This window comes from Vicugna pacos, unplaced genomic scaffold, assembly GCF_048564905.1.
Source record: "Vicugna pacos unplaced genomic scaffold, VicPac4 scaffold_16, whole genome shotgun sequence".
Taxonomy (NCBI): Eukaryota; Metazoa; Chordata; class Mammalia; order Artiodactyla; family Camelidae; genus Vicugna; species Vicugna pacos.
In genome coordinates, this window is record NW_027328737.1 from 5,084,475 (window position 1) to 5,156,563 (window position 72,089).

A 72,089-nucleotide genomic window follows, 5' to 3' on the forward strand; every position below is an offset into this window, starting at 1 on the left:
AATGAGTATACAATTTTGGACACAGAATTTAGAATATAGTATAAAGACTACTGAATATAGAAATTAGATTATAGAATGTACAACACAGAATACAGAATATAGACTACAGAATGCAGAATATAGAATATAGAATATAGAATATAGAATGATGAACACAAAATCTGGAATATAGAATAGAGAATACAGAACCCAGAATTAAGAACATGGAATGTAGAACACATTATTTAGAATATAGAATACAGAATACTGAATTTCGAATTTAGAATATAGAATGTAGAACACAAAATATGGAATGTAGAATATGGAATGCAGAATATTGAATTCACAATATAGAATGTAGAACACAGAATTTAGAATATAGAGTATAGAATACTGAATATAGAATTTAGAATATAGAAAGTAGAACAGAGAATATAGAATACAGAATATAGAACCCAAAATTTAGAACATGGAATGCAGAACAGAGAATTTAGAATATAGAATATAGAATACTGAATTTCGAATTTAGAATATAGAATGAAGAACACAGAATATGGAATGTAGAATATGTAATGCAGAATATTGAATACAGAATATAGAATGTAGAACACAGAATTTAGAATATGGAAAACAGAATATAGAAACTAGAATTTAGAACATGGAATGCAGAACACAGAATTTAGAATATAGAATACAGAATACTGAATATAGAATTTAGATGATAGAATGTAGAACACAGAATATAGAATATAGAATAGAGAATATAGAACCCAGAACTTAGAACACGGAAAGCAGACACAGAATTTAGAATATAGAATACAGAATACTTAAAAAAAATTTACAGTATACAATTTGAACAGAGTATAGAATATAGAATACGGAGTACTGAATATAGAATTTAGAATATAGAATGCAGAACACAGAATATAGAACATAGAATAGAGTATATGGAACACAAAATTTAGAACATGGAATGCAGAATACAGAATTTAGAATATAGAATGCAGAATACTGAATATAGAATTAAGAATATAGAATTTAGAACACAGAATATAGAATATAGAATACAGAATATAGAACACAAAGTTTACTACTTGGAATGCAGTCCACAGAATTTAAAATATAGAACAGCAATACTGAATATAGAATATGAATATACAATGTAGAAAACAGAATTTAGAATATAGAATACAGAATACTGAATATCGAATTTAGAATATTGAATGTAGGACAAAGAATGTAGAATATATTATGCAGAATACTGAATATAGAATTTAGAACAATGAATGCAGAATACAGAATTAAGAATATAGAATGCAGAATACTGTATATAGAATTTAGAATATAGAATGTAGAACCGAGAATACAGAATATAGACTACGGAATGCAGAATATAGAATAAAGAATATAGAATGATGGACACAAATTATAGAATATAGAATAGAGAATATAGAACCCAGAATTAAGAACATGTAATATTGAACACAGAATTTAGAATATAAAATACAAAATACTGAATTTCAAATTTAGAATATAGAATGTAGAACACAGAATATAGAATATAGTATACAGAATATAGAACACAAAATTTAGAACATGGAATGCAGTACACAGAATTTAGAATATAGAATACAGATTACTGAATATAGAATTTAGAATATAGAATGGAGAACACAGAATTTAGAATATACATTTTAGAATAATGAATATAGAATTAAGAATATAGAATTTAGAACACAGAATATAGAATATAGAATACATAATATAGAACACAAAATTTAGAACATGGAATGCACAACACAGAATTTAGAATGTAGAATACAGATACTGAATATAGAATTTAGTATATACAATGTAGAACACAGAATATAGAATATAGAATACGGAATTCAGAATATAGAATACAGAATATAGAACACAAAATTTAGAACATGTAATGCACAACACAGAATATAGAATATAGAGTACCGAATACTGAATATAGAAAATGAGTATACAATTTTGAACACAGAATTTAGAATATAGAATAAAGAATACTGAATATAGAATTTAGAAAATACAATGTAGAACACTGAATATAGATTATAGAATACGGAATGCAGAATATAGAATACAGAAAATAGAATATAGAACACAGAATATAGAATATGGAAAACAGAATACTGAATATAGAATTTCAAATATAGAATGATGAACACAGAATTTAGAATATAGAATAAAGAATACTGAAAATTGAATTAAGAATATAGAATGTAGAACACAGTATTGAGAATATAGATTAGAGAATATAGAACCCAGAATATAGAACATGGAATGCAGAACACAGAATTTAGAATATAGAATACAGAATACTTTATAAAGAATTTAGAATATAGAATGTAGAACACAGAATATAGAATATAGACTTCGGAATGCAGAATATAGGATATAGGATATAGAATTATAAACACAAATTATAGAATATAGAATAGAGAATATAGAATCCAGAATTAAGAACATGGAATTTGGAACACAGAATTTAGAATATAGAATACAAAATATTGAATTTCGAAATTAGAATATAGAATGTAGAACACAGAATATGGAATGTAGAATATGGAATGCAGAATATTAAATACAGAACATAGAATGTAGAACACAGTATATAGAATATAGATTAGAGAATATAGAACGCAGAATTTAGAACATGGAATGCAGAACACAGAATTTGGAATATGGAAAACAGAATACAGAACCCAGAATTTAGAACATTGAATGCAGAACTAGGAATTTAGAATATAGAATACAGAATACTTTATATAGAATTTAAAATATACAAAGTAGAACACAGAATATAGAATATAGACTACGGAATTCAGAATATAGTATATAGGATATAGAATTATGAACACAAATTTTACAATATAGAATAGAGTACATAGAACCCAGAATTAAGAACATGGAATTTAGAACACAGAATTTAGAATATAGAATACAAAATACTTAATTTCGAATATAGAATATAGAATGCAGAACACAGAATATGGAATGTAGAATATGGAATGCAGAATATTGAATAAAGAATATTGAATGTAGAACACAGTATATAGAATATAGATTAGAGAATATAGAACGCAGAATTTAGAACATGGAATGCAGAACACAGAATTTGGAATATGTAATACAGAATACTTTATATAGAATTTAGAATATAGAATGTAGAACACAGAATTTAGTATAGAGAATTCAGAATACTGAATATAGAATTTAGAATATAGAATGTAGAACACAGAATTTAGAATATAGACTACGGAGTGCAGAATATAGAATATAGAATAATGAGCACAAAATTTAGAATAGAGAATATAGAATCCAGAATTTAGAACAAGGAATGCAGAACACTGAATTTAGAATATGCAATACAGAATACTAAATATAGAATATGAATATACAATGTAGAACACAGAATTAAGAATATAGAATACAGAATACTGAATATAGTATTAGGAATATCCAATGTAGAACACAGAATATAGAATATAGAATACGGAATGCAGAAAACAGTATACAGAATATAGAATGTAGACCACAGAATATAGAATATGGAAAACAGAATACAAAACCCAGAATTGAGAATATGGAATGCAGAAGACAGAATTTAGAATATAGAAAACAGAATACTGAATATAGAATTTCAAATATAGAATGATGAACACAGAATTCAGAATATTGAATAAAGAATACTGAATATTGAATTAAGAATATACAATGTACAACACAGTATATAGAATATAGATTAGAGAATATAGAACCCAGAATTTAGAACATGGAATGCAGAACACCGAATTTAGAATATAGAATACAGAATACTTTATATAGAATTTAGAATATAGAATGTAGAACACAGAATATAGAATATACACTACGGAATGCAGAATATAATATATAGTATATAGAATTATGAACACAAATTATACAATATAGAATAGAGAATATAGGACCCAGGATTAAGAACATGGAATTTAGAACACAGAATTTAGAATATAGAATACATAATACTGAATTTCGAATTTAGAATATAGAACGTAGAACACAGAATATGGAATGTAGAATATGGAATGCAGAATATTGAATAAAGAATATAAAATGTAGAACACAGTATATAGAATATAGATTAGAAAATATAGAACGCAGAATTTAGAACATGGAATGCCGAATACAGAATTTGGAATATAGAATACAGAAAACTTTATATAGAATTTAGAATATAGATTGTAGAACACAGAATTTAGAATAGAGAATACAGAATACTGAATAAAGCATTTAGAATATTGAATTTAGAACACAGAATGTAGAATATATTATGCAGAATACTGAATATAGAATTTAGAACATTGAATGCAGAACACAGAATTTAGAATATAGAATGCAGAATACTGTATATAGAATTTAGAATATAGAATGTAGAACACAGAATATAAAATATAGACTACGGAATGCAGAATATAAAATAAAGAATATAGAATGATGAACACAAATTATAGAATATAGAATAGAGAATATAGAACCCAGAATTAAGAACATGGAATGTTGAACACAGAATTTAGAATATAGAATACAAAATACTGAATTTCGAATTTAGAATATAGAATGTAGAACACAGAATATAGAATATAGAATACAGAATATAGAACACAAAATTTAGAACATGGAATGCACAACACAGAATTTAGAATATTGAATATCGAATACTGAATATAGAATATGAATATACAATGTAGATCACAGAATTTAGAATATAGAATACAGATACTGAATATAGAAATTAGAATATACAATGTAGAACACAGAATATAGAATATAGAATACGGAATTCACAATACAGAATACAGAATATAGAACAAAAATTTAGAAAATATAATGCACAACACAGAATATAGAATATAGAATACCGAATACTGAATATAGAAAATGAGTATACAATTTTGAACACAGAATTTAGAATATAGTATAAAGACTACTGAATATAGAACTTAGATTATAGAATGTACAACACAGAATACAGAATATAGACTACAGAATGCAGAATATAGAATATAGAATATAGAATATAGAATGATGAACACAAAATCTGGAATATAGAATAGAGAATACTGAACCCAGAATTAAGAACATGGAATGTAGAACACATTATTTAGAATATATAATACAGAATACTGAATTTCGAATTTAGAATATAGAATGTAGAACACAAAATATGGAATGTAGAATATGGAATGCAGAATATTGAATAAAGAATATAAAATGTAGAACACAGTATATAGAATATAGATTAGAAAATATAGAACGCAGAATTTAGAACATGGAATGCCGAATACAGAATTTGGAATATAGAATACAGAAAACTTTATATAGAATTTAGAATATAGATTGTAGAACACAGAATTTAGAATAGAGAATACAGAATACTGAATAAAGCATTTAGAATATTGAATTTAGAACACAGAATGTAGAATATATTATGCAGAATACTGAATATAGAATTTAGAACATTGAATGCAGAACACAGAATTTAGAATATAGAATGCAGAATACTGTATATAGAATTTAGAATATAGAATGTAGAACACAGAATATAAAATATAGACTACGGAATGCAGAATATAAAATAAAGAATATAGAATGATGAACACAAATTATAGAATATAGAATAGAGAATATAGAACCCAGAATTAAGAACATGGAATGTTGAACACAGAATTTAGAATATAGAATACAAAATACTGAATTTCGAATTTAGAATATAGAATGTAGAACACAGAATATAGAATATAGAATACAGAATATAGAACACAAAATTTAGAACATGGAATGCACAACACAGAATTTAGAATATTGAATATCGAATACTGAATATAGAATATGAATATACAATGTAGATCACAGAATTTAGAATATAGAATACAGATACTGAATATAGAAATTAGAATATACAATGTAGAACACAGAATATAGAATATAGAATACGGAATTCACAATACAGAATACAGAATATAGAACAAAAATTTAGAAAATATAATGCACAACACAGAATATAGAATATAGAATACCGAATACTGAATATAGAAAATGAGTATACAATTTTGAACACAGAATTTAGAATATAGTATAAAGACTACTGAGTATAGAACTTAGATTATAGAATGTACAACACAGAATACAGAATATAGACTACAGAATGCAGAATATAGAATATAGAATATAGAATGATGAACACAAAATCTGGAATATAGAATAGAGAATACTGAACCCAGAATTAAGAACATGGAATGTAGAACACATTATTTAGAATATATAACACAGAATACTGAATTTCGAATTTAGAATATAGAATGTAGAACACAAAATATGGAATGTAGAATATGGAATGCAGAATATTGAATTCACAATATAGAATGTAGAACACAGAATTTAGAATATAGAGTATAGAATACTGAATATAGAATTTAGAATATAGAAAGTAGAACAGAGAATATAGAATACAGAATATAGAACCCAAAATTTAGAACATGGAATGCAGAACAGAGAATTTAGAATATAGAATATAGAATACTGAATTTCGAATTTAGAATATAGAATGAAGAACACAGAATATGGAATGTAGAATATGGAATGCAGAATATTGAATACAGAATATCGAATGTAGAACACAGAATTTAGAATATGGAAAACAGAATATAGAAACTAGAATTTAGAACATGGAATGCAGAACACAGAATTTAGAATATAGAATACAGAATACTGAATATAGAATTTAGAAGATAGAATGTAGAACACAGAATATAGAATATAGAATAAAGAATATAGAACCCAGAACTTAGAACACGGAAAGCAGACACAGAATTTAGAATATAGAATACAGAATACTTAAAAAAAATTTACAGTATACAATTTGAACAGAGTATAGAATATAGAATACGGAGTACTGAATATAGAATTTAGAATATAGAATGTAGAACACAGAATATAGAACATAGAATAGAGTATATGGAACACAAAATTTAGAACATGGAATGCAGAACACAGAATTTAGAATATAGAATGCAGAATACTGAATATAGAATTAAGAATATAGAATTTAGAACACAGAATATAGAATATAGAATACAGAATATAGAACACAAAGTTTACTACTTGGAATGCAGTACACAGAATTTAAAATATAGAACAGCAATACTGAATATAGAATATGAATATACAATGTAGAAAACAGAATTTAGAATATAGAATACAGAATACTGAATATCGAATTTAGAATATTGAATGTAGGACAAAGAATGTAGAATATATTATGCAGAATACTGAATATAGAATTTAGAACAATGAATGCAGACTACAGAATTAAGAATATAGAATGCAGAATACTGTATATAGAATTTAGAATATAGAATGTAGAACCCAGAATATAGAATATAGACTTCGGAATGCAGAATATAGGATATAGGATATAGAATTATAAACACAAATTATAGAATATAGAATAGAGAATATAGAATCCAGAATTAAGAACATGGAATTTGGAACACAGAATTTAGAATATAGAATACAAAATATTGAATTTCGAAATTAGAATATAGAATGTAGAACACAGAATATGGAATGTAGAATATGGAATGCAGAATATTAAATACAGAACATAGAATGTAGAACACAGTATATAGAATATAGATTAGAGAATATAGAACGCAGAATTTAGAACATGGAATGCACAACACAGAATTTGGAATATAAAATACAGAATACTGAATATAGAATTTAGAATATAGAATGTAGAACACAGAATATAGATTATAGAATAGAGAATATAGAACCCAGAATTTTGAACATGGAATTCCGAACACCGAATTTAGAATATAGAATACAGAATACTGAATATAGAATTTAGAACATAGAATGCGGAACACAGCAATTAGAATATAGAATACAAATACTGAATACAGATTTTAAAACATGGAATGCAGAACCCAGAATATAGAATATAGAATACGGAATACTGAATATAGAATTAAGAATGTAGAATGAAGAACAGAGAATATAGAATATAGAGTATAGAATATAGAAACCAGAATTAGAACATGGAATGCAGAAAACAGAATTTAGAATATAGAATACAGAATACTTAATATAGAATTTAGAATATAGAATGTAGAACACAGAGTATAGAATATAGAATATGGAATACTGAATATAGGATTTAGATTATAGAATGTAGGACACAGAATATAGAATTTAGAAAACGGAATGCAAAATATAGAATACAGAATACAGAATGTATAACACACAATGTAGAATATGGAATACAGAATACAGATCCGAGAATTTAGAACATGGAATGCAGAACACAGAGTTTAGAATATAGAATACAGAACACTGAATATAAAATTTTGAATATAGAATGTAGAACACAGAATATTGAATGTAGAATACAGAATGCAGAATATTGAATACACAATATAGAATGTAGAACACAGAATTTAAAATATAGAGTATAGAATACTGAAAATAGAATTTAGAATATAGAATGAAGAACACAGAAATTAGAATATAGAATACAGAATATAGAACCCAAAATTTAGAACATGGAATGCAGAACAGAGAATTTAGAATATAGAATACAGAATACTGAATATAGAATTTAGAATATACAATGTAGAACACAGTATATAGATTATAGAATACGGAATGCAGAATAAAATATATAGAAAATAGAATATAGAAGACAGAATATAGAATATGGAAAACAGAATACAAAACCCAGAATTGAGAACATGGAATGAAGAACACAGAATTGAGAATACAGAAAACAGAATACTGAATATAGAATTTCAAATATAGAATGTTGAACACAGAATTTAGAATATAGGATAAAGAATACTGAATATTGTATTTAGAATATAGAATGTAGAACACAGTATATAGGATATATATTAGAGAATATAGAAACCAGAATTAAGAACATGGAATGCAGAACACAGAATTTACAATATAGAATACAGAATACTGAATATAGAATTTGGAATATACAATGTAGAACACAGAATATAGAATATAGACTAAAGAATGCAGAATATAGAATATAGAGTATATAATAATGAACACACATAATAGAATATAGAATAGAGAATATAGAACCCAGAATTAAGAACATGGAATGTAGAACACAGAATTTAGAATATAAATACAGAATACTGAATTTCGAATTTAGAAAAAAAATGTAGAACACATAATATAGAATATAGAATACAGATTATAGAACACAAATTTAGAACATGGAATGCAGTACACAGAATTTAAAATATAGAACAGCAATACTGAATAAAGAATATGAATATACAATGTAGAACACAGAATTTAGAATATAGAATGTAGAACACAGAATATAGAATATAGAATACAGAATATAGAAACCAAAATTTACAACATGGAATGCAGAACAGAGAATTTAGAATATAGAATACCGAATACTGATTATAGAATATGAATATAAAATATAGAACACAGAATTTAGAACATACAATACAGATAACTGAATATAGAATTTACAATATACAATATAAAACACAGAATTTAGAATATAGAATACAGAATACTGAATATACAATTTAGAATATTGAATGTAGAACACAGATATGGAATGTAGAATACGGAATGCAGAATATTGAATACAGAGTATAGAATGTAGAACACAGGATTTAGAATATGGAAAACAGAATATATAACACACAATATAGAACATGGAATGCAGAACACAGAATTTAGAATATAGAATACAGATTACTGAATATAGAATTTAGAATATAGAATGGAGAACACAGAATTTAGAATATAGAATTTAGAATACTGTGTATAGAATGTAGAATATACAATGTAGAACACAGAAATTAGAATATAGAATACAGATACTGAATATAGAATTTAGAATATTCAATGTAGTACACAGAATACAGAATATAGAAAACGGAATTCAGAATATAGAATACAGAATATTGAACACAAAATTTAGAACATGTAATGCACAACACAGAATATAGAATATAGAATACCTAATACTGAATAAAGAAAATGAGTATACAATTTTGAACACAGAATTCAGAATATAGAATAAAAAATACTGAATATAGAACATAGAATATAGAATGTACAACACAGAATACAGAATATAGACTACAGAATGCAGAATATAGAATATAGAATATAGAATATAGAATGATGAACACAAAATCTGGAATATAGAATAGAGAATACAGACCCCAGAATTAAGAAAATGGAATTTAGAACACATTATTTAGAATATGGAATACAGAATACTGAATTTGGAATTTAGAATATAGAATGTAGAACACAAATTATGGAATGTAGAATATGGAATGCAGAATATTGAATTCACAATATAGAATGTAGAACACAGAATTTAGAATATATAGTATAGAATACTGAATATAGTATTTAGAATATAGAATGAGGAACACAGAAAATAGAATATAGAATACAGAATATAGAACCCAAAATTTAGAACATGGAATGCAGAACAGAGAATTTAGAATATAGAATACAGAATACTGAATATAGTATTTGAATATACAATGTAGAACACAGAATATAGAATATAGAATACGGAATGCAGAATATAATATACAGAAGATAGAATATAGAACACAGAATATAGAATATGGAAAACAGAATATACAACCCAGAATTAAGAACATGGAATGCAGAACACAGAATTTAGAATATAGAATACAGAATACTTTATATATAATTTAGAATATAGAATGTAGAACACAGAATATAGAATATAGACTACGGAATGCAGAATATAGGATACAGGATATAGAATTACGAACACAAATTATAGAATATATAATAGAGTATATAGAACCCAGAATTAAGAATATGGAGTTTAGAACACAGAATTTAGAATATAGAATACAAAATACTGAATTTCGAATTTAGATTATAGAATGTAGAACACAGAATATAGAATATAGATTAGAGAATATAGAACGCAGAATTTAGAAAATGGAATGCAGAACACAGAATTTGAAATATAATATACAGAATACTGAATATAGAATTTAGAATATAGAATGTAGAACACAGAATATAGATTATAGAATAGAGAATACAGAACCCAGAATTTTGAACATGGAATTCCTAACACCGAATTTAGAATATAGAATACAGAATACTGAATATAGAATTTCGAACATAAAACGCGGAACACAGAATTTACAATATAGAATACAGAATACTTAATATAGAATTTAGAACATAGAATGCGGAACACAACAATTAGAATATAGAATACAAATACTGAATACAGATTTTAAAACATGGAATGCATAACCCAGAATATAGAATATAGAATACGGAATACTGAATATAGAATTAAGAATGTAGAATGAAGAACAGAGAATATAGAATCTAGAGTATAGAATATAGAAACCAGAATTAGAACATGGAATGCAGAAAACAGAATTTAGAATATAGAATAAGATTACTGAATATAGAATTTAGAATATAGAATGTAGAACACAGAGTATAGAATATTGAATACGGAATACTGAATATAGGATTTAGATTATAGAATGTAGGACACAGAATATAGAATGTAGAAAACGGAATGCAAAATATAGAATACAGAATACAGAATGTAGAACACACAATGTAGAATATGGAAAACAGAATACAGAACCAAGAATTTAGAACATGGAATGCAGAACACAGAGTTTAGAATATAGAATACAGAATACTGAATATCGAATTTAGAATATTGAATGTAGAACACAGAATATAGAATATATTATGCAGAATACTGAATATAGAATTTAGAACATTGAATGCAGAACACAGAATTTAGAATATAGAATGCAGAATACTGTATATAGAACTTAGAATATAGAATGAGAACACAGAATATAGAATATAGTCTACAGAATGCAGAATATAGAATATAGAATATAGAATATAGAATGATGAACACAAAATCTGGAATATAGAATAGAGAATACAGAACACAGAATTAAGAACATGGAATATAGAACACATTATTTAGAATAAAAATACAGAATACTGAATTTCGAATTTAGAATATAGAATGTAGAACACAAAATATGGAATGTAGAATATGGAATGCAGAATATTGAATTCACAATATAGAATGTAGAACACAGAATTTAGAATATAGAGTATAGAATACTGAATATAGAATTTAGAATATAGAATGTAGAACACAGAAAATAGAATATAGAATAAAAATATAGAACACAAAATTTAAAACATGGAATGCAGAACAGAGAATTTAGAATATAGAATACAGAATACTGAATTTCGAATTTAGAATATAGAATGTAGAACACAGAATATGGAATGTAGAATATGGAATGCAGAACATTGAATACAGAATATAGAATGTAGAACACAGAATTTTGAATACGGAAAACAGAATATAGATCCCAGAATTTAGAACATGGAATGCAGAACACAGAATTTAGAATATAGAATACAGAATACTTTATATAGAATTTAGAATATAGAATGTAGAACACAGAATATAGAATATAGACTACGGAATGCAGAATATAGAATATAGAGTATAGAATGATGAACACACATTATAGAATATAGAATAGAGAATATAGAACCCGGAATTAAGAACATGGATTGTAGAACACAGAATTTAGAATATAGAATACAGAATACTGAAGTTCGAATTTAGGATATAGAATAGAACACAGAATATGGAATGTATAATATGGAATGCAGAATATTGAATACACAATATAGAATGTAGAACACAGAATTTAAAATATAGAGTATAGAATACTGAAAATAGAATTTAGAATATAGAATGAAGAACACAGAAATTAGAATATAGAATACAGAATATAGAACCCAAAATTTAGAACATGGAATGCAGAACAGAGAATTTAGAATATAGAATACAGAATACTGAATATAGAATTTAGAATATACAATGTAGAACACAGTATATAGATTATAGAATACGGAATGCAGAATAAAATATATAGAAAATAGAATATAGAAGACAGAATATAGAATATGGAAAACAGAATACAAAACCCAGAATTGAGAACATGGAATGAAGAACACAGAATTGAGAATACAGAAAACAGAATACTGAATATAGAATTTCAAATATAGAATGTTGAACACAGAATTTAGAATATAGGATAAAGAATACTGAATATTGTATTTAGAATATAGAATGTAGAACACAGTATATAGGATATATATTAGAGAATATAGAAACCAGAATTAAGAACATGGAATGCAGAACACAGAATTTACAATATAGAATACAGAATACTGAATATAGAATTTGGAATATACAATGTAGAACACAGAATATAGAATATAGACTAAAGAATGCAGAATATAGAATATAGAGTATATAATAATGAACACACATAATAGAATATAGAATAGAGAATATAGAACCCAGAATTAAGAACATGGAATGTAGAACACAGAATTTAGAATATAAATACAGAATACTGAATTTCGAATTTAGAAAAAAAATGTAGAACACATAATATAGAATATAGAATACAGATTATAGAACACAAATTTAGAACATGGAATGCAGTACACAGAATTTAAAATATAGAACAGCAATACTGAATAAAGAATATGAATATACAATGTAGAACACAGAATTTAGAATATAGAATGTAGAACACAGAATATAGAATATAGAATACAGAATATAGAAACCAAAATTTACAACATGGAATGCAGAACAGAGAATTTAGAATATAGAATACCGAATACTGATTATAGAATATGAATATAAAATATAGAACACAGAATTTAGAACATACAATACAGATAACTGAATATAGAATTTACAATATACAATATAAAACACAGAATTTAGAATATAGAATACAGAATACTGAATATACAATTTAGAATATTGAATGTAGAACACAGATATGGAATGTAGAATACGGAATGCAGAATATTGAATACAGAGTATAGAATGTAGAACACAGGATTTAGAATATGGAAAACAGAATATATAACACACAATATAGAACATGGAATGCAGAACACAGAATTTAGAATATAGAATACAGATTACTGAATATAGAATTTAGAATATAGAATGGAGAACACAGAATTTAGAATATAGAATTTAGAATACTGTGTATAGAATGTAGAATATACAATGTAGAACACAGAAATTAGAATATAGAATACAGATACTGAATATAGAATTTAGAATATTCAATGTAGTACACAGAATACAGAATATAGAAAACGGAATTCAGAATATAGAATACAGAATATTGAACACAAAATTTAGAACATGTAATGCACAACACAGAATATAGAATATAGAATACCTAATACTGAATAAAGAAAATGAGTATACAATTTTGAACACAGAATTCAGAATATAGAATAAAAAATACTGAATATAGAACATAGAATATAGAATGTACAACACAGAATACAGAATATAGACTACAGAATGCAGAATATAGAATATAGAATATAGAATATAGAATGATGAACACAAAATCTGGAATATAGAATAGAGAATACAGACCCCAGAATTAAGAAAATGGAATTTAGAACACATTATTTAGAATATGGAATACAGAATACTGAATTTGGAATTTAGAATATAGAATGTAGAACACAAATTATGGAATGTAGAATATGGAATGCAGAATATTGAATTCACAATATAGAATGTAGAACACAGAATTTAGAATATATAGTATAGAATACTGAATATAGTATTTAGAATATAGAATGAGGAACACAGAAAATAGAATATAGAATACAGAATATAGAACCCAAAATTTAGAACATGGAATGCAGAACAGAGAATTTAGAATATAGAATACAGAATACTGAATATAGTATTTGAATATACAATGTAGAACACAGAATATAGAATATAGAATACGGAATGCAGAATATAATATACAGAAGATAGAATATAGAACACAGAATATAGAATATGGAAAACAGAATATACAACCCAGAATTAAGAACATGGAATGCAGAACACAGAATTTAGAATATAGAATACAGAATACTTTATATAGAATTTAGAATATAGAATGTAGAACACAGAATATAGAATATAGACTACGGAATGCAGAATATAGGATACAGGATATAGAATTACGAACACAAATTATAGAATATATAATAGAGTATATAGAACCCAGAATTAAGAATATGGAGTTTAGAACACAGAATTTAGAATATAGAATACAAAATACTGAATTTCGAATTTAGATTATAGAATGTAGAACACAGAATATAGAATATAGATTAGAGAATATAGAACGCAGAATTTAGAAAATGGAATGCAGAACACAGAATTTGAAATATAATATACAGAATACTGAATATAGAATTTAGAATATAGAATGTAGAACACAGAATATAGATTATAGAATAGAGAATACAGAACCCAGAATTTTGAACATGGAATTCCTAACACCGAATTTAGAATATAGAATACAGAATACTGAATATAGAATTTCGAACATAAAACGCGGAACACAGAATTTACAATATAGAATACAGAATACTTAATATAGAATTTAGAACATAGAATGCGGAACACAACAATTAGAATATAGAATACAAATACTGAATACAGATTTTAAAACATGGAATGCATAACCCAGAATATAGAATATAGAATACGGAATACTGAATATAGAATTAAGAATGTAGAATGAAGAACAGAGAATATAGAATCTAGAGTATAGAATATAGAAACCAGAATTAGAACATGGAATGCAGAAAACAGAATTTAGAATATAGAATAAGATTACTGAATATAGAATTTAGAATATAGAATGTAGAACACAGAGTATAGAATATTGAATACGGAATACTGAATATAGGATTTAGATTATAGAATGTAGGACACAGAATATAGAATGTAGAAAACGGAATGCAAAATATAGAATACAGAATACAGAATGTAGAACACACAATGTAGAATATGGAAAACAGAATACAGAACCAAGAATTTAGAACATGGAATGCAGAACACAGAGTTTAGAATATAGAATACAGAATACTGAATATCGAATTTAGAATATTGAATGTAGAACACAGAATATAGAATATATTATGCAGAATACTGAATATAGAATTTAGAACATTGAATGCAGAACACAGAATTTAGAATATAGAATGCAGAATACTGTATATAGAACTTAGAATATAGAATGAGAACACAGAATATAGAATATAGGCTACAGAATGCAGAATATAGAATATAGAATATAGAATATAGAATGATGAACACAAAATCTGGAATATAGAATAGAGAATACAGAACACAGAATTAAGAACATGGAATATAGAACACATTATTTAGAATAAAAATACAGAATACTGAATTTCGAATTTAGAATATAGAATGTAGAACACAAAATATGGAATGTAGAATATGGAATGCAGAATATTGAATTCACAATATAGAATGTAGAACACAGAATTTAGAATATAGAGTATAGAATACTGAATATAGAATTTAGAATATAGAATGTAGAACACAGAAAATAGAATATAGAATAAAAATATAGAACACAAAATTTAAAACATGGAATGCAGAACAGAGAATTTAGAATATAGAATACAGAATACTGAATTTCGAATTTAGAATATAGAATGTAGAACACAGAATATGGAATGTAGAATATGGAATGCAGAACATTGAATACAGAATATAGAATGTAGAACACAGAATTTTGAATACGGAAAACAGAATATAGATCCCAGAATTTAGAACATGGAATGCAGAACACAGAATTTAGAATATAGAATACAGAATACTTTATATAGAATTTAGAATATAGAATGTAGAACACAGAATATAGAATATAGACTACGGAATGCAGAATATAGAATATAGAGTATAGAATGATGAACACACATTATAGAATATAGAATAGAGAATATAGAACCCGGAATTAAGAACATGGATTGTAGAACACAGAATTTAGAATATAGAATACAGAATACTGAAGTTCGAATTTAGGATATAGAATAGAACACAGAATATGGAATGTATAATATGGAATGCAGAATATTGAATACAGAATATAGAATGTAGAACACAGAATTTAGAATATGGAAAACAGAATACAGAACCCAGAATTTAGAACATTGAATGCAGAACTAGGAAGTTATAATATAGAATACAGAATACTTTATATAGAATTTAAAATATACAAAGTAGAACACAGAATATAGAATATAGACTACGGAATTCAGAATATAGTATATAGGATATAGAATTATGAACACAAATTTTACAATATAGAATAGAGTACATAGAACCCAGCATTAAGAACATGGAATTTAGAACACAGAATTTAGAATATAGAATACAATATACTGAATTTCGAATATAGAATATAGAATGCAGAACACAGAATATGGAATGTAGAATATGGAATGCAGAATATTGAATAAAGAATATTGAATGTAGAACACAGTATATAGAATATAGATTAGAGAATATAGAACGCAGAATTTAGAACATGGAATGCAGAACACAGAATTTGGAATATAGAATACAGAATACTTTATATAGAATTTAGAATATAGAATGTAGAACACAGAATTTAGTATAGAGAATTCAGAATACTGAATATAGAATTTAGAATATAGAATGTAGAACACAGAATTTAGAATATAGTCTACGGAGTGCAGAATATAGAATATAGAATAATGAGCACAAAATTTAGAATAGAGAATATAGAATCCAGAATTTAGAACAAGGAATGCAGAACACTGAATTTAGAATATGCAATACAGAATACTAAATATAGAATATGAATATACAATGTAGGACACAGAATTAAGAATATAGAATACAGAATACTGAATATAGTATTAGGAATATCCAATGTAGAACACAGAATATAGAATATAGAATACGGAATGCAGAAAACAGAATACAGAATATAGAATGTAGACCACAGAATATAGAATATGGAAAACAGAATACAAAACCCAGAATTGAGAATATGGAATGCAGAACACAGAATTTAGAATATACAAAACAGAATACTGAATATAGAATTTCGAATATAGAATGTAGAACACAGAATTTAGAATATAGAATAAAGAATACTGAATATAGATTTTAGAAGATAGAATGTAGAACACAGAATATATAATATAGAATAGAGAATAAAGAACCCAGAACTTAGAACACGGAAAGCAGACACAGAATTTAGAATATAGAATACAGAATACTTAATACAAAATTTACAGTATACTATTTGAACACAGAGTATAGAATATAGAATACGGAGTACTGAATATAGAATTTAGAATATAGAATGTAGAACACAGAATATAGAACATAGAATAGAGTATATGGAAAACAAAATTTCGAACATGGAAATCAGAACACAGAATTTAGAATATAGAATGCAGAATACTGAATATAGAATTAAGAATATTGAATTTAGGACACAGAATATAGAATATAGAATACAGAATAAAGAACACAAAATTTAGAACATGGAATGCAGTACACAGAATTTAAAATATAGAACAGCAATACTGAATATAGAATATCAATATACAATGTAGAACACAAAATTTAGAATATAGAATACAGAATACTGAATTTGGAATTTAAAATATAGAATGTAGAACACAGAATATGGAATGTAGAAAATGGAATGCAGAATATTGAACACAGAATATAGAATGTAGAACACAGAATTTAGAATATGGAAAACAGAATACAGAACCCAGAATTTAGAACATTGAATGCAGAACTCGGAATTTAGAATATAGAATACAGATTACTGAATATAGAATTTAGAATATACAATGTAGAACACCGAACTTAGAATATAGAATACAGAATACTGAATATAGAATTTAGTATATACAATGTAGAACACTGAATATAGAATATAGAATACGGAATGCAGAATACAGAATACAGAAGATAGAATATAGAACACAGAATATAGAATATGGGAAACAGAATACAAATCCCAAAACTGAGAACATGGAATGAAGAACACAGAATTTAGAATATAGAAAACCGAATACTGAATATAGAATTTCAAATATAGAATGATGAACACAGAATTCAGAATATTGAATAAAGAATACTGAATATTGAATTAAGAATATACAATGTACAACACAGTATATAGAATATAGATTAGAGAATATAGAACCCAGAATTTAGAACATGGAATGCAGAACACCGAATTTAGAATATAGAATACAGAATACTTTATATAGAATTTAGAATATAGAATGTAGAACACAGAATATAGAATATACACTACGGAATGCAGAATATAATATATAGTATATAGAATTATGAACACAAATTATACAATATAGAATAGAGAATATAGGACCCAGGATTAAGAACATGGAATTTAGAACACAGAATTTAGAATATAGAATACATAATACTGAATTTCGAATTTAGAATATAGAATGTAGAACACAGAATATGGAATGTAGAATATGGAATGCAGAATATTGAATAAAGAATATAAAATGTAGAACACAGTATATAGAATATAGATTAGAAAATATAGAACGCAGAATTTAGAACATGGAATGCCGAATACAGAATTTGGAATATAGAATACAGAAAACTTTATATAGAATTTAGAATATAGATTGTAGAACACAGAATTTAGAATAGAGAATACAGAATACTGAATAAAGCATTTAGAACATTGAATTTAGAACACAGAATGTAGAATATATTATGCAGAATACTGAATATAGAATTTAGAACATTGAATGCAGAACACAGAATTTAGAATATAGAATGCAGAATACTGTATATAGAATTTAGAATTTAGAATGTAGAACACAGAATATAGAATATAGAATACAGAATATAGAACACAAAATTTAGAACATGGAATGCACAACACAGAATTTAGAATATTGAATATCGAATACTGAATATAGAATATGAATATACAATGTAGATCACAGAATTTAGAATATAGAATACAGATACTGAATATAGAAATTAGAATATACAATGTAGAACACAGAATATAGAATATAGAATACGGAATTCACAATACAGAATACAGAATATAGAACAAAAATTTAGAAAATATAATGCACAACACAGAATATAGAATATAGAATACCGAATACTGAATATAGAAAATGAGTATACAATTTTGAACACAGAATTTAGAATATAGTATAAAGACTACTGAATATAGAACTTAGATTATAGAATGTACAACACAGAATACAGAATATAGACTACAGAATGCAGAATATAGAATATAGAATATAGAATATAGAATGATGAACACAAAATCTGGAATATAGAATAGAGAATACAGAACCCAGAATTAAGAACATGGAATGTAGAACACATTATTTAGAATATAGAATACAGAATACTGAATTTCGAATTTAGAATATAGAATGTAGAACACAAAATATGGAATGTAGAATATGGAATGCAGAATATTGAATTCACAATATAGAATGTAGAACACAGAATTTAGAATATAGAGTATAGAATACTGAATATAGAATTTAGAATATAGAAAGTAGAACAGAGAAAATAGAATATAGAATACAGAATATAGAACCCAAAATTTAGAACATGGAATGCAGAACAGAGAATTTAGAATATAGAATATAGAATACTGAATTTCGAATTTAGAATATAGAATGAAGAACACAGAATATGGAATGTAGAATATGTAATGCAGAATATTGAATACAGAATATAGAATGTAGAACACAGAATTTAGAATATGGAAAACAGAATATAGAAACTAGAATTTAGAACATGGAATGCAGAACACAGAATTTAGAATATAGAATACAGAATACTGAATATAGAATTTAGAAGATAGAATGTAGAACACAGAATATAGAATATAGAATACAGAATATAGAACCCAGAACTTAGAACACGGAAAGCAGACACAGAATTTAGAATATAGAATACAGAATACTTAAAAAAAATTTACAGTATACAATTTGAACAGAGTATAGAATATAGAATACGGAGTACTGAATATAGAATTTAGAATATAGAATGTAGAACACAGAATATAGAACATAGAATAGAGTATATGGAACACAAAATTTAGAACATGGAATGCAGAACACAGAATTTAGAATATAGAATGCAGAATACTGAATATAGAATTAAGAATATAGAATTTAGAACACAGAATATAGAATATAGAATACAGAATATAGAACACAAAGTTTACTACTTGGAATGCAGTACACAGGATTTAAAATATAGAACAGCAATACTGAATAAAGAATATGAATATACAATGTAGAACACAGAATTTAGAATATAGAATGTAGAACACAGAATATAGAATATAGAATACAGAATATAGAAACCAAAATTTACAACATGGAATGCAGAACAGAGAATTTAGAATATAGAATACCGAATACTGATTATAGAATATGAATATAAAATATAGAACACAGAATTTAGAACATACAATACAGATAACTGAATATAGAATTTACAATATACAATATAAAACACAGAATTTAGAATATAGAATACAGAATACTGAATATACAATTTAGAATATTGAATGTAGAACACAGATATGGAATGTAGAATACGGAATGCAGAATATTGAATACAGAGTATAGAATGTAGAACACAGGATTTAGAATATGGAAAACAGAATATATAACACACAATATAGAACATGGAATGCAGAACACAGAATTTAGAATATAGAATACAGATTACTGAATATAGAATTTAGAATATAGAATGGAGAACACAGAATTTAGAATATAGAATTTAGAATACTGTGTATAGAATGTAGAATATACAATGTAGAACACAGAAATTAGAATATAGAATACAGATACTGAATATAGAATTTAGAATATTCAATGTAGTACACAGAATACAGAATATAGAAAACGGAATTCAGAATATAGAATACAGAATATTGAACACAAAATTTAGAACATGTAATGCACAACACAGAATATAGAATATAGAATACCTAATACTGAATAAAGAAAATGAGTATACAATTTTGAACACAGAATTCAGAATATAGAATAAAAAATACTGAATATAGAACATAGAATATAGAATGTACAACACAGAATACAGAATATAGACTACAGAATGCAGAATATAGAATATAGAATATAGAATATAGAATGATGAACACAAAATCTGGAATATAGAATAGAGAATACAGACCCCAGAATTAAGAAAATGGAATTTAGAACACATTATTTAGAATATGGAATACAGAATACTGAATTTGGAATTTAGAATATAGAATGTAGAACACAAATTATGGAATGTAGAATATGGAATGCAGAATATTGAATTCACAATATAGAATGTAGAACACAGAATTTAGAATATATAGTATAGAATACTGAATATAGTATTTAGAATATAGAATGAGGAACACAGAAAATAGAATATAGACTACAGAATATAGAACCCAAAATTTAGAACATGGAATGCAGAACAGAGAATTTAGAATATAGAATACAGAATACTGAATATAGTATTTGAATATACAATGTAGAACACAGAATATAGAATATAGAATACGGAATGCAGAATATAATATACAGAAGATAGAATATAGAACACAGAATATAGAATATGGAAAACAGAATATACAACCCAGAATTAAGAACATGGAATGCAGAACACAGAATTTAGAATATAGAATACAGAATACTTTATATATAATTTAGAATATAGAATGTAGAACACAGAATATAGAATATAGACTACGGAATGCAGAATATAGGATACAGGATATAGAATTACGAACACAAATTATAGAATATATAATAGAGTATATAGAACCCAGAATTAAGAATATGGAGTTTAGAACACAGAATTTAGAATATAGAATACAAAATACTGAATTTCGAATTTAGATTATAGAATGTAGAACACAGAATATAGAATATAGATTAGAGAATATAGAACGCAGAATTTAGAAAATGGAATGCAGAACACAGAATTTGAAATATAATATACAGAATACTGAATATAGAATTTAGAATATAGAATGTAGAACACAGAATATAGATTATAGAATAGAGAATACAGAACCCAGAATTTTGAACATGGAATTCCTAACACCGAATTTAGAATATAGAATACAGAATACTGAATATAGAATTTCGAACATAAAACGCGGAACACAGAATTTACAATATAGAATACAGAATACTTAATATAGAATTTAGAACATAGAATGCGGAACACAACAATTAGAATATAGAATACAAATACTGAATACAGATTTTAAAACATGGAATGCATAACCCAGAATATAGAATATAGAATACGGAATACTGAATATAGAATTAAGAATGTAGAATGAAGAACAGAGAATATAGAATCTAGAGTATAGAATATAGAAACCAGAATTAGAACATGGAATGCAGAAAACAGAATTTAGAATATAGAATAAGATTACTGAATATAGAATTTAGAATATAGAATGTAGAACACAGAGTATAGAATATTGAATACGGAATACTGAATATAGGATTTAGATTATAGAATGTAGGACACAGAATATAGAATGTAGAAAACGGAATGCAAAATATAGAATACAGAATACAGAATGTAGAACACACAATGTAGAATATGGAAAACAGAATACAGAACCAAGAATTTAGAACATGGAATGCAGAACACAGAGTTTAGAATATAGAATACAGAATACTGAATATCGAATTTAGAATATTGAATGTAGAACACAGAATATAGAATATATTATGCAGAATACTGAATATAGAATTTAGAACATTGAATGCAGAACACAGAATTTAGAATATAGAATGCAGAATACTGTATATAGAACTTAGAATATAGAATGAGAACACAGAATATAGAATATAGTCTACAGAATGCAGAATATAGAATATAGAATATAGAATATAGAATGATGAACACAAAATCTGGAATATAGAATAGAGAATACAGAACACAGAATTAAGAACATGGAATATAGAACACATTATTTAGAATAAAAATACAGAATACTGAATTTCGAATTTAGAATATAGAATGTAGAACACAAAATATGGAATGTAGAATATGGAATGCAGAATATTGAATTCACAATATAGAATGTAGAACACAGAATTTAGAATATAGAGTATAGAATACTGAATATAGAATTTAGAATATAGAATGTAGAACACAGAAAATAGAATATAGAATAAAAATATAGAACACAAAATTTAAAACATGGAATGCAGAACAGAGAATTTAGAATATAGAATACAGAATACTGAATTTCGAATTTAGAATATAGAATGTAGAACACAGAATATGGAATGTAGAATATGGAATGCAGAACATTGAATACAGAATATAGAATGTAGAACACAGAATTTTGAATACGGAAAACAGAATATAGATCCCAGAATTTAGAACATGGAATGCAGAACACAGAATTTAGAATATAGAATACAGAATACTTTATATAGAATTTAGAATATAGAATGTAGAACACAGAATATAGAATATAGACTACGGAATGCAGAATATAGAATATAGAGTATAGAATGATGAACACACATTATAGAATATAGAATAGAGAATATAGAACCCGGAATTAAGAACATGGATTGTAGAACACAGAATTTAGAATATAGAATACAGAATACTGAAGTTCGAATTTAGGATATAGAATAGAACACAGAATATGGAATGTATAATATGGAATGCAGAATATTGAATACAGAATATAGAATGTAGAACACAGAATTTAGAATATGGAAAACAGAATACAGAACCCAGAATTTAGAACATTGAATGCAGAACTAGGAAGTTATAATATAGAATACAGAATACTTTATATAGAATTTAAAATATACAAAGTAGAACACAGAATATAGAATATAGACTACGGAATTCAGAATATAGTATATAGGATATAGAATTATGAACACAAATTTTACAATATAGAATAGAGTACATAGAACCCAGCATTAAGAACATGGAATTTAGAACACAGAATTTAGAATATAGAATACAATATACTGAATTTCGAATATAGAATATAGAATGCAGAACACAGAATATGGAATGTAGAATATGGAATGCAGAATATTGAATAAAGAATATTGAATGTAGAACACAGTATATAGAATATAGATTAGAGAATATAGAACGCAGAATTTAGAACATGGAATGCAGAACACAGAATTTGGAATATAGAATACAGAATACTTTATATAGAATTTAGAATATAGAATGTAGAACACAGAATTTAGTATAGAGAATTCAGAATACTGAATATAGAATTTAGAATATAGAATGTAGAACACAGAATTTAGAATATAGTCTACGGAGTGCAGAATATAGAATATAGAATAATGAGCACAAAATTTAGAATAGAGAATATAGAATCCAGAATTTAGAACAAGGAATGCAGAACACTGAATTTAGAATATGCAATACAGAATACTAAATATAGAATATGAATATACAATGTAGGACACAGAATTAAGAATATAGAATACAGAATACTGAATATAGTATTAGGAATATCCAATGTAGAACACAGAATATAGAATATAGAATACGGAATGCAGAAAACAGAATACAGAATATAGAATGTAGACCACAGAATATAGAATATGGAAAACAGAATACAAAACCCAGAATTGAGAATATGGAATGCAGAACACAGAATTTAGAATATACAAAACAGAATACTGAATATAGAATTTCGAATATAGAATGTAGAACACAGAATTTAGAATATAGAATAAAGAATACTGAATATAGATTTTAGAAGATAGAATGTAGAACACAGAATATATAATATAGAATAGAGAATAAAGAACCCAGAACTTAGAACACGGAAAGCAGACACAGAATTTAGAATATAGAATACAGAATACTTAATACAAAATTTACAGTATACTATTTGAACACAGAGTATAGAATATAGAATACGGAGTACTGAATATAGAATTTAGAATATAGAATGTAGAACACAGAATATAGAACATAGAATAGAGTATATGGAAAACAAAATTTCGAACATGGAAATCAGAACACAGAATTTAGAATATAGAATGCAGAATACTGAATATAGAATTAAGAATATTGAATTTAGGACACAGAATATAGAATATAGAATACAGAATAAAGAACACAAAATTTAGAACATGGAATGCAGTACACAGAATTTAAAATATAGAACAGCAATACTGAATATAGAATATCAATATACAATGTAGAACACAAAATTTAGAATATAGAATACAGAATACTGAATTTGGAATTTAAAATATAGAATGTAGAACACAGAATATGGAATGTAGAAAATGGAATGCAGAATATTGAACACAGAATATAGAATGTAGAACACAGAATTTAGAATATGGAAAACAGAATACAGAACCCAGAATTTAGAACATTGAATGCAGAACTCGGAATTTAGAATATAGAATACAGATTACTGAATATAGAATTTAGAATATACAATGTAGAACACCGAACTTAGAATATAGAATACAGAATACTGAATATAGAATTTAGTATATACAATGTAGAACACTGAATATAGAATATAGAATACGGAATGCAGAATACAGAATACAGAAGATAGAATATAGAACACAGAATATAGAATATGGGAAACAGAATACAAATCCCAAAACTGAGAACATGGAATGAAGAACACAGAATTTAGAATATAGAAAACCGAATACTGAATATAGAATTTCAAATATAGAATGATGAACACAGAATTCAGAATATTGAATAAAGAATACTGAATATTGAATTAAGAATATACAATGTACAACACAGTATATAGAATATAGATTAGAGAATATAGAACCCAGAATTTAGAACATGGAATGCAGAACACCGAATTTAGAATATAGAATACAGAATACTTTATATAGAATTTAGAATATAGAATGTAGAACACAGAATATAGAATATACACTACGGAATGCAGAATATAATATATAGTATATAGAATTATGAACACAAATTATACAATATAGAATAGAGAATATAGGACCCAGGATTAAGAACATGGAATTTAGAACACAGAATTTAGAATATAGAATACATAATACTGAATTTCGAATTTAGAATATAGAATGTAGAACACAGAATATGGAATGTAGAATATGGAATGCAGAATATTGAATAAAGAATATAAAATGTAGAACACAGTATATAGAATATAGATTAGAAAATATAGAACGCAGAATTTAGAACATGGAATGCCGAATACAGAATTTGGAATATAGAATACAGAAAACTTTATATAGAATTTAGAATATAGATTGTAGAACACAGAATTTAGAATAGAGAATACAGAATACTGAATAAAGCATTTAGAACATTGAATTTAGAACACAGAATGTAGAATATATTATGCAGAATACTGAATATAGAATTTAGAACATTGAATGCAGAACACAGAATTTAGAATATAGAATGCAGAATACTGTATATAGAATTTAGAATTTAGAATGTAGAACACAGAATATAGAATATAGAATACAGAATATAGAACACAAAATTTAGAACATGGAATGCACAACACAGAATTTAGAATATTGAATATCGAATACTGAATATAGAATATGAATATACAATGTAGATCACAGAATTTAGAATATAGAATACAGATACTGAATATAGAAATTAGAATATACAATGTAGAACACAGAATATAGAATATAGAATACGGAATTCACAATACAGAATACAGAATATAGAACAAAAATTTAGAAAATATAATGCACAACACAGAATATAGAATATAGAATACCGAATACTGAATATAGAAAATGAGTATACAATTTTGAACACAGAATTTAGAATATAGTATAAAGACTACTGAATATAGAACTTAGATTATAGAATGTACAACACAGAATACAGAATATAGACTACAGAATGCAGAATATAGAATATAGAATATAGAATATAGAATGATGAACACAAAATCTGGAATATAGAATAGAGAATACAGAACCCAGAATTAAGAACATGGAATGTAGAACACATTATTTAGAATATAGAATACAGAATACTGAATTTCGAATTTAGAATATAGAATGTAGAACACAAAATATGGAATGTAGAATATGGAATGCAGAATATTGAATTCACAATATAGAATGTAGAACACAGAATTTAGAATATAGAGTATAGAATACTGAATATAGAATTTAGAATATAGAAAGTAGAACAGAGAAAATAGAATATAGAATACAGAATATAGAACCCAAAATTTAGAACATGGAATGCAGAACAGAGAATTTAGAATATAGAATATAGAATACTGAATTTCGAATTTAGAATATAGAATGAAGAACACAGAATATGGAATGTAGAATATGTAATGCAGAATATTGAATACAGAATATAGAATGTAGAACACAGAATTTAGAATATGGAAAACAGAATATAGAAACTAGAATTTAGAACATGGAATGCAGAACACAGAATTTAGAATATAGAATACAGAATACTGAATATAGAATTTAGAAGATAGAATGTAGAACACAGAATATAGAATATAGAATACAGAATATAGAACCCAGAACTTAGAACACGGAAAGCAGACACAGAATTTAGAATATAGAATACAGAATACTTAAAAAAAATTTACAGTATACAATTTGAACAGAGTATAGAATATAGAATACGGAGTACTGAATATAGAATTTAGAATATAGAATGTAGAACACAGAATATAGAACATAGAATAGAGTATATGGAACACAAAATTTAGAACATGGAATGCAGAACACAGAATTTAGAATATAGAATGCAGAATACTGAATATAGAATTAAGAATATAGAATTTAGAACACAGAATATAGAATATAGAATACAGAATATAGAACACAAAGTTTACTACTTGGAATGCAGTACACAGGATTTAAAATATAGAACAGCAATACTGAATAAAGAATATGAATATACAATGTAGAACACAGAATTTAGAATATAGAATGTAGAACACAGAATATAGAATATAGAATACAGAATATAGAAACCAAAATTTACAACATGGAATGCAGAACAGAGAATTTAGAATATAGAATACCGAATACTGATTATAGAATATGAATATAAAATATAGAACACAGAATTTAGAACATACAATACAGATAACTGAATATAGAATTTACAATATACAATATAAAACACAGAATTTAGAATATAGAATACAGAATACTGAATATACAATTTAGAATATTGAATGTAGAACACAGATATGGAATGTAGAATACGGAATGCAGAATATTGAATACAGAGTATAGAATGTAGAACACAGGATTTAGAATATGGAAAACAGAATATATAACACACAATATAGAACATGGAATGCAGAACACAGAATTTAGAATATAGAATACAGATTACTGAATATAGAATTTAGAATATAGAATGGAGAACACAGAATTTAGAATATAGAATTTAGAATACTGTGTATAGAATGTAGAATATACAATGTAGAACACAGAAATTAGAATATAGAATACAGATACTGAATATAGAATTTAGAATATTCAATGTAGTACACAGAATACAGAATATAGAAAACGGAATTCAGAATATAGAATACAGAATATTGAACACAAAATTTAGAACATGTAATGCACAACACAGAATATAGAATATAGAATACCTAATACTGAATAAAGAAAATGAGTATACAATTTTGAACACAGAATTCAGAATATAGAATAAAAAATACTGAATATAGAACATAGAATATAGAATGTACAACACAGAATACAGAATATAGACTACAGAATGCAGAATATAGAATATAGAATATAGAATATAGAATGATGAACACAAAATCTGGAATATAGAATAGAGAATACAGACCCCAGAATTAAGAAAATGGAATTTAGAACACATTATTTAGAATATGGAATACAGAATACTGAATTTGGAATTTAGAATATAGAATGTAGAACACAAATTATGGAATGTAGAATATGGAATGCAGAATATTGAATTCACAATATAGAATGTAGAACACAGAATTTAGAATATATAGTATAGAATACTGAATATAGTATTTAGAATATAGAATGAGGAACACAGAAAATAGAATATAGAATACAGAATATAGAACCCAAAATTTAGAACATGGAATGCAGAACAGAGAATTTAGAATATAGAATACAGAATACTGAATATAGTATTTGAATATACAATGTAGAACACAGAATATAGAATATAGAATACGGAATGCAGAATATAATATACAGAAGATAGAATATAGAACACAGAATATAGAATATGGAAAACAGAATATACAACCCAGAATTAAGAACATGGAATGCAGAACACAGAATTTAGAATATAGAATACAGAATACTTTATATATAATTTAGAATATAGAATGTAGAACACAGAATATAGAATATAGACTACGGAATGCAGAATATAGGATACAGGATATAGAATTACGAACACAAATTATAGAATATATAATAGAGTATATAGAACCCAGAATTAAGAATATGGAGTTTAGAACACAGAATTTAGAATATAGAATACAAAATACTGAATTTCGAATTTAGATTATAGAATGTAGAACACAGAATATAGAATATAGATTAGAGAATATAGAACGCAGAATTTAGAAAATGGAATGCAGAACACAGAATTTGAAATATAATATACAGAATACTGAATATAGAATTTAGAATATAGAATGTAGAACACAGAATATAGATTATAGAATAGAGAATACAGAACCCAGAATTTTGAACATGGAATTCCTAACACCGAATTTAGAATATAGAATACAGAATACTGAATATAGAATTTCGAACATAAAACGCGGAACACAGAATTTACAATATAGAATACAGAATACTTAATATAGAATTTAGAACATAGAATGCGGAACACAACAATTAGAATATAGAATACAAATACTGAATACAGATTTTAAAACATGGAATGCATAACCCAGAATATAGAATATAGAATACGGAATACTGAATATAGAATTAAGAATGTAGAATGAAGAACAGAGAATATAGAATCTAGAGTATAGAATATAGAAACCAGAATTAGAACATGGAATGCAGAAAACAGAATTTAGAATATAGAATAAGATTACTGAATATAGAATTTAGAATATAGAATGTAGAACACAGAGTATAGAATATTGAATACGGAATACTGAATATAGGATTTAGATTATAGAATGTAGGACACAGAATATAGAATGTAGAAAACGGAATGCAAAATATAGAATACAGAATACAGAATGTAGAACACACAATGTAGAATATGGAAAACAGAATACAGAACCAAGAATTTAGAACATGGAATGCAGAACACAGAGTTTAGAATATAGAATACAGAATACTGAATATCGAATTTAGAATATTGAATGTAGAACACAGAATATAGAATATATTATGCAGAATACTGAATATAGAATTTAGAACATTGAATGCAGAACACAGAATTTAGAATATAGAATGCAGAATACTGTATATAGAACTTAGAATATAGAATGAGAACACAGAATATAGAATATAGTCTACAGAATGCAGAATATAGAATATAGAATATAGAATATAGAATGATGAACACAAAATCTGGAATATAGAATAGAGAATACAGAACACAGAATTAAGAACATGGAATATAGAACACATTATTTAGAATAAAAATACAGAATACTGAATTTCGAATTTAGAATATAGAATGTAGAACACAAAATATGGAATGTAGAATATGGAATGCAGAATATTGAATTCACAATATAGAATGTAGAACACAGAATTTAGAATATAGAGTATAGAATACTGAATATAGAATTTAGAATATAGAATGTAGAACACAGAAAATAGAATATAGAATAAAAATATAGAACACAAAATTTAAAACATGGAATGCAGAACAGAGAATTTAGAATATAGAATACAGAATACTGAATTTCGAATTTAGAATATAGAATGTAGAACACAGAATATGGAATGTAGAATATGGAATGCAGAACATTGAATACAGAATATAGAATGTAGAACACAGAATTTTGAATACGGAAAACAGAATATAGATCCCAGAATTTAGAACATGGAATGCAGAACACAGAATTTAGAATATAGAATACAGAATACTTTATATAGAATTTAGAATATAGAATGTAGAACACAGAATATAGAATATAGACTACGGAATGCAGAATATAGAATATAGAGTATAGAATGATTAACACACATTATAGAATATAGAATAGAGAATATAGAACCCGGAATTAAGAACATGGATTGTAGAACACAGAATTTAGAATATAGAATACAGAATACTGAAGTTCGAATTTAGGATATAGAATAGAACACAGAATATGGAATGTATAATATGGAATGCAGAATATTGAATACAGAATATAGAATGTAGAACACAGAATTTAGAATATGGAAAACAGAATACAGAACCCAGAATTTAGAACATTGAATGCAGAACTAGGAAGTTATAATATAGAATACAGAATACTTTATATAGAATTTAAAATATACAAAGTAGAACACAGAATATAGAATATAGACTACGGAATTCAGAATATAGTATATAGGATATAGAATTATGAACACAAATTTTACAATATAGAATAGAGTACATAGAACCCAGCATTAAGAACATGGAATTTAGAACACAGAATTTAGAATATAGAATACAATATACTGAATTTCGAATATAGAATATAGAATGCAGAACACAGAATATGGAATGTAGAATATGGAATGCAGAATATTGAATAAAGAATATTGAATGTAGAACACAGTATATAGAATATAGATTAGAGAATATAGAACGCAGAATTTAGAACATGGAATGCAGAACACAGAATTTGGAATATAGAATACAGAATACTTTATATAGAATTTAGAATATAGAATGTAGAACACAGAATTTAGTATAGAGAATTCAGAATACTGAATATAGAATTTAGAATATAGAATGTAGAACACAGAATTTAGAATATAGTCTACGGAGTGCAGAATATAGAATATAGAATAATGAGCACAAAATTTAGAATAGAGAATATAGAATCCAGAATTTAGAACAAGGAATGCAGAACACTGAATTTAGAATATGCAATACAGAATACTAAATATAGAATATGAATATACAATGTAGGACACAGAATTAAGAATATAGAATACAGAATACTGAATATAGTATTAGGAATATCCAATGTAGAACACAGAATATAGAATATAGAATACGGAATGCAGAAAACAGAATACAGAATATAGAATGTAGACCACAGAATATAGAATATGGAAAACAGAATACAAAACCCAGAATTGAGAATATGGAATGCAGAACACAGAATTTAGAATATACAAAACAGAATACTGAATATAGAATTTCGAATATAGAATGTAGAACACAGAATTTAGAATATAGAATAAAGAATACTGAATATAGATTTTAGAAGATAGAATGTAGAACACAGAATATATAATATAGAATAGAGAATAAAGAACCCAGAACTTAGAACACGGAAAGCAGACACAGAATTTAGAATATAGAATACAGAATACTTAATACAAAATTTACAGTATACTATTTGAACACAGAGTATAGAATATAGAATACGGAGTACTGAATATAGAATTCACAATATAGAATGTAGAACACAGAATTTAGAATATAGAGTATAGAATACTGAATATAGAATTTAGAATATAGAAAGTAGAACAGAGAAAATAGAATATAGAATACAGAATATAGAACCCAAAATTTAGAACATGGAATGCAGAACAGAGAATTTAGAATATAGAATATAGAATACTGAATTTCGAATTTAGAATATAGAATGAAGAACACAGAATATGGAATGTAGAATATGTAATGCAGAATATTGAATACAGAATATAGAATGTAGAACACAGAATTTAGAATATGGAAAACAGAATATAGAAACTAGAATTTAGAACATGGAATGCAGAACACAGAATTTAGAATATAGAATACAGAATACTGAATATAGAATTTAGAAGATAGAATGTAGAACACAGAATATAGAATATAGAATACAGAATATAGAACCCAGAACTTAGAACACGGAAAGCAGACACAGAATTTAGAATATAGAATACAGAATACTTAAAAAAAATTTACAGTATACAATTTGAACAGAGTATAGAATATAGAATACGGAGTACTGAATATAGAATTTAGAATATAGAATGTAGAACACAGAATATAGAACATAGAATAGAGTATATGGAACACAAAATTTAGAACATGGAATGCAGAACACAGAATTTAGAATATAGAATGCAGAATACTGAATATAGAATTAAGAATATAGAATTTAGAACACAGAATATAGAATATAGAATACAGAATATAGAACACAAAGTTTACTACTTGGAATGCAGTACACAGGATTTAAAATATAGAACAGCAATACTGAATAAAGAATATGAATATACAATGTAGAACACAGAATTTAGAATATAGAATGTAGAACACAGAATATAGAATATAGAATACAGAATATAGAAACCAAAATTTACAACATGGAATGCAGAACAGAGAATTTAGAATATAGAATACCGAATACTGATTATAGAATATGAATATAAAATATAGAACACAGAATTTAGAACATACAATACAGATAACTGAATATAGAATTTACAATATACAATATAAAACACAGAATTTAGAATATAGAATACAGAATACTGAATATACAATTTAGAATATTGAATGTAGAACACAGATATGGAATGTAGAATACGGAATGCAGAATATTGAATACAGAGTATAGAATGAAGAACACAGGATTTAGAATATGGAAAACAGAATATATAACACACAATATAGAACATGGAATGCAGAACACAGAATTTAGAATATAGAATACAGATTACTGAATATAGAATTTAGAATATAGAATGGAGAACACAGAATTTAGAATATAGAATTTAGAATACTGTGTATAGAATGTAGAATATACAATGTAGAACACAGAAATTAGAATATAGAATACAGATACTGAATATAGAATTTAGAATATTCAATGTAGTACACAGAATACAGAATATAGAAAACGGAATTCAGAATATAGAATACAGAATATTGAACACAAAATTTAGAACATGTAATGCACAACACAGAATATAGAATATAGAATACCTAATACTGAATAAAGAAAATGAGTATACAATTTTGAACACAGAATTCAGAATATAGAATAAAAAATACTGAATATAGAACATAGAATATAGAATGTACAACACAGAATACAGAATATAGACTACAGAATGCAGAATATAGAATATAGAATATAGAATATAGAATGATGAACACAAAATCTGGAATATAGAATAGAGAATACAGACCCCAGAATTAAGAAAATGGAATTTAGAACACATTATTTAGAATATGGAATACAGAATACTGAATTTGGAATTTAGAATATAGAATGTAGAACACAAATTATGGAATGTAGAATATGGAATGCAGAATATTGAATTCACAATATAGAATGTAGAACACAGAATTTAGAATATATAGTATAGAATACTGAATATAGTATTTAGAATATAGAATGAGGAACACAGAAAATAGAATATAGAATACAGAATATAGAACCCAAAATTTAGAACATGGAATGCAGAACAGAGAATTTAGAATATAGAATACAGAATACTGAATATAGTATTTGAATATACAATGTAGAACACAGAATATAGAATATAGAATACGGAATGCAGAATATAATATACAGAAGATAGAATATAGAACACAGAATATAGAATATGGAAAACAGAATATACAACCCAGAATTAAGAACATGGAATGCAGAACACAGAATTTAGAATATAGAATACAGAATACTTTATATATAATTTAGAATATAGAATGTAGAACACAGAATATAGAATATAGACTACGGAATGCAGAATATAGGATACAGGATATAGAATTACGAACACAAATTATAGAATATATAATAGAGTATATAGAACCCAGAATTAAGAATATGGAGTTTAGAACACAGAATTTAGAATATAGAATACAAAATACTGAATTTCGAATTTAGATTATAGAATGTAGAACACAGAATATAGAATATAGATTAGAGAATATAGAACGCAGAATTTAGAAAATGGAATGCAGAACACAGAATTTGAAATATAATATACAGAATACTGAATATAGAATTTAGAATATAGAATGTAGAACACAGAATATAGATTATAGAATAGAGAATACAGAACCCAGAATTTTGAACATGGAATTCCTAACACCGAATTTAGAATATAGAATACAGAATACTGAATATAGAATTTCGAACATAAAACGCGGAACACAGAATTTACAATATAGAATACAGAATACTTAATATAGAATTTAGAACATAGAATGCGGAACACAACAATTAGAATATAGAATACAAATACTGAATACAGATTTTAAAACATGGAATGCATAACCCAGAATATAGAATATAGAATACGGAATACTGAATATAGAATTAAGAATGTAGAATGAAGAACAGAGAATATAGAATCTAGAGTATAGAATATAGAAACCAGAATTAGAACATGGAATGCAGAAAACAGAATTTAGAATATAGAATAAGATTACTGAATATAGAATTTAGAATATAGAATGTAGAACACAGAGTATAGAATATTGAATACGGAATACTGAATATAGGATTTAGATTATAGAATGTAGGACACAGAATATAGAATGTAGAAAACGGAATGCAAAATATAGAATACAGAATACAGAATGTAGAACACACAATGTAGAATATGGAAAACAGAATACAGAACCAAGAATTTAGAACATGGAATGCAGAACACAGAGTTTAGAATATAGAATACAGAATACTGAATATCGAATTTAGAATATTGAATGTAGAACACAGAATATAGAATATATTATGCAGAATACTGAATATAGAATTTAGAACATTGAATGCAGAACACAGAATTTAGAATATAGAATGCAGAATACTGTATATAGAACTTAGAATATAGAATGAGAACACAGAATATAGAATATAGTCTACAGAATGCAGAATATAGAATATAGAATATAGAATATAGAATGATGAACACAAAATCTGGAATATAGAATAGAGAATACAGAACACAGAATTAAGAACATGGAATATAGAACACATTATTTAGAATAAAAATACAGAATACTGAATTTCGAATTTAGAATATAGAATGTAGAACACAAAATATGGAATGTAGAATATGGAATGCAGAATATTGAATTCACAATATAGAATGTAGAACACAGAATTTAGAATATAGAGTATAGAATACTGAATATAGAATTTAGAATATAGAATGTAGAACACAGAAAATAGAATATAGAATAAAAATATAGAACACAAAATTTAAAACATGGAATGCAGAACAGAGAATTTAGAATATAGAATACAGAATACTGAATTTCGAATTTAGAATATAGAATGTAGAACACAGAATATGGAATGTAGAATATGGAATGCAGAACATTGAATACAGAATATAGAATGTAGAACACAGAATTTTGAATACGGAAAACAGAATATAGATCCCAGAATTTAGAACATGGAATGCAGAACACAGAATTTAGAATATAGAATACAGAATACTTTATATAGAATTTAGAATATAGAATGTAGAACACAGAATATAGAATATAGACTACGGAATGCAGAATATAGAATATAGAGTATAGAATGATGAACACACATTATAGAATATAGAATAGAGAATATAGAACCCGGAATTAAGAACATGGATTGTAGAACACAGAATTTAGAATATAGAATACAGAATACTGAAGTTCGAATTTAGGATATAGAATAGAACACAGAATATGGAATGTATAATATGGAATGCAGAATATTGAATACAGAATATAGAATGTAGAACACAGAATTTAGAATATGGAAAACAGAATACAGAACCCAGAATTTAGAACATTGAATGCAGAACTAGGAAGTTATAATATAGAATACAGAATACTTTATATAGAATTTAAAATATACAAAGTAGAACACAGAATATAGAATATAGACTACGGAATTCAGAATATAGTATATAGGATATAGAATTATGAACACAAATTTTACAATATAGAATAGAGTACATAGAACCCAGCATTAAGAACATGGAATTTAGAACACAGAATTTAGAATATAGAATACAATATACTGAATTTCGAATATAGAATATAGAATGCAGAACACAGAATATGGAATGTAGAATATGGAATGCAGAATATTGAATAAAGAATATTGAATGTAGAACACAGTATATAGAATATAGATTAGAGAATATAGAACGCAGAATTTAGAACATGGAATGCAGAACACAGAATTTGGAATATAGAATACAGAATACTTTATATAGAATTTAGAATATAGAATGTAGAACACAGAATTTAGTATAGAGAATTCAGAATACTGAATATAGAATTTAGAATATAGAATGTAGAACACAGAATTTAGAATATAGTCTACGGAGTGCAGAATATAGAATATAGAATAATGAGCACAAAATTTAGAATAGAGAATATAGAATCCAGAATTTAGAACAAGGAATGCAGAACACTGAATTTAGAATATGCAATACAGAATACTAAATATAGAATATGAATATACAATGTAGGACACAGAATTAAGAATATAGAATACAGAATACTGAATATAGTATTAGGAATATCCAATGTAGAACACAGAATATAGAATATAGAATACGGAATGCAGAAAACAGAATACAGAATATAGAATGTAGACCACAGAATATAGAATATGGAAAACAGAATACAAAACCCAGAATTGAGAATATGGAATGCAGAACACAGAATTTAGAATATACAAAACAGAATACTGAATATAGAATTTCGAATATAGAATGTAGAACACAGAATTTAGAATATAGAATAAAGAATACTGAATATAGATTTTAGAAGATAGAATGTAGAACACAGAATATATAATATAGAATAGAGAATAAAGAACCCAGAACTTAGAACACGGAAAGCAGACACAGAATTTAGAATATAGAATACAGAATACTTAATACAAAATTTACAGTATACTATTTGAACACAGAGTATAGAATATAGAATACGGAGTACTGAATATAGAATTTAGAATATAGAATGTAGAACACAGAATATAGAACATAGAATAGAGTATATGGAAAACAAAATTTCGAACATGGAAATCAGAACACAGAATTTAGAATATAGAATGCAGAATACTGAATATAGAATTAAGAATATTGAATTTAGGACACAGAATATAGAATATAGAATACAGAATAAAGAACACAAAATTTAGAACATGGAATGCAGTACACAGAATTTAAAATATAGAACAGCAATACTGAATATAGAATATCAATATACAATGTAGAACACAAAATTTAGAATATAGAATACAGAATACTGAATTTGGAATTTAAAATATAGAATGTAGAACACAGAATATGGAATGTAGAAAATGGAATGCAGAATATTGAACACAGAATATAGAATGTAGAACACAGAATTTAGAATATGGAAAACAGAATACAGAACCCAGAATTTAGAACATTGAATGCAGAACTCGGAATTTAGAATATAGAATACAGATTACTGAATATAGAATTTAGAATATACAATGTAGAACACCGAACTTAGAATATAGAATACAGAATACTGAATATAGAATTTAGTATATACAATGTAGAACACTGAATATAGAATATAGAATACGGAATGCAGAATACAGAATACAGAAGATAGAATATAGAACACAGAATATAGAATATGGGAAACAGAATACAAATCCCAAAACTGAGAACATGGAATGAAGAACACAGAATTTAGAATATAGAAAACCGAATACTGAATATAGAATTTCAAATATAGAATGATGAACACAGAATTCAGAATATTGAATAAAGAATACTGAATATTGAATTAAGAATATACAATGTACAACACAGTATATAGAATATAGATTAGAGAATATAGAACCCAGAATTTAGAACATGGAATGCAGAACACCGAATTTAGAATATAGAATACAGAATACTTTATATAGAATTTAGAATATAGAATGTAGAACACAGAATATAGAATATACACTACGGAATGCAGAATATAATATATAGTATATAGAATTATGAACACAAATTATACAATATAGAATAGAGAATATAGGACCCAGGATTAAGAACATGGAATTTAGAACACAGAATTTAGAATATAGAATACATAATACTGAATTTCGAATTTAGAATATAGAATGTAGAACACAGAATATGGAATGTAGAATATGGAATGCAGAATATTGAATAAAGAATATAAAATGTAGAACACAGTATATAGAATATAGATTAGAAAATATAGAACGCAGAATTTAGAACATGGAATGCCGAATACAGAATTTGGAATATAGAATACAGAAAACTTTATATAGAATTTAGAATATAGATTGTAGAACACAGAATTTAGAATAGAGAATACAGAATACTGAATAAAGCATTTAGAACATTGAATTTAGAACACAGAATGTAGAATATATTATGCAGAATACTGAATATAGAATTTAGAACATTGAATGCAGAACACAGAATTTAGAATATAGAATGCAGAATACTGTATATAGAATTTAGAATTTAGAATGTAGAACACAGAATATAGAATATAGAATACAGAATATAGAACACAAAATTTAGAACATGGAATGCACAACACAGAATTTAGAATATTGAATATCGAATACTGAATATAGAATATGAATATACAATGTAGATCACAGAATTTAGAATATAGAATACAGATACTGAATATAGAAATTAGAATATACAATGTAGAACACAGAATATAGAATATAGAATACGGAATTCACAATACAGAATACAGAATATAGAACAAAAATTTAGAAAATATAATGCACAACACAGAATATAGAATATAGAATACCGAATACTGAATATAGAAAATGAGTATACAATTTTGAACACAGAATTTAGAATATAGTATAAAGACTACTGAATATAGAACTTAGATTATAGAATGTACAACACAGAATACAGAATATAGACTACAGAATGCAGAATATAGAATATAGAATATAGAATATAGAATGATGAACACAAAATCTGGAATATAGAATAGAGAATACAGAACCCAGAATTAAGAACATGGAATGTAGAACACATTATTTAGAATATAGAATACAGAATACTGAATTTCGAATTTAGAATATAGAATGTAGAACACAAAATATGGAATGTAGAATATGGAATGCAGAATATTGAATTCACAATATAGAATGTAGAACACAGAATTTAGAATATAGAGTATAGAATACTGAATATAGAATTTAGAATATAGAAAGTAGAACAGAGAAAATAGAATATAGAATACAGAATATAGAACCCAAAATTTAGAACATGGAATGCAGAACAGAGAATTTAGAATATAGAATATAGAATACTGAATTTCGAATTTAGAATATAGAATGAAGAACACAGAATATGGAATGTAGAATATGTAATGCAGAATATTGAATACAGAATATAGAATGTAGAACACAGAATTTAGAATATGGAAAACAGAATATAGAAACTAGAATTTAGAACATGGAATGCAGAACACAGAATTTAGAATATAGAATACAGAATACTGAATATAGAATTTAGAAGATAGAATGTAGAACACAGAATATAGAATATAGAATACAGAATATAGAACCCAGAACTTAGAACACGGAAAGCAGACACAGAATTTAGAATATAGAATACAGAATACTTAAAAAAAATTTACAGTATACAATTTGAACAGAGTATAGAATATAGAATACGGAGTACTGAATATAGAATTTAGAATATAGAATGTAGAACACAGAATATAGAACATAGAATAGAGTATATGGAACACAAAATTTAGAACATGGAATGCAGAACACAGAATTTAGAATATAGAATGCAGAATACTGAATATAGAATTAAGAATATAGAATTTAGAACACAGAATATAGAATATAGAATACAGAATATAGAACACAAAGTTTACTACTTGGAATGCAGTACACAGGATTTAAAATATAGAACAGCAATACTGAATATAGAATATGAATATACAATGTAGAAAACAGAATTTAGAATATAGAATACAGAATACTGAATATCGAATTTAGAATATTGAATGTAGGACAAAGAATGTAGAATATATTATGCAGAATACTGAATATAGAATTTAGAACAATGAATGCAGAATACAGAATTAAGAATATAGAATGCAGAATACTGTATATAGAATTTAGAATATAGAATGTAGAACCCAGAATATAGAATATAGACTACGGAATGCAGAATATAGAACAAAGAATATAGAATGATGGACACAAATTATAGAATATAGAATAGAGAATATAGAACCCAGAATTAAGAACATGTAATATTGAACACAGAATTTAGAATATAAAATACAAAATACTGAAATTCAAATTTAGAATATAGAATGTAGAACACAGAATATAGAATATAGTATACAGAATATAGAACACAAAATTTAGAACATGGAATGCAGTACACAGAATTTAGAATATAGAATACAGATTACTGAATATAGAATTTAGAATATAGAATGGAGAACACAGAATTTAGAATATAGATTTTAGAATAATGAATATAGAATTAAGAATATAGAATTTAGAACACAGAATATAGAATATAGAATACATAATATAGAACACAAAATTTAGAACATGGAATGCACAACACAGAATTTAGAATGTAGAATACAGATACTGAATATAGAATTTAGAATATACAATGTAGAACACAGAATATAGAATATAGAATACGGAATTCAGAATATAGAATACAGAATATAGAACACAAAATTTAGAACATGTAATGCACAACACAGAATATAGAATATAGAGTACCGAATACTGAATATAGAAAATGAGTATACAATTTTGAACACAGAATTTAGAATATAGAATAAAGAATACTGAATATAGAATTTAGAAAATACAATGTAGAACACTGAATATAGATTATAGAATACGGAATGCAGAATATAGAATACAGAAAATAGAATATAGAACACAGAATATAGAATATGGAAAACAGAATACTGAATATAGAATTTCAAATATAGAATGATGAACACAGAATTTAGAATATAGAATAAAGAATACTGAAAATTGAATTAAGAATATAGAATGTAGAACACAGTATTGAGAATATAGATTAGAGAATATAGAACCCAGAATATAGAACATGGAATGCAGAACACAGAATTTAGAATATAGAATACAGAATACTTTATAAAGAATTTAGAATATAGAATGTAGAACACAGAATATAGAATATAGACTTCGGAATGCAGAATATAGGATATAGGATATAGAATGATGAACACAAATTATAGAATATAGAATAGAGAATATAGAATCCAGAATTAAGAACATGGAATTTGGAACACAGAATTTAGAATATAGAATACAAAATATTGAATTTCGAAATTAGAATATAGAATGTAGAACACAGAATATGGAATGTAGAATATGGAATGCAGAATATTAAATACAGAACATAGAATGTAGAACACAGTATATAGAATATAGATTAGAGAATATAGAACGCAGAATTTAGAACATGGAATGCAGAACACAGAATTTGGAATATAAAATACAGAATACTGAATATAGAATTTAGAATATAGAATGTAGAACACAGAATATAGATTATAGAATAGAGAATATAGAACCCAGAATTTTGAACATGGAATTCCGAACACCGAATTTAGAATATAGAATACAGAATACTGAATATAGAATTTAGAACATAGAATGCGGAACACAGCAATTAGAATATAGAATACAAATACTGAATACAGATTTTAAAACATGGAATGCAGAACCCAGAATATAGAATATAGAATACGGAATACTGAATATAGAATTAAGAATGTAGAATGAAGAACAGAGAATATAGAATATAGAGTATAGAATATAGAAACCAGAATTAGAACATGGAATGCAGAAAACAGAATTTAGAATATAGAATACAGAATACTTAATATAGAATTTAGAATATAGAATGTAGAACACAGAGTATAGAATATAGAATACGGAATACTGAATATAGGATTTAGATTATAGAATGTAGGACACAGAATATAGAATGTAGAAAATGGAATGCAAAATATAGAATACAGAATACAGAATGTATAACACACAATGTAGAATATGGAATACAGAATACAGATCCGAGAATTTAGAACATGGAATGCAGAACACAGAGTTTAGAATATAGAATACAGAACACTGAATATAAAATTTTGAATATAGAATGTAGAACACAGAATATGGAATGTAGAATACGGAATGCAGAATATTGAATACACAATATAGAATGTAGAACACAGAATTTAAAATATAGGGTATAGAATACTGAAAATAGAATTTAGAATATAGAATGAAGAACACAGAAAATAGAGTATAGAATACAGAATATAGAACCCAAAATTTAGAACATGCAATGCAGAACAGAGAATTTAGAATATAGAATACTGAATACTGAATATAGAATTTAGAATATACAATGTAGAACACAGTATATAGAATATAGAATACGGAATGCAGAATAAAATATATAGAAAATAGAATATAGAACACAGAATATAGAATATGGAAAACAGAATACAAAACCCAGAATTGAGAACATGGAATGAAGAACACAGAATTGAGAATACAGAAAACAGAATACTGAATATAGAATTTCAAATATAGAATGTTGAACACAGAATTTAGAATATAGGATAAAGAATACTGAATATTGTATTTAGAATATAGAATGTAGAACACAGTATATAGGATATATATTTGAGAATATAGAAACCAGAATTTAGAACATGGAATGCAGAACACAGAATTTACAATATAGAATACAGAATACTGAATATAGAATTTGGAATATACAATGTAGAACACAGAATATAGAATATAGACTAAGGAATGCAGAATATAGAATATAGAGTATATAATAATGAACACACATAATAGAATATAGAATAGAGAATATAGAACCCAGAATTAAGAACATGGAATGCAGAACACAGAATTTAGAATATAAATACAGAATACTGAATTTCGAATTTAGAAAAAAATGTAGAACACATAATATAGAATATAGAATACAGATTATAGAACACAAATTTAGAACATGGAATGCAGTACACAGAATTTAAAATATAGAACAGCAATACTGAATAAAGAATATGAATATACAATGTAGAACACAGAATTTAGAATATAGAATGTAGAACACAGAATATAGAATATAGAATACAGAATATAGAAACCAAAATTTACAATATGGAATGCAGAACAGAGAATTTAGAATATAGAATACCGAATACTGATTATAGAATATGAATATAAAATATAGAACACAGAATTAAGAACATAGAATACAGATTACTGAATATAGAATTTACAATATACAATATAAAACACAGAATTTAGAATATAGAATACAGAATACTGAATATACAATTTAGAATATTGAATGTAGAACACAGATATGGAATGTAGAATACGGAATGCAGAATATTGAATACAGAATATAGAATGTAGAACACAGGATTTAGAGTATGGAAAACAGAATATATAACACACAATATAGAACATGGAATGCAGAACACAGAATTTAGAATATAGAATACAGATTACTGAATATAGAATTTAGAATATAGAATGGAGAACACAGAATTTAGAATACAGATTTTAGAATACTGTATATAGAATTTAGAATATACAATGTAGAACACAGAAATTAGAATATAGAATACAGATACTGAATATAGAATTTAGAATATTCAATGTAGTACACAGAATACAGAATATAGAATACGGAATTCAGAATATAGAATACAGAATATTGAACACAAAATTTAGAACATGTAATGCACAACACAGAATATAGAATATAGAATACCTAATACTGAATAAAGAAAATGAGTATACAGTTTTGAACACAGAATTCAGAATATAGAATAAAAAATACTGAATATAGAACATAGAATATAGAATGTACAACACAGAATACAGAATATAGACTACAGAATGCAGAATATAGAATATAGAATATAGAATATAGAATGATGAACACAAAATCTGGAATATAGAATAGAGAATACAGACCCCAGAATTAAGAAAATGGAATGTAGAACACATTATTTAGAATATGGAATACAGAATACTGAATTTCGAATTTAGAATATAGAATGTAGAACACAAATTATGGAATGTAGAATATGGAATGCAGAATATTGAATTCACAATATAGAATGTAGAACACAGAATTTAGAATATATAGTATAGAATACTGAATATAGTATTTAGAATATAGAATGAGGAACACAGAAAATAGAATATAGAATACAGAATATAGAACCCAAAATTTAGAACATGGAATGCAGAACAGAGAATTTAGAATATAGAATACAGAATACTGAATATAGTATTTGAATATACAATGTAGAACACAGAATATAGAATATAGAATACGGAATGCAGAATATAATATACAGAAGATAGAATATAGAACACAGAATATAGAATATGGAAAACAGAATATACAACCCAGAATTAAGAACATGGAATGCAGAACACAGAATTTAGAATATAGAATACAGAATACTTTATATAGAATTTAGAATATAGAATGTAGAACACAGAATATAGAATATAGACTACGGAATGCAGAATATAGGATACAGGATATAGAATTACGAACACAAATTATAGAATATATAATAGAGTATATAGAACCCAGAATTAAGAATATGGAGTTTAGAACACAGAATTTAGAATATAGAATACAAAATACTGAATTTCGAATTTAGATTATAGAATGTAGAACACAGAATATAGAATATAGATTAGAGAATATAGAACGCAGAATTTAGAAAATGGAATGCAGAACACAGAATTTGAAATATAATATACAGAATACTGAATATAGAATTTAGAATATAGAATGTAGAACACAGAATATAGATTATAGAATAGAGAATACAGAACCCAGAATTTTGAACATGGAATTCCTAACACCGAATTTAGAATATAGAATACAGAATACTGAATATAGAATTTCGAACATAAAACGCGGAACACAGAATTTACAATATAGAATACAGAATACTTAATATAGAATTTAGAACATAGAATGCGGAACACAACAATTAGAATATAGAATACAAATACTGAATACAGATTTTAAAACATGGAATGCATAACCCAGAATATAGAATATAGAATACGGAATACTGAATATAGAATTAAGAATGTAGAATGAAGAACAGAGAATATAGAATCTAGAGTATAGAATATAGAAACCAGAATTAGAACATGGAATGCAGAAAACAGAATTTAGAATATAGAATAAGATTACTGAATATAGAATTTAGAATATAGAATGTAGAACACAGAGTATAGAATATTGAATACGGAATACTGAATATAGGATTTAGATTATAGAATGTAGGACACAGAATATAGAATGTAGAAAACGGAATGCAAAATATAGAATACAGAATACAGAATGTAGAACACACAATGTAGAATATGGAAAACAGAATACAGAACCAAGAATTTAGAACATGGAATGCAGAACACAGAGTTTAGAATATAGAATACAGAATACTGAATTTCGAATTTAGAATATAGAATGTAGAACACAGAATATGGAATGTAGAATATGGAATGCAGAATATTGAATTCACAATATAGAATGTAGAACACAGAATTTAGAATATAGAGTATAGAATACTGAATATAGAATTTAGAATATAGAATGTAGAACACAGAAAATAGAATATAGAATACAAAATATAGAACACAAAATTTAAAACATGGAATGCAGAACAGAGAATTTAGAATATAGAATACAGAATACTGAATTTCGAATTTAGAATATAGAATGTAGAACACAGAATATGGAATGTAGAATATGGAATGCAGAATATTGAATACAGAATATAGAATGTAGAACACAGAATTTTGAATATGGAAAACAGAATATAGAACCCAGAATTTAGAACATGGAATGCAGAACACAGAATTTAGAATATAGAATACAGAATACTTTATATAGAATTTAGAATATAGAATGTAGAACACAGAATATAGAATATAGACTACGGAATGCAGAATATAGAATATAGAATATAGAATGATGAACACACATTATAGAATATAGAATAGAGAATATAGAACCCGGAATTAAGAACATGGATTGTAGAACACAGAATTTAGAATATAGAATACAGAATACTGAAGTTCGAATTTAGGATATAGAATAGAACACAGAATATGGAATGTAGAATATGGAATGCAGAATATTGAATACAGAATATAGAATGTAGAACACAGAATTTAGAATATGGAAAACAGAATACAGAACCCAGAATTTAGAACATTGAATGCAGAACTAGGAATTTATAATATAGAATACAGAATACTTTATATAGAATTTAAAATATACAAAGTAGAACACAGAATATAGAATATAGACTACGGAATTCAGAATATAGTATATAGGATATAGAATTATGAACACAAATTTTACAATATAGAATAGAGTACATAGAACCCAGAATTAAGAACATGGAATTTAGAACACAGAATTTAGAATATAGAATACAATATACTGAATTTCGAATATAGAATATAGAATGCAGAACACAGAATATGGAATGTAGAATATGGAATGCAGAATATTGAATAAAGAATATTGAATGTAGAACACAGTATATAGAATATAGATTAGAGAATATAGAACGCAGAATTTAGAACATGGAATGCAGAACACAGAATTTGGAATATAGAATACAGAATACTTTATATAGAATTTAGAATATAGAATGTAGAACACAGAATTTAGTATAGAGAATTCAGAATACTGAATATAGAATTTAGAATATAGAATGTAGAACACAGAATTTAGAATATAGACTACGGAGTGCAGAATATAGAATATAGAATAATGAGCACAAAATTTAGAATAGAGAATATAGAATCCAGAATTTAGAACAAGGAATGCAGAACACTGAATTTAGAATATGCAATACAGAATACTAAATATAGAATATGAATATACAATGTAGAACACAGAATTAAGAATATAGAATACAGAATACTGAATATAGTATTAGGAATATCCAATGTAGAACACAGAATATAGAATATAGAATACGGAATGCAGAAAACAGAATACAGAAAATAGAATGTAGACCACAGAATATAGAATATGGAAAACAGAATACAAAACCCAGAATTGAGAACATGGAATGCAGAACACAGAATTTAGAATATAGAAAACAGAATACTGAATATAGAATTTCGAATATAGAATGTAGAACACAGAATTTAGAATATAGAATAAAGAATACTGAATATAGATTTTAGAAGATAGAATGTAGAACACAGAATATAGAATAGAGAATAGAGAATAAAGAACCCAGAACTTAGAACACGGAAAGCAGACACAGAATTTAGAATATAGAATACAGAATACTTAATACAAAATTTACAGTATACAATTTGAACACAGAGTATAGAATATAGAATACGGAGTACTGAATATAGAATTTAGAATATAGAATGTAGAACACAGAATATAGAACATAGAATAGAGTATATGGAACACAAAATTTCGAACATGGAAATCAGAACACAGAATTTAGAATATAGAATGCAGAATACTGAATATAGAATTAAGAATATTGAATTTAGAACACAGAATATAGAATATAGAATACAGAATAAAGAACACAAAATTTAGAACATGGAATGCAGTACACAGAATTTAAAATATAGAACAGCAATACTGAATATAGAATATCAATATACAATGTAGAACACAGAATTTAGAATATAGAATACAGAATACTGAATTTGGAATTTAAAATATAGAATGTAGAACACAGAATATGGAATGTAGAAAATGGAATGCAGAATATTGAACACAGAATATAGAATGTAGAACACAGAATTTAGAATATGGAAAACAGAATACAGAACCCAGAATTTAGAACATTGAATGCAGAACTCGGAATTTAGAATATAGAATACAGATTACTGAATATAGAATTTAGAATATACAATGTAGAACACCGAACTTAGAATATAGAATACAGAATACTGAATATAGAATTTAGTATATACAATGTAGAACACTGAATATAGAATATAGAATACGGAATGCAGAATACAGAATACAGAAGATAGAATATAGAACACAGAATATAGAATATGGGAAACAGAATACAAAACCCAGAACTGAGAACATGGAATGAAGAACACAGAATTTAGAATATAGAAAACCGAATACTGAATATAGAATTTCAAATATAGAATGATGAACACAGAATTCAGAATATTGAATAAAGAATACTGAATATTGAATTAAGAATATACAATGTACAACACAGTATATAGAATATAGATTAGAGAATATAGAACCCAGAATTTAGAACATGGAATGCAGAACACCGAATTTAGAATATAGAATACAGAATACTTTATATAGAATTTAGAATATAGAATGTAGAACACAGAATATAGAATATACACTACGGAATGCAGAATATAATATATAGTATATAGAATTATGAACACAAATTATACAATATAGAATAGAGAATATAGGACCCAGGATTAAGAACATGGAATTTAGAACACAGAATTTAGAATATAGAATACATAATACTGAATTTCGAATTTAGAATATAGAATGTAGAACACAGAATATGGAATGTAGAATATGAAATGCAGAATATTGAATAAAGAATATAAAATGTAGAACACAGTATATAGAACATAGATTAGAAAATATAGAACGCAGAATTTAGAACATGGAATGCCGAATACAGAATTTGGAATATAGAATACAGAAAACTTTATATAGAATTTAGAATATAGATTGTAGAACACAGAATTTAGAATAGAGAATACAGAATACTGAATAAAGGATTTAGAATATTGAATTTAGAACACAGAATGTAGAATATATTATGCAGAATACAGAATATAGAATTTAGAACATTGAATGCAGAACACAGAATTTAGAATATAGAATGCAGAATACTGTATATAGAATTTAGAATATAGAATGTAGAACACAGAATATAAAATATAGACTACGGAATGCAGAATATAAAATAAAGAATATAGAATGATGAACACAAATTATAGAATATAGAATAGAGAATATAGAACCCAGAATTAAGAACATGGAATGTTGAACACAGAATTTAGAATATAGAATACAAAATACTGAATTTCGAATTTAGAATATAGAATGTAGAACACAGAATATAGAATATAGAATACAGAATATAGAACACAAAATTTAGAACATGGAATGCACAACACAGAATTTAGAATATTGAATATCGAATACTGAATATAGAATATGAATATACAATGTAGATCACAGAATTTAGAATATAGAATACAGATACTGAATATAGAAATTAGAATATACAATGTAGAACACAGAATATAGAATATAGAATACGGAATTCACAATACAGAATACAGAATATAGAACAAAAATTTAGAAAATGTAATGCACAACACAGAATATAGAATATAGAATACCGAATACTGAATATAGAAAATGAGTATACAATTTTGAACACAGAATTTAGAATATAGTATAAAGACTACTGAATATAGAACTTAGATTATAGAATGTACAACACAGAATACAGAATATAGACTACAGAATGCAGAATATAGAATATAGAATATAGAATATAGAATGATGAACACAAAATCTGGAATATAGAATAGAGAATACAGAACCCAGAATTAAGAACATGGAATGTAGAACACATTATTTAGAATATAGAATACAGAATACTGAATTTCGAATTTAGAATATAGAATGTAGAACACAAAATATGGAATGTAGAATATGGAATGCAGAATATTGAATTCACAATATAGAATGTAGAACACATAATTTAGAATATAGAGTATAGAATACTGAATATAGAATTTAGAATATAGAAAGTAGAACAGAGAAAATAGAATATAGAATACAGAATATAGAACCCAAAATTTAGAACATGGAATGCAGAACAGAGAATTTAGAATATAGAATATAGAATACTGAATTTCGAATTTAGAATATAGAATGAAGAACACAGAATATGGAATGTAGAATATGTAATGCAGAATATTGAATACAGAATATAGAATGTAGAACACAGAATTTAGAATATGGAAAACAGAATATAGAAACTAGAATTTAGAACATGGAATGCAGAACACAGAATTTAGAATATAGAATACAGAATACTGAATATAGAATTTAGAAGATAGAATGTAGAACACAGAATATAGAATATAGAATAGAGAATATAGAACCCAGAACTTAGAACACGGAAAGCAGACACAGAATTTAGAATATAGAATACATAATACTGAAGTTCGAATTTAGGATATAGAATAGAACACAGAATATGGAATGTAGAATATGGAATGCAGAATATTGAATACAGAATATAGAATGTAGAACACAGAATTTAGAATATGGAAAACAGAATACAGAACCCAGAATTTAGAACATTGAATGCAAAACAAGGAATTTATAATATAGAATACAGAATACTTTATATAGAATTTAAAATATACAAAGTAGAACACAGAATATAGAATATAGACTACGGAATTCAGAATATAGTATATAGGATATAGAATTATGAACACAAATTTTACAATATAGAATAGAGTACATAGAACCCAGAATTAAGAACATGGAATTTAGAACACAGAATTTAGAATATAGAATACAATATACTGAATTTCGAATATAGAATATAGAATGCAGAACACAGAATATGGAATGTAGAATATGGAATGCAGAATATTGAATAAAGAATATTGAATGTAGAACACAGTATATAGAATATAGATTAGAGAATATAGAACGCAGAATTTAGAACATGGAATGCAGAACACAGAATTTGGAATATAGAATACAGAATACTTTATATAGAATTTAGAATATAGAATGTAGAACACAGAATTTAGTATAGAGAATTCAGAATACTGAATATAGAATTTAGAATATAGAATGTAGAACACAGAATTTAGAATATAGACTACGGAGTGCAGAATATAGAATATAGAATAATGAGCACAAAATTTAGAATAGAGAATATAGAATCCAGAATTTAGAACAAGGAATGCAGAACACTGAATTTAGAATATGCAATACAGAATACTAAATATAGAATATGAATATACAATGTAGAACACAGAATTAAGAATATAGAATACAGAATACTGAATATAGTATTAGGAATATCCAATGTAGAACACAGAATATAGAATATAGAATACGGAATGCAGAAAACAGAATACAGAAAATAGAATGTAGACCACAGAATATAGAATATGGAAAACAGAATACAAAACCCAGAATTGAGAACATGGAATGCAGAACACAGAATTTAGAATATAGAAAACAGAATACTGAATATAGAATTTCGAATATAGAATGTAGAACACAGAATTTAGAATATAGAATAAAGAATACTGAATAAAGATTTTAGAAGATAGAATGTAGAACACAGAATATAGAATATAGAATAGAGAATAAAGAACCCAGAACTTAGAACACGGAAAGCAGACACAGAATTTAGAATATAGAATACAGAATACTTAATACAAAATTTACAGTATACAATTTGAACACAGAGTATAGAATATAGAATACGGAGTACTGAATATAGAATTTAGAATATAGAATGTAGAACACAGAATATAGAACATAGAATAGAGTATATGGAACACAAAATTTCGAACATGGAAATCAGAACACAGAATTTAGAATATAGAATGCAGAATACTGAATATAGAATTAAGAATATTGAATTTAGAACACAGAATATAGAATATAGAATACAGAATAAAGAACACAAAATTTAGAACATGGAATGCAGTACACAGAATTTAAAATATAGAACAGCAATACTGAATATAGAATATCAATATACAATGTAGAACACAGAATTTAGAATATAGAATACAGAATACTGAATTTGGAATTTAAAATATAGAATGTAGAACACAGAATATGGAATGTAGAAAATGGAATGCAGAATATTGAACACAGAATATAGAATGTAGAACACAGAATTTAGAATATGGAAAACAGAATACAGAACCCAGAATTTAGAACATTGAATGCAGAACTCGGAATTTAGAATATAGAATACAGATTACTGAATATAGAATTTAGAATATACAATGTAGAACACCGAACTTAGAATATAGAATACAGAATACTGAATATAGAATTTAGTATATACAATGTAGAACACTGAATATAGAATATAGAATACGGAATGCAGAATACAGAATACAGAAGATAGAATATAGAACACAGAATATAGAATATGGGAAACAGAATACAAAACCCAGAACTGAGAACATGGAATGAAGAACACAGAATTTAGAATATAGAAAACCGAATACTGAATATAGAATTTCAAATATAGAATGATGAACACAGAATTCAGAATATTGAATAAAGAATACTGAATATTGAATTAAGAATATACAATGTACAACACAGTATATAGAATATAGATTAGAGAATATAGAACCCAGAATTTAGAACATGGAATGCAGAACACCGAATTTAGAATATAGAATACAGAATACTTTATATAGAATTTAGAATATAGAATGTAGAACACAGAATATAGAATATACACTACGGAATGCAGAATATAATATATAGTATATAGAATTATGAACACAAATTATACAATATAGAATAGAGAATATAGGACCCAGGATTAAGAACATGGAATTTAGAACACAGAATTTAGAATATAGAATACATAATACTGAATTTCGAATTTAGAATATAGAATGTAGAACACAGAATATGGAATGTAGAATATGAAATGCAGAATATTGAATAAAGAATATAAAATGTAGAACACAGTATATAGAACATAGATTAGAAAATATAGAACGCAGAATTTAGAACATGGAATGCCGAATACAGAATTTGGAATATAGAATACAGAAAACTTTATATAGAATTTAGAATATAGATTGTAGAACACAGAATTTAGAATAGAGAATACAGAATACTGAATAAAGGATTTAGAATATTGAATTTAGAACACAGAATGTAGAATATATTATGCAGAATACTGAATATAGAATTTAGAACATTGAATGCAGAACACAGAATTTAGAATATAGAATGCAGAATACTGTATATAGAATTTAGAATATAGAATGTAGAACACAGAATATAAAATATAGACTACGGAATGCAGAATATAAAATAAAGAATATAGAATGATGAACACAAATTATAGAATATAGAATAGAGAATATAGAACCCAGAATTAAGAACATGGAATGTTGAACACAGAATTTAGAATATAGAATACAAAATACTGAATTTCGAATTTAGAATATAGAATGTAGAACACAGAATATAGAATATAGAATACAGAATATAGAACACAAAATTTAGAACATGGAATGCACAACACAGAATTTAGAATATTGAATATCGAATACTGAATATAGAATATGAATATACAATGTAGATCACAGAATTTAGAATATAGAATACAGATACTGAATATAGAAATTAGAATATACAATGTAGAACACAGAATATAGAATATAGAATACGGAATTCACAATACAGAATACAGAATATAGAACAAAAATTTAGAAAATGTAATGCACAACACAGAATATAGAATATAGAATACCGAATACTGAATATAGAAAATGAGTATACAATTTTGAACACAGAATTTAGAATATAGTATAAAGACTACTGAATATAGAACTTAGATTATAGAATGTACAACACAGAATACAGAATATAGACTACAGAATGCAGAATATAGAATATAGAATATAGAATATAGAATGATGAACACAAAATCTGGAATATAGAATAGAGAATACAGAACCCAGAATTAAGAACATGGAATGTAGAACACATTATTTAGAATATAGAATACAGAATACTGAATTTCGAATTTAGAATATAGAATGTAGAACACAAAATATGGAATGTAGAATATGGAATGCAGAATATTGAATTCACAATATAGAATGTAGAACACATAATTTAGAATATAGAGTATAGAATACTGAATATAGAATTTAGAATATAGAAAGTAGAACAGAGAAAATAGAATATAGAATACAGAATATAGAACCCAAAATTTAGAACATGGAATGCAGAACAGAGAATTTAGAATATAGAATATAGAATACTGAATTTCGAATTTAGAATATAGAATGAAGAACACAGAATATGGAATGTAGAATATGTAATGCAGAATATTGAATACAGAATATAGAATGTAGAACACAGAATTTAGAATATGGAAAACAGAATATAGAAACTAGAATTTAGAACATGGAATGCAGAACACAGAATTTAGAATATAGAATACAGAATACTGAATATAGAATTTAGAAGATAGAATGTAGAACACAGAATATAGAATATAGAATAGAGAATATAGAACCCAGAACTTAGAACACGGAAAGCAGACACAGAATTTAGAATATAGAATACATAATACTGAAGTTCGAATTTAGGATATAGAATAGAACACAGAATATGGAATGTAGAATATGGAATGCAGAATATTGAATACAGAATATAGAATGTAGAACACAGAATTTAGAATATGGAAAACAGAATACAGAACCCAGAATTTAGAACATTGAATGCAAAACAAGGAATTTATAATATAGAATACAGAATACTTTATATAGAATTTAAAATATACAAAGTAGAACACAGAATATAGAATATAGACTACGGAATTCAGAATATAGTATATAGGATATAGAATTATGAACACAAATTTTACAATATAGAATAGAGTACATAGAACCCAGAATTAAGAACATGGAATTTAGAACACAGAATTTAGAATATAGAATACAATATACTGAATTTCGAATATAGAATATAGAATGCAGAACACAGAATATGGAATGTAGAATATGGAATGCAGAATATTGAATAAAGAATATTGAATGTAGAACACAGTATATAGAATATAGATTAGAGAATATAGAACGCAGAATTTAGAACATGGAATGCAGAACACAGAATTTGGAATATAGAATACAGAATACTTTATATAGAATTTAGAATATAGAATGTAGAACACAGAATTTAGTATAGAGAATTCAGAATACTGAATATAGAATTTAGAATATAGAATGTAGAACACAGAATTTAGAATATAGACTACGGAGTGCAGAATATAGAATATAGAATAATGAGCACAAAATTTAGAATAGAGAATATAGAATCCAGAATTTAGAACAAGGAATGCAGAACACTGAATTTAGAATATGCAATACAGAATACTAAATATAGAATATGAATATACAATGTAGAACACAGAATTAAGAATATAGAATACAGAATACTGAATATAGTATTAGGAATATCCAATGTAGAACACAGAATATAGAATATAGAATACGGAATGCAGAAAACAGAATACAGAAAATAGAATGTAGACCACAGAATATAGAATATGGAAAACAGAATACAAAACCCAGAATTGAGAACATGGAATGCAGAACACAGAATTTAGAATATAGAAAACAGAATACTGAATATAGAATTTCGAATATAGAATGTAGAACACAGAATTTAGAATATAGAATAAAGAATACTGAATATAGATTTTAGAAGATAGAATGTAGAACACAGAATATAGAATATAGAATAGAGAATAAAGAACCCAGAACTTAGAACACGGAAAGCAGACACAGAATTTAGAATATAGAATACAGAATACTTAATACAAAATTTACAGTATACAATTTGAACACAGAGTATAGAATATAGAATACGGAGTACTGAATATAGAATTTAGAATATAGAATGTAGAACACAGAATATAGAACATAGAATAGAGTATATGGAACACAAAATTTCGAACATGGAAATCAGAACACAGAATTTAGAATATAGAATGCAGAATACTGAATATAGAATTAAGAATATTGAATTTAGAACACAGAATATAGAATATAGAATACAGAATAAAGAACACAAAATTTAGAACATGGAATGCAGTACACAGAATTTAAAATATAGGACAGCAATACTGAATATAGAATATCAATATACAATGTAGAACACAGAATTTAGAATATAGAATACAGAATACTGAATTTGGAATTTAAAATATAGAATGTAGAACACAGAATATGGAATGTAGAAAATGGAATGCAGAATATTGAACACAGAATATAGAATGTAGAACACAGAATTTAGAATATGGAAAACAGAATACAGAACCCAGAATTTAGAACATTGAATGCAGAACTCGGAATTTAGAATATAGAATACAGATTACTGAATATAGAATTTAGAATATACAATGTAGAACACCGAACTTAGAATATAGAATACAGAATACTGAATATAGAATTTAGTATATACAATGTAGAACACTGAATATAGAATATAGAATACGGAATGCAGAATACAGAATACAGAAGATAGAATATAGAACACAGAATATAGAATATGGGAAACAGAATACAAAACCCAGAACTGAGAACATGGAATGAAGAACACAGAATTTAGAATATAGAAAACCGAATACTGAATATAGAATTTCAAATATAGAATGATGAACACAGAATTCAGAATATTGAATAAAGAATACTGAATATTGAATTAAGAATATACAATGTACAACACAGTATATAGAATATAGATTAGAGAATATAGAACCCAGAATTTAGAACATGGAATGCAGAACACCGAATTTAGAATATAGAATACAGAATACTTTATATAGAATTTAGAATATAGAATGTAGAACACAGAATATAGAATATACACTACGGAATGCAGAATATAATATATAGTATATAGAATTATGAACACAAATTATACAATATAGAATAGAGAATATAGGACCCAGGATTAAGAACATGGAATTTAGAACACAGAATTTAGAATATAGAATACATAATACTGAATTTCGAATTTAGAATATAGAATGTAGAACACAGAATATGGAATGTAGAATATGAAATGCAGAATATTGAATAAAGAATATAAAATGTAGAACACAGTATATAGAACATAGATTAGAAAATATAGAACGCAGAATTTAGAACATGGAATGCCGAATACAGAATTTGGAATATAGAATACAGAAAACTTTATATAGAATTTAGAATATAGATTGTAGAACACAGAATTTAGAATAGAGAATACAGAATACTGAATAAAGGATTTAGAATATTGAATTTAGAACACAGAATGTAGAATATATTATGCAGAATACTGAATATAGAATTTAGAACATTGAATGCAGAACACAGAATTTAGAATATAGAATGCAGAATACTGTATATAGAATTTAGAATATAGAATGTAGAACACAGAATATAAAATATAGACTACGGAATGCAGAATATAAAATAAAGAATATAGAATGATGAACACAAATTATAGAATATAGAATAGAGAATATAGAACCCAGAATTAAGAACATGGAATGTTGAACACAGAATTTAGAATATAGAATACAAAATACTGAATTTCGAATTTAGAATATAGAATGTAGAACACAGAATATAGAATATAGAATACAGAATATAGAACACAAAATTTAGAACATGGAATGCACAACACAGAATTTAGAATATTGAATATCGAATACTGAATATAGAATATGAATATACAATGTAGATCACAGAATTTAGAATATAGAATACAGATACTGAATATAGAAATTAGAATATACAATGTAGAACACAGAATATAGAATATAGAATACGGAATTCACAATACAGAATACAGAATATAGAACAAAAATTTAGAAAATGTAATGCACAACACAGAATATAGAATATAGAATACCGAATACTGAATATAGAAAATGAGTATACAATTTTGAACACAGAATTTAGAATATAGTATAAAGACTACTGAATATAGAACTTAGATTATAGAATGTACAACACAGAATACAGAATATAGACTACAGAATGCAGAATATAGAATATAGAATATAGAATATAGAATGATGAACACAAAATCTGGAATATAGAATACAGAATACAGAACCCAGAATTAAGAACATGGAATGTAGAACACATTATTTAGAATATAGAATACAGAATACTGAATTTCGAATTTAGAATATAGAATGTAGAACACAAAATATGGAATGTAGAATATGGAATGCAGAATATTGAATTCACAATATAGAATGTAGAACACATAATTTAGAATATAGAGTATAGAATACTGAATATAGAATTTAGAATATAGAAAGTAGAACAGAGAAAATAGAATATAGAATACAGAATATAGAACCCAAAATTTAGAACATGGAATGCAGAACAGAGAATTTAGAATATAGAATATAGAATACTGAATTTCGAATTTAGAATATAGAATGAAGAACACAGAATATGGAATGTAGAATATGTAATGCAGAATATTGAATACAGAATATAGAATGTAGAACACAGAATTTAGAATATGGAAAACAGAATATAGAAACTAGAATTTAGAACATGGAATGCAGAACACAGAATTTAGAATATAGAATACAGAATACTGAATATAGAATTTAGAAGATAGAATGTAGAACACAGAATATAGAATATAGAATAGAGAATATAGAACCCAGAACTTAGAACACGGAAAGCAGACACAGAATTTAGAATATAGAATACATAATACTGAAGTTCGAATTTAGGATATAGAATAGAACACAGAATATGGAATGTAGAATATGGAATGCAGAATATTGAATACAGAATATAGAATGTAGAACACAGAATTTAGAATATGGAAAACAGAATACAGAACCCAGAATTTAGAACATTGAATGCAAAACAAGGAATTTATAATATAGAATACAGAATACTTTATATAGAATTTAAAATATACAAAGTAGAACACAGAATATAGAATATAGACTACGGAATTCAGAATATAGTATATAGGATATAGAATTATGAACACAAATTTTACAATATAGAATAGAGTACATAGAACCCAGAATTAAGAACATGGAATTTAGAACACAGAATTTAGAATATAGAATACAATATACTGAATTTCGAATATAGAATATAGAATGCAGAACACAGAATATGGAATGTAGAATATGGAATGCAGAATATTGAATAAAGAATATTGAATGTAGAACACAGTATATAGAATATAGATTAGAGAATATAGAACGCAGAATTTAGAACATGGAATGCAGAACACAGAATTTGGAATATAGAATACAGAATACTTTATATAGAATTTAGAATATAGAATGTAGAACACAGAATTTAGTATAGAGAATTCAGAATACTGAATATAGAATTTAGAATATAGAATGTAGAACACAGAATTTAGAATATAGACTACGGAGTTCAGAATATAGAATATAGAATAATGAGCACAAAATTTAGAATAGAGAATATAGAATCCAGAATTTAGAACAAGGAATGCAGAACACTGAATTTAGAATATGCAATACAGAATACTAAATATAGAATATGAATATACAATGTAGAACACAGAATTAAGAATATAGAATACAGAATACTGAATATAGTATTAGGAATATCCAATGTAGAACACAGAATATAGAATATAGAATACGGAATGCAGAAAACAGAATACAGAAAATAGAATGTAGACCACAGAATATAGAATATGGAAAACAGAATACAAAACCCAGAATTGAGAACATGGAATGCAGAACACAGAATTTAGAATATAGAAAACAGAATACTGAATATAGAATTTCGAATATAGAATGTAGAACACAGAATTTAGAATATAGAATAAAGAATACTGAATATAGATTTTAGAAGATAGAATGTAGAACACAGAATATAGAATATAGAATAGAGAATAAAGAACCCAGAACTTAGAACACGGAAAGCAGAAACAGAATTTAGAATATAGAATACAGAATACTTAATACAAAATTTACAGTATACAATTTGAACACAGAGTATAGAATATAGAATACGGAGTACTGAATATAGAATTTAGAATATAGAATGTAGAACACAGAATATAGAACATAGAATAGAGTATATGGAACACAAAATTTCGAACATGGAAATCAGAACACAGAATTTAGAATATAGAATGCAGAATACTGAATATAGAATTAAGAATATTGAATTTAGAACACAGAATATAGAATATAGAATACAGAATAAAGAACACAAAATTTAGAACATGGAATGCAGTACACAGAATTTAAAATATAGAACAGCAATACTGAATATAGAATATCAATATACAATGTAGAACACAGAATTTAGAATATAGAATACAGAATACTGAATTTGGAATTTAAAATATAGAATGTAGAACACAGAATATGGAATGTAGAAAATGGAATGCAGAATATTGAACACAGAATATAGAATGTAGAACACAGAATTTAGAATATGGAAAACAGAATACAGAACCCAGAATTTAGAACATTGAATGCAGAACTCGGAATTTAGAATATAGAATACAGATTACTGAATATAGAATTTAGAATATACAATGTAGAACACCGAACTTAGAATATAGAATACAGAATACTGAATATAGAATTTAGTATATACAATGTAGAACACTGAATATAGAATATAGAATACGGAATGCAGAATACAGAATACAGAAGATAGAATATAGAACACAGAATATAGAATATGGGAAACAGAATACAAAACCCAGAACTGAGAACATGGAATGAAGAACACAGAATTTAGAATATAGAAAACCGAATACTGAATATAGAATTTCAAATATAGAATGATGAACACAGAATTCAGAATATTGAATAAAGAATACTGAATATTGAATTAAGAATATACAATGTACAACACAGTATATAGAATATAGATTAGAGAATATAGAACCCAGAATTTAGAACATGGAATGCAGAACACCGAATTTAGAATATAGAATACAGAATACTTTATATAGAATTTAGAATATAGAATGTAGAACACAGAATATAGAATATACACTACGGAATGCAGAATATAATATATAGTATATAGAATTATGAACACAAATTATACAATATAGAATAGAGAATATAGGACCCAGGATTAAGAACATGGAATTTAGAACACAGAATTTAGAATATAGAATACATAATACTGAATTTCGAATTTAGAATATAGAATGTAGAACACAGAATATGGAATGTAGAATATGAAATGCAGAATATTGAATAAAGAATATAAAATGTAGAACACAGTATATAGAACATAGATTAGAAAATATAGAACGCAGAATTTAGAACATGGAATGCCGAATACAGAATTTGGAATATAGAATACAGAAAACTTTATATAGAATTTAGAATATAGATTGTAGAACACAGAATTTAGAATAGAGAATACAGAATACTGAATAAAGGATTTAGAATATTGAATTTAGAACACAGAATGTAGAATATATTATGCAGAATACTGAATATAGAATTTAGAACATTGAATGCAGAACACAGAATTTAGAATATAGAATGCAGAATACTCTATATAGAATTTAGAATATAGAATGTAGAACACAGAATATAAAATATAGACTACGGAATGCAGAATATAAAATAAAGAATATAGAATGATGAACACAAATTATAGAATATAGAATAGAGAATATAGAACCCAGAATTAAGAACATGGAATGTTGAACACAGAATTTAGAATATAGAATACAAAATACTGAATTTCGAATTTAGAATATAGAATGTAGAACACAGAATATAGAATATAGAATACAGAATATAGAACACAAAATTTAGAACATGGAATGCACAACACAGAATTTAGAATATTGAATATCGAATACTGAATATAGAATATGAATATACAATATAGATCACAGAATTTAGAATATAGAATACAGATACTGAATATAGAAATTAGAATATACAATGTAGAACACAGAATATAGAATATAGAATACGGAATTCACAATACAGAATACAGAATATAGAACAAAAATTTAGAAAATGTAATGCACAACACAGAATATAGAATATAGAATACCGAATACTGAATATAGAAAATGAGTATACAATTTTGAACACAGAATTTAGAATATAGTATAAAGACTACTGAATATAGAACTTAGATTATAGAATGTACAACACAGAATACAGAATATAGACTACAGAATGCAGAATATAGAATATAGAATATAGAATATAGAATGATGAACACAAAATCTGGAATATAGAATAGAGAATACAGAACCCAGAATTAAGAACATGGAATGTAGAACACATTATTTAGAATATAGAATACAGAATACTGAATTTCGAATTTGGAATATAGAATGTAGAACACAAAATATGGAATGTAGAATATGGAATGCAGAATATTGAATTCACAATATAGAATGTAGAACACATAATTTAGAATATAGAGTATAGAATACTGAATATAGAATTTAGAATATAGAAAGTAGAACAGAGAAAATAGAATATAGAATACAGAATATAGAACCCAAAATTTAGAACATGGAATGCAGAACAGAGAATTTAGAATATAGAATATAGAATACTGAATTTCGAATTTAGAATATAGAATGAAGAACACAGAATATGGAATGTAGAATATGTAATGCAGAATATTGAATACAGAATATAGAATGTAGAACACAGAATTTAGAATATGGAAAACAGAATATAGAAACTAGAATTTAGAACATGGAATGCAGAACACAGAATTTAGAATATAGAATACAGAATACTGAATATAGAATTTAGAAGATAGAATGTAGAACACAGAATATAGAATATAGAATAGAGAATATAGAACCCAGAACTTAGAACACGGAAAGCAGACACAGAATTTAGAATATAGAATACATAATACTGAAGTTCGAATTTAGGATATAGAATAGAACACAGAATATGGAATGTAGAATATGGAATGCAGAATATTGAATACAGAATATAGAATGTAGAACACAGAATTTAGAATATGGAAAACAGAATACAGAACCCAGAATTTAGAACATTGAATGCAGAACAAGGAATTTATAATATAGAATACAGAATAATTTATATAGAATTTAAAATATACAAAGTAGAACACAGAATATAGAATATAGACTACGGAATTCAGAATATAGTATATAGGATATAGAATTATGAACACAAATTTTACAATATAGAATAGAGTACATAGAACCCAGAATTAAGAACATGGAATTTAGAACACAGAATTTAGAATATAGAATACAATATACTGAATTTCGAATATAGAATATAGAATGCAGAACACAGAATATGGAATGTAGAATATGGAATGCAGAATATTGAATAAAGAATATTGAATGTAGAACACAGTATATAGAATATAGATTAGAGAATATAGAACGCAGAATTTAGAACATGGAATGCAGAACACAGAATTTGGAATATAGAATACAGAATACTTTATATAGAATTTAGAATATAGAATGTAGAACACAGAATTTAGTATAGAGAATTCAGAATACTGAATATAGAATTTAGAATATAGAATGTAGAACACAGAATTTAGAATATAGACTACGGAGTGCAGAATATAGAATATAGAATAATGAGCACAAAATTTAGAATAGAGAATATAGAATCCAGAATTTAGAACAAGGAATGCAGAACACTGAATTTAGAATATGCAATACAGAATACTAAATATAGAATATGAATATACAATGTAGAACACAGAATTAAGAATATAGAATACAGAATACTGAATATAGTATTAGGAATATCCAATGTAGAACACAGAATATAGAATATAGAATACGGAATGCAGAAAACAGAATACAGAAAATAGAATGTAGACCACAGAATATAGAATATGGAAAACAGAATACAAAACCCAGAATTGAGAACATGGAATGCAGAACACAGAATTTAGAATATAGAAAACAGAATACTGAATATAGAATTTCGAATATAGAATGTAGAACACAGAATTTAGAATATAGAATAAAGAATACTGAATATAGATTTTAGAAGATAGAATGTAGAACACAGAATATAGAATATAGAATAGAGAATAAAGAACCCAGAAATTAGAACACGGAAAGCAGACACAGAATTTAGAATATAGAATACAGAATACTTAATACAAAATTTACAGTATACAATTTGAACACAGAGTATAGAATATAGAATACGGAGTACTGAATATAGAATTTAGAATATAGAATGTAGAACACAGAATATAGAACATAGAATAGAGTATATGGAACACAAAATTTCGAACATGGAAATCAGAACACAGAATTTAGAATATAGAATGCAGAATACTGAATATAGAATTAAGAATATTGAATTTAGAACACAGAATATAGAATATAGAATACAGAATAAAGAACACAAAATTTAGAACATGGAATGCAGTACACAGAATTTAAAATATAGAACAGCAATACTGAATATAGAATATCAATATACAATGTAGAACACAGAATTTAGAATATAGAATACAGAATACTGAATTTGGAATTTAAAATATAGAATGTAGAACACAGAATATGGAATGTAGAAAATGGAATGCAGAATATTGAACACAGAATATAGAATGTAGAACACAGAATTTAGAATATGGAAAACAGAATACAGAACCCAGAATTTAGAACATTGAATGCAGAACTCGGAATTTAGAATATAGAATACAGATTACTGAATATAGAATTTAGAATATACAATGTAGAACACCGAACTTAGAATATAGAATACAGAATACTGAATATAGAATTTAGTATATACAATGTAGAACACTGAATATAGAATATAGAATACGGAATGCAGAATACAGAATACAGAAGATAGAATATAGAACACAGAATATAGAATATGGGAAACAGAATACAAAACCCAGAACTGAGAACATGGAATGAAGAACACAGAATTTAGAATATAGAAAACCGAATACTGAATATAGAATTTCAAATATAGAATGATGAACACAGAATTCAGAATATTGAATAAAGAATACTGAATATTGAATTAAGAATATACAATGTACAACACAGTATATAGAATATAGATTAGAGAATATAGAACCCAGAATTTAGAACATGGAATGCAGAACACCGAATTTAGAATATAGAATACAGAATACTTTATATAGAATTTAGAATATAGAATGTAGAACACAGAATATAGAATATACACTACGGAATGCAGAATATAATATATAGTATATAGAATTATGAACACAAATTATACAATATAGAATAGAGAATATAGGACCCAGGATTAAGAACATGGAATTTAGAACACAGAATTTAGAATATAGAATACATAATACTGAATTTCGAATTTAGAATATAGAATGTAGAACACAGAATATGGAATGTAGAATATGGAATGCAGAATATTGAATAAAGAATATAAAATGTAGAACACAGTATATAGAATATAGATTAGAAAATATAGAACGCAGAATTTAGAACATGGAATGCCGAATACAGAATTTGGAATATAGAATACAGAAAACTTTATATAGAATTTAGAATATAGATTGTAGAACACAGAATTTAGAATAGAGAATACAGAATACTGAATAAAGGATTTAGAATATTGAATTTAGAACACAGAATGTAGAATATATTATGCAGAATACTGAATATAGAATTTAGAACATTGAATGCAGAACACAGAATTTAGAATATAGAATGCAGAATACTGTATATAGAATTTAGAATATAGAATGTAGAACACAGAATATAAAATATAGACTACGGAATGCAGAATATAAAATAAAGAATATAGAATGATGAACACAAATTATAGAATATAGAATAGAGAATATAGAACCCAGAATTAAGAACATGGAATGTTGAACACAGAATTTAGAATATAGAATACAAAATACTGAATTTCGAATTTAGAATATAGAATGTAAAACACAGAATATAGAATATAGAATACAGAATATAGAACACAAAATTTAGAACATGGAATGCACAACACAGAATTTAGAATATTGAATATCGAATACTGAATATAGAATATGAATATACAATGTAGATCACAGAATTTAGAATATAGAATACAGATACTGAATATAGAAATTAGAATATACAATGTAGAACACAGAATATAGAATATAGAATACGGAATTCACAATACAGAATACAGAATATAGAACAAAAATTTAGAAAATGTAATGCACAACACAGAATATAGAATATAGAATACCGAATACTGAATATAGAAAATGAGTATACAATTTTGAACACAGAATTTAGAATATAGTATAAAGACTACTGAATATAGAACTTAGATTATAGAATGTACAACACAGAATACAGAATATAGACTACAGAATGCAGAATATAGAATATAGAATTTAGAATATAGAATGATGAACACAAAATCTGGAATATAGAATAGAGAATACAGAACCCAGAATTAAGAACATGGAATGTAGAACACATTATTTAGAATATAGAATACAGAATACTGAATTTCGAATTTAGAATATAGAATGTAGAACACAAAATATGGAATGTAGAATATGGAATGCAGAATATTGAATTCACAATATAGAATATAGAACACAGAATTTAGAATATAGAGTATAGAATACTGAATATAGAATTTAGAATATAGAAAGTAGAACAGAGAAAATAGAATATAGAATACAGAATATAGAACCCAAAATTTAGAACATGGAATGCAGAACAGAGAATTTAGAATATAGAATATAGAATACTGAATTTCGAATTTAGAATATAGAATGAAAAACACAGAATATGGAATGTAGAATATGTAATGCAGAATATTGAATACAGAATATAGAATGTAGAACACAGAATTTAGAATATGGAAAACAGAATATAGAAACTAGAATTTAGAACATGGAATGCAGAACACAGAATTTAGAATATAGAATACAGAATACTGAATATAGAATTTAGAAGATAGAATGTAGTACACAGAATATAGAATATAGAATAGAGAATATAGAACCCAGAACTTAGAACACGGAAAGCAGACACAGAATTTAGAATATAGAATACATAATACTTAAAAAAAATTTACAGTATACAATTTGAACAGGGTATAGAATATAGAATACGGAGTACTGAATATAGAATTTAGAATATAGAATGTAGAACACAGAATATAGAACATAGAATAGAGTATATGGAACACAAAATTTAGAACATGGAATGCAGAACACAGAATTTAGAATATAGAATGCAGAATACTGAATATAGAATTAAGAATATAGAATTTAGAACACAGAATATAGAATATAGAATACAGAATATAGAACACAAAGTTTACTACTTGGAATGCAGTACACAGAATTTAAAATATAGAACAGCAATACTGAATATAGAATATGAATATACAATGTAGAAAACAGAATTTAGAATATAGAATACAGAATACTGAATATCGAATTTAGAATATTGAATGTAGGACAAAGAATGTAGAATATATTATGCAGAATACTGAATATAGAATTTAGAACAATGAATGCAGAATACAGAATTAAGAATATAGAATGCAGAATACTGTATATAGAATTTAGAATATAGAATGTAGAACCCAAAATATAGAATATAGACTACGGAATGCAGAATATAGAATAAAGAATATAGAATGATGGACACAAATTATAGAATATAGAATAGAGAATATAGAACCCAGAATTAAGAACATGTAATATTGAACACAGAATTTAGAATATAAAATACAAAATACTGAATTTCAAATTTAGAATATAGAATGTAGAACACAGAATATAGAATATAGTATACAGAATATAGAACACAAAATTTAGAACATGGAATGCAGTACAAAAAGTTTAGAATATAGAATACAGATTACTGAATATAGAATTTAGAATATAGAATGGAGAACACAGAATTTAGAATATAGATTTTAGAATAATGAATATAGAATTAAGAATATAGAATTTAGAACAGAGTATATAGAATATAGAATACATAATATAGAACACAAAATTTAGAACATGGAATGCACAACACAGAATTTAGAATGTAGAATACAGATACTGAATATAAAATTTAGAATATACAATGTAGAACACAGAATATAGAATATAGAATACGGAATTCAGAATATAGAATACAGAATATAGAACACAAAATTTAGAACATGTAATGCACAACACAGAATATAGAATATAGAGTACCGAATACTGAATATAGAAAATGAGTATACAATTTTGAACACAGAATTTAGAATATAGAATAAAGAATACTGAATATAGAATTTAGAAAATACAATGTAGAACACTGAATATAGATTATAGAATACGGAATGCAGAATATAGAATACAGAAAATAGAATATAGAACACAGAATATAGAATATGGAAAACAGAATACTGAATATAGAATTTCAAATATAGAATGATGAACACAGAATTTAGAATATAGAATAAAGAATACTGAAAATTGAATTAAGAATATAGAATGTAGAACACAGTATTGAGAATATAGATTAGAGAATATAGAACCCAGAATATAGAACATGGAATGCAGAACACAGAATTTAGAATATAGAATACAGAATACTTTATAAAGAATTTAGAATATAGAATGTAGAACACAGAATATAGAATATAGACTTCGGAATGCAGAATATAGGATATAGGATATAGAATGATGAACACAAATTATAGAATATAGAATAGAGAATATAGAACCCAGAATTAAGAACATGGAATGTTGAACACAGAATTTAGAATATAGAATACAAAATACTGAATTTCGAATTTAGAATATAGAATGCAGAACACAGAATATGGAATGTAGAATATGGAATGCAGAATATTGAATAAAGAATATTGAATGTAGAACACAGTATATAGAATATAGATTAGAGAATATAGAACGCAGAATTTAGAACATGGAATGCAGAACACAGAATTTGGAATATAGAATACAGAATACTTTATATAGAATTTAGAATATAGAATGTAGAACACAGAATTTAGTATAGAGAATTCAGAATACTGAATATAGAATTTAGAATATAGAATGTAGAACACAGAATTTAGAATATAGACTACGGAGTGCAGAATATAGAATATAGAATAATGAGCACAAAATTTAGAATAGAGAATATAGAATCCAGAATTTAGAACAAGGAATGCAGAACACTGAATTTAGAATATGCAATACAGAATACTAAATATAGAATATGAATATACAATGTAGAACACAGAATTAAGAATATAGAATACAGAATACTGAATATAGTATTAGGAATATCCAATGTAGAACACAGAATATAGAATATAGAATACGGAATGCAGAAAACAGAATACAGAAAATAGAATGTAGACCACAGAATATAGAATATGGAAAACAGAATACAAAACCCAGAATTGAGAACATGGAATGCAGAACACAGAATTTAGAATATAGAAAACAGAATACTGAATATAGAATTTCGAATATAGAATGTAGAACACAGAATTTAGAATATAGAATAAAGAATACTGAATATAGATTTTAGAAGATAGAATGTAGAACACAGAATATAGAATATAGAATAGAGAATAAAGAACCCAGAAATTAGAACACGGAAAGCAGACACAGAATTTAGAATATAGAATACAGAATACTTAATACAAAATTTACAGTATACAATTTGAACACAGAGTATAGAATATAGAATACGGAGTACTGAATATAGAATTTAGAATATAGAATGTAGAACACAGAATATAGAACATAGAATAGAGTATATGGAACACAAAATTTCGAACATGGAAATCAGAACACAGAATTTAGAATATAGAATGCAGAATACTGAATATAGAATTAAGAATATTGAATTTAGAACACAGAATATAGAATATAGAATACAGAATAAAGAACACAAAATTTAGAACATGGAATGCAGTACACAGAATTTAAAAT